Source organism: Pituophis catenifer, unplaced genomic scaffold (assembly GCF_029215685.1).
Source record: "Pituophis catenifer annectens isolate HBS135680 unplaced genomic scaffold, rPitCat1.0.hap2 SCAF_2, whole genome shotgun sequence".
Classification (NCBI taxonomy): Eukaryota; Metazoa; Chordata; class Lepidosauria; order Squamata; family Colubridae; genus Pituophis; species Pituophis catenifer.
Window position 1 is genome coordinate 156,827,352 of NW_027256882.1, and position 57,847 is coordinate 156,885,198.

The following is a 57,847-nucleotide window of genomic DNA, read 5'->3' on the forward strand; positions in this document are numbered from 1 at the left end:
AGTTATAGATTTTTTCTATTTTTTTTCTAATTCTTCTCCATTTTCCCATTTTCCCCCTTCTGTTCAATCATGTCCAATTCTCAGAGACTGCAGTATCTGCAGTATTCTTGGCAAGGTTTTTGGAAGGCCATTGTCTCCTTCCTAGGGCTGAGAGAAAGTGACTGGCCCAACGTCACTTAGCTGGCTTTCAGCCTGAGTTAGGACTAGAATTGAGCCTGTTAGGACTAGAATTCCTGGTTTATTAGCCTGATGCCTTAACCATTACCACTCTCAGATGCCTATGTTAATATCAGTAAAAAGGAACATGTTGCAGAGTGATGATTTTATGGCCAATCATCACACCTGATATCATGATGCCTCTTCTTGTTTCCTCTCTTTCTTTTAAAGAGAGACTGGGAGCATTAAACTTATGCTCCAGCTTTGTTAGGTCATTTCAAAGATCTTTGTTATTATTTGCCAAGCTGAAGGAAAAAGAATCACACGCACACACCTTAATATATATATATATATATATATATATATATATATATATATATATATATATATATATATATATATATATATATGAAGAATTAGCAACACGTTTGGATCAACATGTTTTACAGCACCAGGTGAATTTCCTTGAACCCTTAGTGAAAAAAAGTCTTAACTACAAGTTTAAGAACTTTTTAAAAATATTTTTTTCCATGGGAAACTGGTTGATATTTTAATAGCTAAAAGGGACAAATATGGAGACTTGACTTCCGACTTTCTTCTGGCTTCCCCATTAGTTTTCTTGAGGGAGGCTGGCAGGGAGAATAAAAAATCCTTCCTTCCTTCCCTCCCTCTCATTATCTTTCCTTCCTCCTTCCCTGCTTCCTTCTTTCTCTTTCCTTCCCTCCCTTCCTGTCATTCTGTCATTATCTTCCTTTGGCCCTCCATGCCTCCTTCTCTCTCCCCCTCCCTCGTCATTCTGTCATCATCCTTCCTCCTTCTCTGCCTCCTTCTCTCTCTCTCCTTCCCTCCCTTCCTGTCATTCTGTCATTATCCTTTGGCCCTCCATGCCTCCTTCTCTCCCCCTCCCTCCTTGTCATTCTGTCATCATCCTTCCTCCTTCTCTGCCTCCTTCTCTCTCTCTCCTTCTTCCTTATCTGTCATTCTGTCATTATGTTCCTTCCCTTCCCTTCCTAGTAGGCAGGTAAACAGATGCTGCTTGGTGGTGGAGAGCAAGAGGGAGCAAAAGATTGTGAGATTGGCTGGGAAATTGTCACATTGAAAATGAAGGTCATGTGACTGCAACAACATTATATCAGTGCAACATCAATAAGTAACATTGAAGCAGTCACCACTTCCCCAAATTTCATTCCCCCAGGAGTCATAGGTCCCAGATTTTGGACACATTCTGTAAATTAGCCCATCTGAGGTATCTTGGTTCAAAAATTGTTGCCCTATAATGCACTTTAATGTTGCCCACTTAAAGATCATGACTATGAGGATTTATAGATAAGGGAAGAAGAGATTATTTTGTTGTATGTTTAGAGAAAGCGATTAGCTATGGTGTTAGAACTGAAGGAAAGTGTTAAACTTATGAAGGAGCTTCTGAGAGGAGACAAAGAGAAAATGATAAATTAATTTTCAGGACATTATTTGAAATTATTTAAGATCAAGATTTTCAATACGTTATTTGTGGTACTTCTTAATGGAATTTTTCTTCATTGAGTTTGTATGACAAGGCTTTAAACATTTGTGTATAAATATGAGATAGAAGAGGGGAAGAAGAGGGTGAAAAAGAAGATGATAATGGGCGGCATATAAATCTGATAAATAAATTAACACTATATTGATAGCTCCTAGTAATAACATATGGCTGTGAAAGTTGGACCATAAGGAAGGCTGAGCACCGAAGAAATGATGTTTCAAATTGATATTTCAAATTGATGTTTCAAATTGTGTTGGAAAAGACTCTTGAGTCTCTTGGACTGCAAGGAGATCAAATCAATCTATCCTAAAGACAATTAACCCCAACTGTCCTTTGGAAGGACAGATACTAAAGTGGAAGCTCAAATACTTTGACCACCAAATGAGAAGAGTTATTGGAAAAGACTTTGATGTTGGGAAAGATTGAAGGCAAAAAGAGAAGGAGATGGCAAAAGATGAGATGGTTAGTGTCATGAATGAAGTGAGCATGAGTTTGGGCAGCTTCAGGGAGACAGTGGAGGACAGGGGGATGGGGTGCTATGGTCATGGGTTGCGATAAGACACAGCAACTGAACAGCAACAAAATTCTGATAGCTATAAATACAAATGATCTGGAAGCTCTAGTAATGGGAGTCAAGAAACATAGTGAAGAAATAGAACTAAAAATGTTAAAAAACCTAAAACCACAGGTACAGCAGTTAGTCTTCTAGCTAATAAAGAAGTAATTGGTAGGTAGCATGTACTTTTTAACACTGACTATGAACAATAAAGGAACCAGAAAGAGTTAGGGTAGCAATAAAGTCATTGGAAAAGATATTCATATGCCATGATGTGTCCATACCTACAAGGATCAGAACCAAGCAGGCAGTAGTTTTTCCTCTGAAACTCTGTGGAAATAGAAATTGGACTTGGAAGAATCTATCCTGGTTCTTCCAAGCATTGATGTTTTTGAGCTTTAATATTTGAGAAGACTCTTGAGAATACCATGGACAGCAAAGAAAACAAAAAAAAAAACTTTTTGCTTGTATAACAAATCAATGTAAAGTTCTCACCTGAGACACAAATGATCAGGATCAAGCTATCATATTTTGGATACATTATATGACACACATCTCTTTTGAGAAGCCCAAAGAACGATGAGAACGATGGAAGAAGTCAATCAGCAACAACATGGATGGATGGATATGTGATAGGTACACTCTAGGAACTATAAAGGGCCAGGCTGGGGATAGAACTTCCTGAGAACAGCAACTATATGGTTACTAAGAATTAGTACTGATGTTCCAGCATTTAATCAATCAGGTTATCAGGTCTATATAAAGCCCATTGTCATTTCTTGGAAATTAAGATCCTGGAAATTGGCATTTTAATTCACAGCATATTAATTCCTACATATTTCTTTAAAAACAATAATCAAAGGCACAAGGGGCAGGATGGCAGTCACTGAGCACAAAATAATTATTTATCTGCATATTGGAGCTCAAAGGACTCCATATTGCCTATCTCCTTAACAGAATGTGAAGTAGGGGTCATGGCTGGTTCAGTAGGCAAAAGGGGAAATGCAAATCCTAGGTGTTTGTCTGAGCTAATTTGTCAACCTTTGTTGCTTAACTAAGTTTCTGCCTGACCTAGTCTTTCTGAATGGATTACCAAATCTGCATTTCTAAAAGCTGGCCTCCTCAGTTTCTGCTTGGGGTAGAGAAACTGGGGCTGGTTTCTGCCTCCCTTAAGGGTTTTTTTTCCCCATTTCTCCTCTAGAGGAAATATTCTATCCTTCCTTTTTAATATCCCCCAAAATATTTCATTCTTGGCTTCCCACACCACCCATAACACCAACTCTACTTTTTGCCATCAATTCCAGATACAGACCCTGAGCACCTCCTGATCTGTCAAGTGAATCCAACAAACCTAAAACCAGTGACTGGCGCTCGCTTCCTCTGCGCAAGTGGCAGGGGTTGAAGAAACAAGCCTGGTCCAGACAGAACCAAAGTGTATTTTGTGATCAAAATACAGGAATGCTTGAAATCTAAAAAGAGATTTAAGCCCATTTTCTTTGCAGCTGGTTTAAGGCTGCAGTGCAGAAATGCTCTAAAGAGGGAGCACTTACAGAGCTTTATAGGTTGAACGTTACAGAGGAAGGCTGTTTTTGATGGGTGCTTTGGCAGATTCAAAGAAGAGCGTTCTTAGCATTTTCCCCAACTTGATCCAGGTATTTCTATCGAAGGCCACGTGCATTTTGTGCCACCTTTTTTTCCAACCAGACCTTGGAAATTTTCCACTCTTCCTTGCATCATTATAGAAAAGGAAGAGGCAGCCTCTGAATGCGGGTATTGCACTGATTCAGTGAGGCAGGAAAGTACAGAAGAGGTCTTCGATTGTGCGTGAGATTAAAAATACACTTTTAAAAATCCGATAATTGTTCCCGCCGGGTGGAAAAACTTTTCTGACACTGTGTCACTATTGTGTATGGGCGAGGCTCCCGTGTTTCCTCCTACATGCCTCAAAGACATGAAACGACCTCACTCCTGGCCGGTGTGGTGGACGGGAGGAAAGAGGGAAAGAATTTCTCTTTAATTGGCTGAGTCACATGCGTGACGGCGGCTTTTGTTTTGTCCCTTTCGAATTTCCGTCCTTCCTCCTTTTTGACGCGGCGAGGGGAAAAGAGCGTCCTCGCACGTTGTACGGGCTAACACGACGTCTCCGCTGATTGGATCCTCTCCCACGAGGCCCCTCTGGTGATTGGTCGAGACGCGCGCGGCTGCTTTCCTCCCCCAAGCGAGCTTCGGAGAGGTGGACGCCGGAAAAGAAATGAGGACGGTTCGGGTTGCTATAGCTGCGGGGAAGAGGCCGAGGAGGTGAGGAAGCGGAAACGGCCGAAGCGAACCCGGACAAGCAAAGCATTGTGGGTAATGCTCCCCTCTCTTTTCCCCCCTCCCTCCTTTTGGAGAGCGGAGTTTGTGTATCGTTTCCCGAAAGGATGGGCGTTGTATAAGAAGCGCTTAACGTCTTGAATATTACGGCCCCGAGGAATCGGGGTTGTGGGAGCAGGAAGTTATGCGAACAACTTCCCGTAGCCTCACTTTTCCGCGGTGGGTTATGGGCGTTGTGGGTTAGCTTCTTGATTTGGGCCGACATAGACTACGGAGGCCAGTCTTGCGAGGTGTCCCTGATCCGAAATGGCGAGGGGTTGGTTCTGCTCATCTCAGCCGCTTCTACTCAGCTTTTCCTCGAGGTCGCCAAAGCGCATCAATCCTTCAGATGAGATTGAACTACAACTCTTTTAACAGCAGAGGTCTTCAAACTTGGCCGCTTTAAGACTTGTGGACTTCAACTCCCAGAATTCTCCAGTCAGCTATGCTATGCTGTGCTGGCTGGAGAATTCTGGGAGTTGAAGTCCACAAGTCTTAAAGCGGCCAAGTTTGAAGACCTGTTTTAACAGCTCGAGCAGCGCAGCCAGTGATGAGGGATGCTGGGAATTGTAGTTCCAAGAGAAAGAGCAGCGGTCTTGTTATGTGGCAGATGGCCGTTTGGAAGGGAATAATCCACCAGTCTCTCACAACATATAGCTGTCACAGTGCCATCCTTCGCATACCTAATAAAAGAAGTGTGTGTGGGGGGGTTATTCCTTTGGGTCTGTTCTCCCCCCCTCTTTCTGTTCTTCCTGGAAATAACACTAAAATGGTGATAATGTGTTTGTAGACACTAACTACAAAAAACAAAACTTACAATTTTCCCTGAGGAAAATTCTCAGGGACGACTCCCACCCTGGTCGCCACTTCTTTACCCTCCTAGTACCATCGGGAAGGAGATACAGAAGCATAGCCAGCCGCACAAACAGGCGGAAGGACAGTTTTTATCTGTGGGCTGTCAGACTCCTGAATGCAAAATAACATCATAACTACCACTGGTGGGTTTCAAATTTTTTTACTACCAGTTCTGTGGGTGTGGCTTGGTGGGCGTGGCATGGCTTGGTGGGCATGGCAGGGGAAGGATACTGTAAAATCTCCATTCCCACCCCACTCCAGGGGAAGGATATTGCAAAATCCCCATTTCCTCCCGATCAGCTGGGACTTGAGAGGCAGAGAATAGATGGGGGCAGGGCCAGTCAGAATTTTTACTACTGGTTCTCCGAACTACTCAAAATTTCTGCTACCAGTTCTCTAGAACTGGTCAGAACCTGCTGAAGCCCACCTCTGATAACAATGTGCAGCATGTTCACACTAATGCAATAGGACTGGGTGTTTTGTTAATATGATTTATTGGGTTAGGGGGTTTTCTGATTCACTGTGAGTTGTATTGTGTTGTGGGGATGTTGCAGAATCAAAGGACTCAGACTTCGAGATCAAGAGAAGCTTTATTTTGGCCAAAAGTTCAGGCAGAAAAGATAGCCATCTAACATCTGAACAACGTTCTGATTAAGACAATCATTCTTATAGTCTTCAAAAGCAGCAAAACATGGAAATATGTTAGATCATTCCCATTGGCAAAGAAGCTGATTATATCTTGCTGAGACACAGGTATCATGCAAGAAATCCTAGTTTCATATTGACTGATGTGGTTTTAGCTTCTACGCTTTGCCTCAGAGGTGAGAAAGCTAGCCGACTCAGTGGTTTGACATTTTGAACTCAGAAAATGTCTCTTACAATATTTAGGTGAAGGGACCTTTAGAAGTCATCCAAACCAACCCCGTATTATTTTACTCTTATGTCCAAATCTCACTTTACGTCCTACTTTAGGGGGGTGCACTGAGGGAGCTCAACCAATCTCATTGTACATATGTTGTGCACTGACAATAAAGATTTGAACTGAATTTGAAAATTGTGTACAATGTAACCTGATAGCAAACAACACTCCTTACTAGAACCAATGAGGATTATCTAATTAGGGTAAAGGAAACGTCTGCAAGAAAATAAGCAAACTCAAGAGAGTATCAAGGAAACACACACACACACACAAACCCATTTCAACAAATATTAAGTTACAAATATTCGCCTTTATTGGTAACAAAATGTTTTGTTTATTAGATTTGTGTGTGCCGCCATGTTGACTAGAAGTAACTCAGGGAGGCTTACAAACCCTAAAAACTGGTAAACATTAAAACAATTTATTAGTAATATTACTATTACTATTGATTATGAAATTTACAGTTGAAAGGTGAGGAGGAAGGCAGCACAAGGTACATGGAGAGGTGGGACCTTCTCTTAATCCGATGGCCACCTTCAAGTGGTGCATCCCCATTGGGGGTCAACTGGCAGAGCCAGATCTTCAGGCCCTTTTGGGAAGCCAGAAGAGAGGGCATGGATCACATCTCAGGGAGTGGGGTGGTGGTGGGTGTACATCATTCTACAGTGCAAGCACTATTGCAGAAATGGCTCTTCTGGACCCTGTCAGCTGAAAATCTTTGGCCAACGGGGCTCGCAGTATGCCTTTTCTGCCAGCATGGGTGGTTCCTCAGAGAACCTGGGCCCATGTCATGAAGGGCTATAAAGGTGATAACCATCACCTTGAATTGTACCTGGATTCAAGCTAGCATCCACTAACATGGGCCAATCTATGCCCCCTCCCCCCCAAAAAACCCTGCCTGCCTCATTCTGCACTAGTTGTAATTTCTGAATACTCTTCAAAGGTAACCCCATATAGACTGCATTGCAGTGCAGTGGAAGGCATGAAAGGATCGGGGCTTGAGTGATTGAGCATTTTTAAGTGTGGTTTTTCCCAAAAATAGGGGAAGATGTGTTAAGACTACAATTCCCCAATTCCAGTTAGTATAGCAATTTATAACTTAAGTTATGTATTTGGGAATTTTGATTCTGTGTCAGAGAGCTGAAGGTAAATTGGCATATAACACTTCCTTAAGGAAGAAGTTGGTTCTGCTTAATTGTGAGACATGCATGTTTAATTAGAAGTAAATCTCTCAGAGTACAATTACTAGAGCAGTGGTTCTCAACCTGTGGGTCGCAACCCCTTTGGGGATCGAACAACCCTTTCACAGAAGTCGCCTAAGACCTTCGGAAAACACATATTTTCGATGGTTTTAAGAATAATTTTATGGTTGGGGGTCACCACAACATGAGGAACTGTATTAAAGGGTCACGGCATTAGGAAGGTTGAGAACCACTGTACTAGAGGTACTCCCCAAAATTGGTGGCTGCACAGCACAACTTTATTTTTGTTTCCAGTATATCTCAGTTTCTTCACTGGCAATTAATGCACACTTAATACATTTAGGCTATACATTTTAGTATTAGAGAAATTTTATTATGTTTTTTCCTAGGCTTTACTACTGATTTAGTTTCTAGTTGAAAAACAGATAACATATTTGGTCCAATTTTGTTTCATACTGTGGTGCTAAGATAAATCAGACTTTAGGACAGCTTTTGTAATATGTCTGATAGCTGAATATTATTTTCTTCCAAGTTAAAGATGGACGCATAATCCACTATTATGCATCTAAAGGTTGAGTTTTGGATCATAAATAATTTATTAAGAGCCACTTTGGGGTAGTGATTAAGTGCTGGCCTAGAAACAAAAAAACTGAATTCTAGTTCTATTTTAGGCATGAAAGCCAGTCACACTCAGGCCAACCTACCTTATAGGGTTGTTGTGGGGAAAATAGGAAGAGGAAGAAGTATTAGGTTTGTTTGACACCTTGAGTTATTTATAAAGTAATGGGAAAAATCTAATGGATTATACTGTGTTTTCCTGAAAATAAGACCGGGTCTTATTTTCTTTTGACCCCCCCCAAAAAAACGGCTAGGCCTTCTTTTTGGGAAGGTCTTTTTTTTTTTGAGGTGCAGGAGGCGGTGAGCATGGTCAACTCATGGCTGCTCGGCCCTTTAACTACGGCCCACGGATCAGCTGAGCCAGCGAGAGCTGGGAGTTTTGTCTCTCCGGGCGCCTGGAGAGGTTTCCGGTGCACACTTGCCCTGCCCATGGCACCAGGCAACCTGGTAGCTGAGGGCCCCTATGTTCCGCAGCTCGCCTTGTGGCTATGGAGCAGGCAGCGACCATGGTTTGTGCTCTGCCAGGCCTGGAGCTCGGGTGTTGCTCAGTCTACTGCTGCAGTGAGGCAGAAAGCCATGCGGCCTGTCTGAATTGGCTCCCCCCTCCACCCCGCCTCGGTACCCGATTTCCAGTACCCAATTTCTAGCTCCCTTGCATTTCTCATCATTGTGCGCAGAAAAACAAGTTTGTGGGACTACTGTAAAAAAAGTTCAATCAATTCCAACTTCTTGCCCTCCGAAGTTGGATCGGATCTCTCCCCCGGTCCCCGAGTGGCAGTGGCAGTGGCAGAGCTTCAGTGCCTGGCTGGTGGAGAGCTTGTCACCCACCCTGCTTGGTGGCCCAACCACTGCTGGGACACTTCTCGACTGCGGCAGGCCCCATGCTGCTACACTGAGTCCAGTGCTTTTCGGGCCTTGACAGGCGCTGCAACTCTCATTCCGGCTGTGCGGGGGATGGCAGCGGGGGAGGCGGCATGTCTCCACCAGTGGCCATTTGCGAAGGGGTCCCGGCAGGCTGGCGCCACTCAGGAGGTTTTAAATCTGCGATGATTCAACCTGGCCAGGCAGGAGCAGTCCTGCCAGGAGGGCAAAGAGGCCAGCAGCAGCATGGGCAGCCACTTGGCCATTTAAAGATTTGTGGATTTCAACTCCCAGAACTTCCCACAGTCCCCACCCTCCCCCATCAGCTCCTTCCCCTTTCTAGATTGGGATAGCTTGCGCCCACCAGGTCTGTTGGGTTTGGAAGCTCGATCGCACCCCACGAGGGATCCTCCACCCTGGCGGACGGTTGTCTGCGAAAGCTGAAATGGACAGATGGAGGAGGGGAAGGGGAAGAAGGGAACGAGAAAACATGGACCTTTCTCAGTACAAAGCTTCACAGAAAACAAATCAAACCGTGATGAGGGGGTGGGATTTTCCTGTGAGTATAGTGTTAAAAGTTAACATTTCAGAAATGTTACCTGCGGAGGTCTCCTGGTGCAACGCTCTGCTGCATAGAGCATACCTCCGCCTTCCCTGCAGAGGATTGCAAGGCTGGAGGCTTCGCCTTGCTCCGATTAACAGGAAAATCATCCCACCCTCCGTTTCCCTGCTGATCGTTCTATCCTTGGGGAGCTGTGCACAGACGCACATCCCAAAAATGCTCCCTCCGAAGCCTTCAGCCTTTCAATCCTGCGCAGGGAAGGTGGAGGTTTGCTCCGAAGCTGTGGCAGACCGTTACACTGGGAGGCCTCCGCAGAGAGACAGAATGAGAGGCAGCTCCCAGCGGTCTTGCTGGGTCAGCTGATCTGCGGGCCGTGATTAAGGGGCCAAGCCTCCATGAGGTGACCGGGGAAGGGAAGGGCTGCCTCCTGTGCCCCCCTTCACTAGGGTTTATTTTTGGGGCTTATATTACGCCCATCCCAAAAAATCAGGCTAGGGCTTATTTTCGGGGTAGGTAGTATTTTCGGGAAAACACGGTATTAAAACATTAATACCTTTATGTTTTTGATCTGACAATGCCTCTTTTTTGGAAACAGCACCATTAGAATAATTCAAGTCCAGCTATGGCAGATGCCCTTCTCAGGATGCTACATCTCATTTAATTAGTATTAAATTCTTAATACTAGCTGCAGTTTTTTAATTCCATTTTTTAAATGAGTAGTGCATAGTTTGTTTTTTTTTAATCAAGTTTGATTGTTTCCCCCCCCACCCCACATTCACCTGCATATTTTATGAACAGAGTATTGGCCATATCATATTTTATACAACTTATCATATCCAAATACATTTTGCTTGGACCCTCTACGCATGGCAGGAGAGAAAGTTGAACACCTTTCATATGCGCTGTCTCCAATGAATTCTTGGCATCACCTGGCAGGACAAAGTTCCAAATAGCGCAGTCTTGGAACGTGCTGGAATTTCTAGCATGTATACACTATTGAAACAGCGACATCTATGCTGGCTGGGGCATGTCGTGAGAATGGCTGATGGTCGGATTCCGAAAGATCTCCTGTATGGAGAATTAGTGCAGGGAAAGCTCCTCAGAGGGAGACCACAGCTGCGATATAAGGATATCTGCAAGAGGGACTTAAAGGCCCTGGGAATGGACATTAACAATTGGGAAACCTTGACCTCCGATTGTTCAGCTTGGAGGCTAAAGACGCAGCATGGCCTTCTCCAATTCGAAGAGACATTTGTTCGGCAGGCTGAGGCAAAGAGGCAGTCCCGGAACCAGCGAAATCTGGGGGCTGGGCAGGGGACAGGATGTATCTGCCCTCAGTGTGGAAGGGATTGCCACTCTCGAATTGGCTTTTTAGTCACACTAGATGCTGTTATGGACCCCTTTCCAGAGCACGATACCATAGTCTCTTGAGACTGAAGGATGCCAATGAGTTACAATTTCTGCCAAAACCTTCTTTTTCCATGTTTTTTGATCATATCTTATAATTTCTATGCTTATTTATATAAACAACATCTTCATTCGCCCTCAAGTTCTAATTACTCTATTTTTACTCATATTTATTCTCTTCTATTTTTTAGTAATTCATTCTTTATCTGCTGCAGTTTTTTAATTCAATTTTTTAAATGAGTAATGCATAGTTTTGAGAGTAAACCTTCTTGAATTCAGTAGTGAATATATGCCGAGTATATTTATCCAAATGTTCAGTTTAAAAAATGGTCATGTAATTCTTCAGGAAATAATTGTACAGCAGTATACGATATCACCATAGATAGCATGAGAATAAACAAGACAAGGAAAAACCAATGCCTGCTTCTGGAATTATTTCCAACCCCTCAATAGTAGCTTGGATATTGGTCACATGACCAAGAGGAGGGGCTTAGAATGGAGTAGCCAGCATGGACACCTAAAGAACGCACTGCTCAACATAGAAATGGAATGTATGAGATAACACAAAAAATATTTCAAAAAAAAAAAGAAAAGAAAAGAAAAGAATGGAGTAGCCAGCAACATTTTAATGCACTGTGCAACTGCCTCCACTATAAGGATACATTGGGGCAAAAATTAGGCCTTTTTTGTTGTCTACAGCAGTCTTTCTTTTTCTGGCTTCTCTCTTCCCTTCCTCTCCTCCACACACATTCTGTTTAGTTAGGGAGAACTATCTTGCTTTTGGAAAATCAGCCTTTTTACATAACTTCTTTCCAATATTCTGTTGGGTTAAAATTGCATGTTACTCATAATTTATTCCCTTATCTGGAGTTATTGTATATAGTCCTTTGTCTCACTTTCTTTCTCAGATTGTGACCTTTGAGTGTAAGATTTGAACAGGAGCAATCTTCTCTGATCAGAAATGGAATGCACTAGTATTGTAGATAGTCTCTACCTGCTTTTCTAAAGACTTCTATTGATAATTAGGATAACCAGATTGCTTGACACGTGTACATAACTCAGTTGATTTTATTTTACACTTTGGTTCAAATTTAGGACTAAGAGAAGAGCTTATTGTACTCATTAAGTGAATATTTCTACCATATTTATATTAAATGGGAAATTAAGGATTGTATTTTTCCCCTCCGCTATACAGATAAACACCCACCATGAATTTTGAAGGTCTTGATCCAGCCCTTGCAGAATATGTTCCTTCCCTACATCCTGCCCTAGATCCACACCTCAACCCAAGCCTGTTACAGAATGTGGAGCTGGATCCAGAGGGGGTCCCTCTGGAAGGCATCGCTGTGCCTGACTCAGTGCATATCATGGAGGGCATGTATTCTGAACTCCACACTGTTGTTTCAGAAGTGGGTGTACCTGTTTCCTTCTCCCACTTTGACCTACATGAAGAAATGCTTTGGGTGGGAAACCATGGAGTAAGTAGATTTTTTTTGTTTGTGTGCCAGGTTTGATTAAAATTGATTATATGTTTGTATTAGACCATACACTGAGGAAGGATGGACTTCAAATTAACTTGGTGGCCTTGATGGATGATTTTAGGAAAAGATAGAATACAGTCTTTGATACTGAAACAGATGTAATTTCCAAAATCCATTGCCGTATTTTTTTCCAATATTTCCAATATTTCCAATATTTAACCGCCTGCGGTTAAATACTGTGTAATTTGGAAATTACACAGATCAATTTGGAATTAAGGCCTGAGATTTTCCTGTTGGGGGCAAAACCTTTGAATGTTAAATCAGTATGGTATATGGTTTTTGTTGATTCACATTATTACTGCAGCAAGATTAGCGTATGCGCAGGAGTGGAAAAATCAATACTTACCGATGGATTTGAAAATAATATATAAAATTAATGAGTGTGCGGAATCAGATAGATTAACTAGATTGATCAATGGTAAAAAAGATTCAGAATTTTATAACAGTTGGAAATTATAGTATGATTGGGTCCAGAAAAGGTGGGATAGAATAGATATATGATGATGTATATATATGATGGCAAGTATGTATGTATAAAGGAATCAGGGTGGATAAAAATCAATGATTTTTTTAAAAAAATCAAAAAAATCAGATTTTTTTTATTTAAATCGGATTTTTTGATTTAAATCGGATTTTTTTGATTTTTTTTTTAATTTGATTTATATGCCGCCCTTCTCCGGAGACTCAGGGCGGCTTACAATGTGCTAAGCAATAGCCTTCATCCTTTTGTATATTTTTATCGAATTTATTTTAATAAAAATCTATCGTAAGATAGTTTTCTATTTTAAGATACATAAATAATTTAGTTTATTCAGCATGAAATGGAGCTTAGTTATGTAGCATGAGGCTGTATATTCTGCAACACTGGGACTATCAGTGAGTCAACAGTGGATCAAAGGAGTAGCAGAGATGACAGTTGCTCTTTAAAAATTATGATTTAAATCGAGTTGATTTAAATCAAGCCTTTTTACTAGTGATTTAAATCATGATTTAAATTGTGATTTAAATCAACTCGATTTAAATCAAATCCACCCTGAAAGGAATGACTTTATATTTATGGACAATGTACTCATATTACACCATGGTGGCAGGATTGTATATTTCATTTGTGTATTGGTGCATAGAATATATTAATAAAAATTATTAAAAAAAAAGAAAAGAAACTGAAACAGATGAATGGTTTGTAACTTAGTTACTTTGTGATCTCACGATATTTGACCAAACAGTGACATGTATGTTAGCCAAAGGAAGAATAACAGACAGTATTACATATTTGACTAGGTGAAAGAAACAGAAGATTTCATGAGAATAAAAAGGAAACTGGCCCTTCGATTGAGAAGACAGTGAATTGGGCACATTTGGTTTTTTTAAAAAAAGTCTCACTCATTGCAGTATCTGCACGTTCAGCCCATTGTTGAAAAAGGTTGATTGACTTGCCTCTCTCTGTTTTAGGGTCATGCCACTTCTTTCTTTGGTCCAGCCCTGGAACGATATTCTTCCTTCCAGGTACACAGTAGTGATGACATTCGACAGATCCAAAGCCTGGAAAATGGTGTTCTCTTTCTAACCAAAAACAACCTAAAATACATGTCAAGAGGTGGGCTCATAATCTTTGATTACCTGTAAGTACCTTCTATTTATAGGAGCTCTTGGATGATTGCAAGATACTTATAGTTTCTTTTCACCTCTTCTTTATATTCAACAAGGGGTTTTAGCCTGCTTTCTAAAAAACCTTGAATGCAATTATTAGAAAAACCTCATGCTGAATTGCATTTTCAAGCATGACAGAATTTAAGGCAAATCTAATTTAAAAGGATGTGCAAACTTTGTAAATCAGGGAACAGAACATTCTCACAAACTACTTCAATATTTCGTTTCTCTCTGAGCAATGCTAGACTTAGTCTTGGAAATGTGTGCCATTCCAGAGGTTAGTTTAGCAGTTCTTGGAAGTGAATGGTGCACACCAGAAATGGATTAAGATTTTGTAAATGTATTTGTCATATATTTATTATTACAACTTATGTATCGTTCTATTTCTAGAGACTCTGAGCAGCTTTTAGTATTATAAGATTAAAAACAAAAGTGATTATATAATCACTTTGAAAGAATTCAAGGATCTTTGACAACAATTTACTCAGAGGTATTTCTTAAGATTGTTACTATACAAATGAATTTAAAGGAGAAGATAGAAGAGAATACAACTGATAATCAGGCTGTTTTGGATATGGATTTAAAAATGACAGGCTACAAAAATGATGCTAACAAAGAAGTTATAAGGACTTTTAAATGAAACTGGCTGACGTTTTAATAGCTAGAAAAGACACTCAAATAATAAATCTAAAGATTGCCTTGAATGTGTGGATTTCAACTCAGAAAAGTGACTTGGACAAATTTTTTAGAAAAGGAAAACATTAGCTTTTGAGATATTACTTGAAAAAAATAAATATCAAGATTTTAAAAAGCAAAACAAAGGATTATAAAATTGGTTTATTCAATTAAGGTTAAATTATATATTTTTTTCAAGTAGCTTTTAATGTTTTTTTTCTTGACCAGGAATAAATGATGAGGCTTTAATGAACTTTTATAGATAAGATACAGCAAGAAGAATTTTTGTTTCATGTTTCGAAAAAGTGATAAAAAAGGCAAGTGCTTGTGACAGAATTTCTGAGAGAAGATGAAGAGAAAATGATAAAAAATTAATTTGTGGAATATTATTTGAAGGGATTAAGTATCAAGATTTTCAATACATTGTTGTTTCTGGTGGCTGTTAATGGAATTTTTGTTGACTAAAATTGAATGATGAGACTTTAAAGATTTATTTACAGATATAAGATAAGGAACTAAGAGATTTTTTGGCTTTCTTTTTAAAGAAATTATTGTGTAAAGAAAAGGAAAAGAATATGAAATTGATTTATTTGTTTAAGGTTAATATACACATACACATAAATTCTGTTAATTTTTAATGCAGTTTTACTGATTAAAATTGAACAATGAGTATTATTTCTGATAGATAAAATATGAAATATAGAAGGAAGATACTTTTGGTTGAAAAATTGTTATATTTTTCTTAGCATTGATTTTTTTACCTTTGTGTTTTTAAAGTTCAATAAAAATTATTATTAAAAATAGATATTTAGGCACTGAATCATGATGTTGTTCTTCCATGAAATTGCATGTCCTTAGGATAAGACACATTTAGGAATTTTCCCCACAATTTTTGTCCTAGTCTCACCCTCTTTTTGTTCAGAACGCATCCATTTTATGGAGTTCAGCCTATAGTATACCATTTTTAATATATTATTAAAATAGTAAAATACAGTAAAGGTCTACATTGAATTATGATAATAAAATGAAACAGGAATTAAGTATATTCCCATGATTAAATTAACCAAACATAACAAATAATAAACAATTCATATTTATTTATATTTCATATTTCTTAACTGTCCTCCTTACACTCTGGGCAGTGTACGTATGGTAAGTATAAATGTCTTTGTGAAATCACTTCATTTATTTAGTTTATTGAATCTGGATTGTATAATATTCAGTCTTTTTAGAGCAAAAGACTTTTCAAATGTAGAGAACAACTTCATATCAGGAAGTTGCCTTTCATTCCAGTTAAATCTAATTATCCTCTTTGGTAAACCCCAAGTTTGATAAAACCAACACTTTTTATAAGAGAAGAGATTCTATATTGTAGGAATCATGTAGTTTATCATGCAAAGATTGATTAGGGATTTTAGTCCACAAAATGTTGTTCATTGCTGACTGATGGAAAAGACAGAATCTCAGAACCATGATGTGGGCTTTTTCGTTTTATGCTTCTGATGCATTGCATGCCATAGCCGATTATTTCCTATTTGAAAAATCCCATAGAAACTGTAGTTTATATTTCATAGTCTGTCTTTTCTCAGGAAGAATAAGGGTCAATATCTGTGTTGATGATCACAGGCGGTTTTGGGTTTGTTTGTTGTTGTTTTTTTTGGTGATGTAACATTGTCTATACCGTGTTTCCCTGAAAATAAGATCCTGTCTTATATTTTTTTGAACCCTTAAATAAGCGCTTGGCCTTATTGCCATGCACTCAAAAGCCCGATTGGACTTATTATCAGGGGATGTCTTATTTTGGGGGGAGAAGGGTATTTACTTAAAAAGGTATAAGAAAATCATGTGTGAATGGAAGATATCAATCAGATCTGGCCTCAACTGTTCCCTTTTTCTCCTGAAGCATGGATGAAAATGAGGACATGCACAGCCTTTTACTGACTGATCCTGGCACTTTGCTTGTTGGAGGCCTAACCAGCCATGTGATTGAAATAGACCTCAACACAGTGCAGGAAACCCAGAAGGTACTGTGTTGTTTTACTGTGGAATTGATCCTAAGAATCTCATATTGCTGCACAGCATGGGTTGGTTAAATGCAGATATCTGGTGAAGGCAAGAAGAGTTTCAACTGAAATGTCAATTTCTCTCAGTCTTATAAACAAACTGTGAGTCTAAAGCAGAAGAGATACTGCTTAGCTCATGTTAGAGAGAGAGAGAGAGAGAGAATTCATTGAGAAATACTGTTCCCTCCCAGTGATAAATTTTTCAGACAGTACTGGTTCTTGTTATGACCAGTGGGAATACCAATACTTCTGCTCCCTCTCCCCCAAAGAGGTACTGTTGAAATAAAAATCATGTTCTGCTCACAAAAATTTTGGGTATGTTAAATTAATTTGCATATTTCAAAACAAACTTGTTATCTGCGTTTCGAATGTTAAGAATAAGATCATAATACAAAATCACAATACAGATATGAAGAGAAGACAAAAGGGGTCACAATGGTAGTGTAGCAATACCCCTTTCCTGGCAGTCGGTGGATGTTTTGATTAAAAAGGAACAACGGCTTAAATTTTCCCTGTCCAAGTTTTTTTTTTAACTCCAGCTTATATCTATATCTCTATCCATTTTAGTATTCGGTGGAAATTCCTGGAGTTACAATTATGAGGCAGTCCAACCGTTTCTTCTTTTGTGGTCACACATCAGGAAAGGTAATATCAACCTCTTTATTTCAACCCCTTGGCTTCCGATAGCTATAAGCAGCTCTCATATAATATATCTTAGGCTTTTTCATTAGGTTTCCCTGCGTGACCTCCGCACTTTTGCTGTAGAACACGAGTTTGATGCCTACTCAGGCAGTTTGTCTGATTTTGACGTCCATGGCAATCTGTTGGTGACGTGTGGCTTCTCCAGTCGAATGAACGGCCTAGCTTGTGATCGTTTCCTCAAGGTGTATGATTTACGCATGCTGCGAGCCATTACACCCCTGCAGGTCCATATTGATCCTCTGTTTCTTAAGTTTATTCCTACCTACACATCTCGCCTGGCCATCATCTCCCAGACAGGCAAGTAGCCAGCCGAATTGTCCACTGACCTCAAAATTTGATCGTCATTGTGCAGGAACTTTAGAATTCCACCCATATTTCATCAAAACGTAACCCTAGAAAATAAGCGAAGTCATGTGGGGAATGTTATGTTAAAAATCCAGAGAGAATTCATTTCTTCTTTTGCTTTCTGTTCCAGGTCAATGTCAGTTCTGTGAACCTACGGGATTAGCCAATCCTGCTGACATATTTCATGTTAATACAGTGGGACAGCTAATAATGAGCTTTGATGTGTCATCCAGCAAACAAGCCATGGTTTTTGGAGACTCGGAAGGCTGTGTCCACTTGTGGGCTGATTCACCTGAGATCACCTTCAACGCCTACTCCCGGGAAACTGACTTTGCCTTACCTTGCATTGTGGATACCTTGCCCCACCTTGACTGGAACCAAGATCTCATGCCCTTGTCACTTATACCTGTACCTCTGACCACTGAGTCGTTGCTGTCTGACTGGCCTGCGGCCACTTCTATCCCGGCACCCAGGTACTTCTTCAACCTAGCAGTGGTAAGAAGAGGATGCAAGCTGTGTGAAAGTAGCATCATTTGAGATGGGAAGTTTGGTGGTATAATCCTCACTGTTTGGGGAGCATAGCATTAAAAGGAATGATTAAAGAGATTTTAAAAATGATTGAATGATTGCCTATTTTGCAGACGAGCTCCACCTGTTGATCCAGATATCCTTCGGACCATGAAGAAGGTTGGCTTCATTGGATATGCTCCAAACCCTAGGACCAAGCTCCGGAATCAGGTAGCAAATTTGAGACCTGCTCATTTTATGTGGGGGGCTATAAGTAAATAGGATTAATGACTGCCTCATAAGAGCTTGCCGTTTATAGTTAGGTGGGGAATCCTACAAATACTACTGAATTAACGCTCCCAAATTTCCATACCATGGACCACAGTGGCTCAGGTTGTTGAAAATTAGGAATCAGAGATATCTGATATGTAAAGGTCTTTTTCTCTGGCTGAGTCTGGAGTTAACATTATTGCAAAAAGTGTGGCATTGATGTGTGGTTTGGAGCCAGATGGAAAGAGAAAGGAACAGCCATATGGATTTTGGGCTTGAAGGGTTTGTTATTTTCAACTATATCTGATTGCTTTTGTGCATCTGCTTTGTTTTGGCGTTGCAAAATGTAAAATAGGGAAAGATAAGTGGACAAACTGAAAATGAGCCTGTTCCTCTTTTCTGCAGATTCCCTACCGATTAAAGGAGCTTGACAACGAATTTGATAATTTCAGTCAAGTCCCTGAATCCCCCATAGGAAGAGAAGAGGAACCACGGATCTATATGGTGGCAAAGAAATACAGGAAGGTGCATTTTTAAGTGCTTCTCAGAATCTTCACCTTTTTCTTTAGAGAAAGGTTTAAATATACTCAAGAGTGCAGAGGTAGAAAAAAAATTAAAATACCTATCTTTTGCACCATACCTTATAAGTCTCAACCCCATCTGGGGAAAAAAAAATGCTGAGCTTCCTTCGTTAGATTATTATTATTTTTGAGCTAGGGAATAAGAAAAGCTAATGTTGAAATCTAAGGTTACTATGGTAATATCACAAGCATAATGTTGAAACGGGGATTATGATCTGAGAATTTTCTTGAATTAGGATCTTTTTGCAAGGCACTGTAGGGAAGTTTATGTGAAAGAGAAAATAGTATTTAAGACCTCTGATTTACGGTGTTTTGCTAAATTCGACTACTGCAATGCTCTCTACCTGGGGCTGCCCGTGAAGACCACCCGGAGGCTTCAGCTGGTGCAGAATGCGGCCGCGTGGGTTGTTGCGGGAGGGACCCGATACTCCCATATTACACCACTCCTGCGCAGCTTGCATTGGTTGCCAGTTGCCCTCCGGGTGAGATTCAAGGTGCTGGTGTTAACCTATAAAGCCCTTCATGGCTTAGGTCCAGGCTATTTGTTGGACCCCTGCAACCAGCGTCAACTTCCCATCACCCCGTACGCTGTCACAGAGAGGGCCTACTCAGGGTGCCTTCGGCTAGACAATGTCGGCTGGCGACACCCAGGGGCAGAGCCTTCTGTGAGCGTCCCCACCCTTTGGAATCAACTTCCCTTGGAGCTCCGGTTGGCCCCTGACCTTCGTACCTTCCGCCGTGAATTAAAAACCTGGCTATTTATGTCCCCCGGCTTGGACTGATGGGGTAGTATTTTTTAATTTTTAAAATATGTTTTTGATTTCTTTATATTTGTTGGTTTTAACAGTCGCTTGGTCGATTGTCGTTGTGAGCCGCCCTGAGTCCTCGGAGATAGGGCGGCATACAAATTTTATAAAATAAATAAAATAAATAAATAAGTTACCATAGGTGTACTGTCCTTGTGGCTTTATAAGATTGTCACACCAGAACATTTTTTTTTTTTGGCTTGTCTTATTTAGGTCACAATAAAATATTCCAAGCTGGGCCTGGAAGATTTTGACTTCAAACATTACAATAAGACCCTCTTTGCTGGTCTTGAGCCCCACATTCCAAACGCTTACTGCAATTGCATGATCCAGGTAAGCACAGTGTTGTTTCTTATTTGTGACATGCCTATGCTACATTCCTTTTCCTCCTATAATGGTATGTTTTCTGATCGTCTCTTTATAGGTTCTTTATTTCTTAGAGCCTGTGCGCTGTTTGGTCCAGAATCATTTATGCCAGAAGGAATTCTGCCTCAGCTGTGAGCTGGGTTTTTTATTCCACATGCTGGATTTGTCCAGGGGAGACCCTTGTCAGGTAAAAATAAACAAATCTTCATGTTCATCAGATCTTTCCATGGTAGAGAGGAGCAAACAGAACCTTTGGCGTTTTGATCAAAAAGTTATTTAGAAGACAACACAAGAAACTTCTTTCAAAACAGCATCAAGTCTAGGGTTGTATTAAGCTTTCTGGGCAAGGATGATGATTAATGGCCAGAAACCCAAGTTTACCAAAGCTTAGGACCAATTGTTCATCAGTTGGTTTATACTTATTGATAACTGAATATGATGGGACACAGCTGGGAAGAGTTGATTTGATAGAAGCATAGTGTGTTAGAGCAATCTCAGGTGGAAGCTTTCTATCTGGGAGCGGCAATTCTTTGACATCTGTCAAGCAGCAGAGCTACAGGGCAGAATAGGGATTTATGGCTTCTGTAAGACAAACAATGATACATGTTAATTTTGTCAAAATGTGAATGTTTCAGGCATGGCAATTGGTTAGAAGAATTATACACCATTGCTAGGAGACATCTACACTTGAGTTTCACTTTCACTTGATATTGGTTTGTTTATATGTGGGCTTTGCCCATATTTACATTTTCCTTTGTTTTGACTTTGCCAATATTTGCATTTACTGTACCTCTTAGTCTTCAAGCAATATGATAAAATTTGGGGGTTTGTGCCGTTCATAACTTCAGATGTTTTTCTTTTTTTTTATCTGATCAATTTTGTAGTTGTCCATTTGATCCTGTTCTGTGTGTTGTTCCACCTTTTTATTAATTCACTTAGCATAGTAACATTTATAAGACTTAAAATTGTATACATACGTGCCCTTCATGCTGTTGCCTTTTGGGCTAAGTGTGTTCTGCAAAACACAAAAGGAATAAGAAACAGTAATTCAAAACAGTAAAAACACGAAATAAGAAAACTAAACATTGCTAAACCTGATTTATAACACATCATGCACTGTAGCTCTCCGTACCTTTCTTTCCTTGCAAACCACTGTTCCTTCTACCATGTCCATATCCTGCCCATTTTTCTTCAAACTTCTCTGAAAAGAAGAAGATAAAGTTATCATTGGATAGAGTAGTTTTTCTATCCAATGATAACTTTCTCGGTCTTCTTCTCAATTCATTTGTTCTTTCTTGATATACATCCTTGAGATGGCCCCCACTCTCACAGAGCTGTGAAGACCTGGACCTTCACCTAAGCTTTTGGCAAGGTGAGACATTTTGCTTCATTCCATATGGGCTGTCGTGCTTACCATTTTTTCTTTTATTGGTTTTATTGTAATTTGTTCGTTTGTTACGAGCCACCCAGAATTTTTTTTTTTTTTAATTTGATTTATATGCCGCCCTTCTCCGGAGACTCAGGGCGGCTTACAATGCGTTAAGCAATAGCCTTCATACTTTTGTATATTTATACAAAGTCAGCTTATTGCCCCCATAATCTGGGTCCTCATTTTACTTACCTTAGAAAGGACGGAAGGCTGAGTCAACCTTGAGCCTGGTGAGATTTGCTTGCAGTAATTGCAGGCAGCAGATGTAAGTGGATGTTAATAATTGTTGATAATCAGGCAGAATGTAAGTTTAATGCATTATTACACATGTGAAATCACAACTACTACTTTTTTAGCTGGTGTGGGTGTTCATACACATTATGTTGTTCCCTAGAACCTAGGATGTCAAAATGTATCAGTGCAGTATATGTGCAGATCCAAGCAGTGTGGTCTTTTGTAATCAACAGATGGAAATTTTGTCAATGCGTCCAGTATTTTTTGGCACAGTAGTGCCAATAAGCACTAGCATCACTAGGGCCAGTTTATGCCACAATCTTTCAAATTCAGTTGTCAGATCTTGATACTTTGTGATCTTATCTATGTCTTCTATTATCTTGTACTGTTGCCGCATCAATTATTCAGTTTCTTCTTTTCAACCACAGTTAAATCTGGTGTCTTATTAGTCAAGACTTTTTTTTTTTGTATTTGGAAACCCTGCACTATTTTCAGCTTTTTTTTTTTTTCTCATTTATATGTTACCACCAATTTTTCATTTTTGTCTCATGATAATTTTTACAGATGTTCCAATGAATCACTTCAGCAACTGTGTTATGTTGTTTATAATCAGTTTGTGTAATCTTTTTGCATGAACTGAGTATGTAGTCTGCTGTTTCTTCTACTTTGCATAATCTGGTCTTTGAATCATCTGGCAATTTTTCAATTCTGACCTTGATTGTACTCGTTTGAATTGCTTGTTTTTGCAGAGCCAAATTCAAGCCTTCAGTAATATTCCAGGTGTAAAATATTACCAGGTTTTATCTTTATCCATTTTCCCCTCAGTCTTTTGTGGGAATTGCCTGTGTAATGTTTTTCTTGCCAGCATTCTGTTCACATTCTTCTCACTCTTTGGATGTATTCTTTACTAATCATATTTTTAACTCACCCATGCTTGATGTTATTCAACTTTAAAATAACCAGAGATTTGCAGATTTCATCCTGATGGCTCCTGATTCTTTGGTCATTCGGCATTTCGGTTCCATTACTGTTTGTGATTTTACTAAGGTGACCAGATTTTAACATTGGTAAAGAGGGACATTGTGGGCGTGGCTTATTTTGTGGGCGTGGCTAGCTGGTCATGTGACTGGGTGGGCGTGGCTAGCTGGTCATGTGACCGGGTGGCCATGGCTATGTCTATAGGGTAAGGTGAACAGATTTTAACATTGGTAAGAAGGACACCATTGTGGGCGTGGCTTATTGTGTGGGCGTGGCTTGGAGGCCATGTGACTGGGTGGGCGTGGCTACCTGGTCATGTGACCGGGTGGCCATGGCTATGTGTATAGGGACTACTCAGAGGGCTGAAAAGTCATTTCTGACAGGTCCTCACACTTTTGACTGGTCCTCACACTTATGACCATCCTCACATTTATGCCCGTGCAGCATTCTTAACAACCATGTCACTCATTTCACAACTGCTTCTCTTCAACAAGGTGACAAGATAGGGCAAAAATGTAAAATGTGAGGACAGTCATAAGTTCGAGGACTGGTCAAAAGTGTGAGGACCAGTCAAAAATAACTTTTTCAGCCCTCTGAGTAGTCCATATGCACAAAAGGACTAACCAGAGGGCTGAAAAAAGTCATTTCTGACAGGTCCTCGCACTTTTGACCGGTCCTCACACTTATGACCATCCTCACATTTATGCCCGTGCAGCATTCTTAACAACCATGTCACTCATTTCACAACTGCTTCTCTTCAACATGGTGACAAGATAGGGCAAAAATGTAAAATGTGAGGACAGTTGTAAGTTCGAGGACTGGTCAAAAGTGTGAGGACCAGTCAAAAATAACTTTTTCAGCCCTCTGAGTAGTCCATATGCACAAAAGGACTAACCAGAGAGCTGAAAAAAGTCATTTCTGACAGGTCCTCGCACTTTTGACTGGTCCTCACACTTATGACCATCCTCACATTTATGCCCATGCAGCATTCTTAACAACCATGTCACTCATTTCACAACTGCTTCTCTTCACCATGATGACAAGATAGGGCAAAAATGTAAAATGTGAGGACAGTCATAAGTTCGAGGACTGGTCAAAAGTGTGAGGACCAGTCAAAAATAACTTTTTCAGCCCTCTGAGTAGTCCATATGCATTAAAGGATTACAGCAATAGAGAGGGATGAAGGAATGGAAATTAGAGTAGGAGTGAGGGTAAGAGAGGGAGGAAGAGAGGAGGAGAAGGAGAAAGAAAGAGGAAGTAGGGAGGAGAAAAAGAGGGTGGGGGGAAGAGAAAGTAAGAAGGAAAGAAAAGAGAGAGGTGGTAGGTTTGAGGAGAAAGATTGCTGTACAATAAAAAAGATGAAAGGGAAGAAAGCCAACCCCAAGCAAATATAAAGATATTAAGATAAAGAATGAATTGTTAAACTTTAAAGAATAAAAGAGAACAAATATGAATAAATAGCAATAATTAGAAACACACATACAAACATACAATGTATTTTCTTTGAACAGAATATTTGGCCGGTTCACAAATTTAAACAGCGTTTAGTCATTTCAATTAAATTTACAATTTCTATATTTCCTTTTTGCCATATTTATTCCTCATCTATTTTTAAAAAAAACCAATATTACCCTTCATCCTCATCTCTAATCTTAATCAAATTCAATTTTTCCCTTCTATTCTATATTATACCCCTTCCCATTGTCATCTATTTTTATATCCATCCTCACATTGTTTAATTATGTAATTATGTAATACAGTTGTTTAATACAAATTCAACATTTTAATATAAATCAATTAGTTATAAAACTATCTTTTTGTATATTAATCAATATGAACATGAATATTCCAATTATTTCCATGCAATCCAATTTCTTACAAATCAATTAATTATATTTACCAATAATAATAAACCAAGTAATTTCTCCCATATATTCCTCCGAACCACAACTTAACCATTTCTGCTTTCAACACAATATACAATTAATAGTATCTCAATTATTACAATTCCCTAGTTAAATACAGCTTTTTTTCCTTTGTGTTTTAAAATCTTGAACTCTCCTCCTAAATTTCCCATTGTTTGCAGTTTTTCACCTACCTTTTTTGGGGAGGAAAAATAAAAATAAAAATAAATCTCTCTCTGCCTCATTTTGTCACGCTGCACCAAAGACCCTGGTTTCGGTTTCGTTTTCGTTTCTGAAGCTTAGCTAGGGGAAAAAAAAACTGCTTTACACTGATTGCCTGTAGGGCGGCCCTTTGAAGCCCCGGGCAAGAGTTTAAACAGTTTTTTTTTCTTCTAGCCATCAGCTGGGGCTCAAGAAAAATCGGGACTTTTTTGAAACGCCGCGGGACGCGGGACAAATTGCTCAAAAGCGGGACTGTCCCGCCAAAAGCGGGACGTCTGGTCACCTTAGATTTTACCCCAATTTATTGCAACTATAGCATACTTCTCTAGGACAAATTCCATTTCATAGGTTTTGACAAAGTGCCCATCGTGGCTATGGTCCATTGGAGCTTTTGGATAATGCTATCCATGAGGAAGATGTTGCCAAGGATACCACCCACAGATAGCATTCCTTGCAAACAGAAAGGACAGTACCGCTGCCAGTCAATTTGGGCCTATTTTGCCTAATGCTCCATAGGTGCAATTGAAGCCTTGTTTTCTCTCAAGCACACTAATATTCTATGCGAGCAAGGATCTCTAATTTAGAAAGGGTCTGCAAACCGACATATTGTAACCTGCACTCTATCAATTTGGAAGGACCATGTAGCATACTCACACACATACTAAACTTACTCATTTTCTTTCTCAAAAGACTGTTAAGAAGCCAATTTGGAGTAATGTTAAGGCATCAGGTTAGAAATGGGAGACCATGAGTTCTAGGCCTGCCTGCACAAAGCCAGCTGAGTATCCTTGGGCCAGTCACTCTCTCTCAATCCTAGGAACCAGACAAGGGCAAACTACTTCCAAAATCTTGCCAAGAAAATTGCAAGGAGTTGTCCAGGCAGTTGCCAGGAGTCAACATTGACTCGAAGGTACCAAAAAAGAAAAAAAAGGAACATGTTAACTTTATCCTGAACCAGTTTTGATTCACTTAAATACTGAGGACTTCATCAAGTCTTTCTTCTTGCCTCTGTCACTGAATCTTTTTTTTTTTTGGTCTCATATTTGTTCTTTCTCCTCCCCTCTCCCATCATCCCCAATTATTCAGCATCACAGTGCAAGTAGTTCTCAAGTTGCTACCAGAATTGAGCCTGGAATTTTGGTCATAAATCATTGTAGTCATAAATCAGGTCACTTACATGACTAATCCCAATTTACAACTGTTTTTACTATGGTCGCTAAGTAATCACCACAGTTGTAAGGTGAATCACGTCATGAAACATAACCCAATTTGTCCAAGTGGGTTTTGGTTTTTTTTGCGAGAAAACAGCAAAAATATGTTGCAAAATGCGATTGTGTAGGATGCTGCGACTAATAACAAGCCCAATTCCCAAAATGCAATTCCATAATCACAGGAATGGTGCGACAGTTGTAATTTCAAGGGCAGATTGTAGCTAGCTTTTTTGGGCTCTGTCATAACTTCGAATGGTCTTTAAGCAACTGGCCATAGATCAAGGACTACCAGCATGGTTGCCTACCATTCTGCAGCTGGCCTTCTCTTCCCCCTACAGTTCCCCTGAATCAGTCCCACACTCTTTGGTTAGCTTGGATTTCATGTCCTTTCCATACGATTCCTAATGTAGTGGGTGTCAGCCCAAGCATGCTTACAAGAGAGCATAGAACAGGGGTGCTATTCAGCAGGTTCTGACAGGTTCTGGAGAACCGGTAGCGGAAATTTTGAGTAGTTCGGAGAACCGACAAATGCCACCTCTGGCTGGCCCCAGAGTGAGGAGGGAATGGAGATTTTCCAGTATCCTTCCCCTGGAGTGGGTGGAAATGGAGATTTTGCAGTATCCTTCCCCTGCCTCGCCCACCAAGCCACGCCCACAGAACCGGTAGTAAAAAAAAATTGAATTCCACCACTGACGTAGAAGGTTTTTGAGTGTGGACTTTCAAGCGCTTATGTTGGTTTAGGAATTGCTTATTATTTTGATATATAATTTTCTCTTGCCTTCCTGTGTCCCAGGGGAGTAATTTTCTGCGTGCCTTCCGCACCATCCCAGAAGCGGCTGCTTTGGGGTTGATCTTGGCTGATTCGGATGAAGCTACAGGGAAGGTGAACTTAGGTCGGTTGATTCAAAGTTGGAACAGATTCATTCTGACCCAGCTCCACCAGGAGACTCAAGAGCAGGAAGGCCCTCAGGCTTACCGAGGTATTGGGTGCAGGTAATAAACCCTCTACATGGGACAGCTGTTAACTATAATGTACTTGACCTGTCTTGTCTTGATCTGCCGTTTGTGCTTCAGAAAAAAAAAAGGTCTTAAGGGTCAGAGTTATATTTAATAATCATTAAACTAATAATTTAGCAAAGAAAAATGAGTTCTGATCATAAAATATATCTGCCACTGTTACTTAACATTTTCAGTTCTCTTAACAACATCTCTAAATTAGGCTGCTGCCGTGTTTGTCAACCTGAGCAACGTTAAGATGTGAGATCATCAACTTCCAGAATTCCCATGCTGGCTGAGGAATTCTGGGAGTTGAGGTCCACACATTTTAATGTTGTTGAGGTTGAGAAACACTGGACTATTGCAAAGAAGGTATTTTGCTCTTGGGGAGTGAATATTGATGGAGCAAAGTATTGAGCTAGACTTTCATTGGTCTGAGACTGAGTTATGTGCATGCAGTTAACTTACCCCTTAATTCTTCTAGATGTGTACCTGTCCTGGCTTATTGTTTTGTGGTTCACTCATTAGTAGACTTTGAGATTATAGGGTGGGGGGAATAAGCAGAAGTCTGCCTGCCCTGGCCTTGTGCTCCTGCATATCGTCTCATTACATTCTCTACTGATCTAGTTGTGTTTCTTCTAGCAACTTTGGAACTTCTGGGGACTCAGTCATTGGGCAACTTTTCAGCTGTGAAGTGGAGAATTGCAGTATGTGCCGCTGTGGCAAAGAGACAGTCCGAGTCTCTTCTACCCTCCTCTTTACTCTCTCTTATCCTGAGAACAATGGTATGGAGTTTCAGAAGTAATACTGTATAATGATAGAGTAAACATAGCGTTGAATGGAACTGGATTGGTCTTTTCTCAAAACATGGGACAGCAAATGTGAAGTGCTTGAGGTTTTACAACTACTTGTTGTGTGCCTGAACCCCTATCTTTTAGAGAAAAATAGGATTAAAAGTTTTTAATCGGTACCTTTGAGACCGACTTCTGCCACCAATAGCCTCCCACCGGCTAGTTCGCTCCCACAGAGAGGGTCTCCTCAGGGTGCCATCAGCCAAGTTATGTCGGCTGGCGACACCCAGGGGGAGGGCCTTCTCTGTGGGAGCCCCAGCCCTGTGGAATGAACTGCCCCCTGAAATTCGTAAGATCTCCAACCTCCGGGTATTTCGCTGCGCACTGAAGACCCTGCTGTTCCGCCAGGCCAGGCTATCAATATAACAATTTTAAATTGGGGTATTTTAAATTTTGGGGTTTTTTAAATTCAGCCGAATTTATTTAATAATTTTTAATTTTTAATTGATGTTTGTCTTGTGTTTTTAAATAGGTTGTACACCGCCCTGAGTCCTTCGGGAGAAGGGCGGTATAGAAATGAAATTATACTTACTTACTTATACTTATACTTTAAAGTATAATAAAACATATTCCTAGAGCATCAGTCAGTTGTTAGAAAAATTCTAAGCCACAAGAATTCTTGTGTCTTTCTTCTAAGACATAAGAAATCAGGAAGCAAGGCGGTCAAATAACTACAGGTTTATTGCATGCTAACACTCTCTACAAGAATCTGAACTACTAACAGTCAAAGCAAATTATGATAGATAAGAGTCAATGGAATTCAAGGTGGGCTGGACTTAGATCTCTTGTGGGCACAAAGAGACTTGAGATTGATGACATGCTTGACCTTTCCCTTGGGCTCATCTCCTACATATTCACTCATTTCAGTAACCATAAATCTTAACATCTCAAACCATATTTCAGATATTTAGTTGTTGGAATCTGTTTGGTTGAACCCAAGTTAAATTCTGAGTAACAAATAGGGGCCCTTCTGTTATTTAATTTTTGTAGCAGTTTCTCTCATGTGCTTTGCCATTTTTACCTTATTACTCTAACCAACCCTGTTGCCTTTTATAGTGATACTTTTCATTTTACACTGAGAAAATATAAATGTGCTGGAGGAAACATGCCAAGTTCATAGAAAGAGCCTTGGTAGTACAGTGGTCTAAAGCACCCTGTTATTAAGACCAGCTGCCTGCAATTACTGCAGGTTCGAATCTCGCCAGGCTCAAGGTTGACTCAGCCTTCCATCCTTTCTAAGGTAGGTAAATTGAGGACCCAGTTGTGGGGGCAATAAGCTGACTTTGTATAAATATACAAAAGGATGAAGGCTATTGCTTAGCGCATTGTAAGCCGCCCTGAGTCTTCGGAGAAGGGCGGCATATAAATCAAATTAAAAAAAAAAAAATATTGAAACAAGAATTTTGGTTTCTCAGTCCCAGATTTCTAAAGCATAATACAATTGATTGATTGATTGATTGATTAGATAAAATAAGTTTAGCTTGCATGAGCAAGCAAGACTACCTTGTCTGCCCTAATTTAAATAATTTCTACCACACTCATCTATCAAACAGATCCAAGAGCAAGCCAGATTGATTAAAAATAACATAAGTTACTCTTTCACAGAATTTTAAAATGCATGATGCAAAAAAAAAAAAGAAAAGAGGTTGTAAGAAGCATAGGAAGACAAATCTTAAAAGAGTATGTTTTAATGTGATATATGTGCATTAAACAATCATATAAGACTGAATCAATTAATTAACCGTGAGTAGCTTATATTTCCAAAGGTTGCTTATATTTAAAAAAATAGATTTTGGCAAAAATCAGTTTTCAAACTGATTTCTTCATTTCTAAAGCATGCCTAGCTCTTGTGCAGGGACAGAAGTGAATTGTCTGTATGCTTGATCCTTGTCAAGTGGGCCTAAAAGAATTTGTTACTTGCCTGGATGGTGACAAAGTTGAAGATTCCTGAGAAGACAGTTATTGGAACTGGGCTTCTCAACTGGTCTAGGCAACTATTTCTTGATGCCATTTGCTTTTCTTCAGCAGGGTTCATTTTCTTTCCCGTGTATCTCAGGCTCATGATGTTTGATGTCCTATTCTAATTTTTGCGGCAATGCAAATACATTCTTTTTGTGTCTCTCATCTTTCCCAGATAAAATAATGGATTATGAATTTGCCCAGATGTTAAAAAGAAGCATTTGTCTGGAACAGAACACTCAGGCCTGGTGTGAGAACTGCGAGAAGTACCAACCCACAGTAAGTGACGAGGGAAGAAGCGTTGGGCAATAAGAGGTCTGTAGCACTGATACATAGAAAACTTTAGGTATGGCATACAGCTATACTATTGGATTGCTTTGAGAATGGGAATTGTGTATTTGATAGACAGCTGACCAGGCGGAAGTATGATTCCAGTATTTATGCAAGATCTATGGTTAATTGATTTTGAAGATAAATATTAAGTAGATAATTTAAAGAAGAAAAGTATTTTCCCCTCTCCCCTAATTTCAACTCCTGCTATCAGTTTTTCTATGAAACACTTGCTGAAAGACCAAAATAGGGATCTTTAGACTGATCAGAGCATGCCCATAACTAGGCATTACCAAATAAAGTTACAATGTCAGTATCAAAGATTAAATCTGTGCCATTGCTTCAATGTTACACATCATCTCTCTGCCATTCTAGGTCCAGACACGCAACATCCGCTGTCTGCCGGATGTGTTAGTCATTAACTGTGAAGTCAACAGCTCCAAGGAAGCTGAATTTTGGAAGGTGCAAGCTGAGGTAGGGAGATGCACACATATGTTGTTTTCTATTACAATTCTTTTCTTTACGTGCAGTCCCCTCTCAGGTGGCCTCAAACAATGCATTGTCAAGCAGTTCACCATCTCTGCTTCATGCCCATTCAAGATCATCATCGTCATTTAATGACCCCATAATCCCTTGTGGAGTGGAGCCTGAGCAACTGAATGGAGTTGAGTGCCATTCAAGATCCTTACTCCATTTCTAATGCCTGTAGTTTTACAGGTAGGACCTTTGTTAAAATAATCTAAAATAAGGAAGCCAATTTCCAGTGGTCAGTTATCAAGATGTGTTTTGGGAAATGGTATAATCCTTCTTGAAGAGCCAGCAGCTTGGGGAATAAGCCAGAAATGCCATTGGCAAACAGAAGTAAAATGTGTTCCACATACAACACATTGAGAAGCAGTTGGAGAACATACCCCAGAGGTGAAATGCTCCCGGTTTGGACCGGATCGCCCAATCCAGTAGCTATGGCGGCAGGTGGTTCGGAGAACCGGTAGCAAAAATCCCTGTGCCCCCCCACCATGCTCAGCTGAGTCGCACGATCATCAGAGCCTTTTTTTTTTTTTTAGTTTTAAAAGCATTTTTTCTACAACCTCTTCTAATGAAAAAATGCTTTTAAAAGTAAAAAAAAAACCCTCTGATGATCGCGCAGCTCAGCTGGGATCCTCAGAGGCTTTTCAAAGTATTTTTTTCTGCAACCTCTTGGCCGAAGAGGTGGTAAAAAAAATGCTTTGAAAAGTCTCTGACGATCCCAGCTGAGTTGCCTGATGGTAGAGAGGCATTTTTTAAAAAACCTCTCTGACAATCCCAGCTGAGTTGCCTAATCGGCAGAGAGGCTTTTCAAAGCATTTTTTAAAAAGCCTCTCTGACCATCCCAGCTGAATTGCCTGATCGCCAGAGGATTTTCAAAGCATTAGAAAAATGCTTTGAAAAGTTTAAAAAAAAAAAAAAAGTTGGCCACGCCCACCCAGTCACATTACCCCACCACCACCAAGCCACACCTACAGAACCGGTAGTAACACATTTTACATTTCACCCCTGACATACCCTATCTTGATCTATTGACATCCACTTGAGTTGGTGGTAAATAAAAACATTTCAATGTACATGAAATTTAGATTTAGATTTCTGTGCTTGAGGTACATCCTTTTTTTGACAGTATGCTTTTAAGAAGAAGATGATGAAGAAGGGTTGCCTGGAATTCCCCAAAAGTAGAGAAATAGCGGTTGGAGAATGGTAAGTACCATTTCTGTCCTGGGTATCCCTACTTTTCCTAACAGATGGTCCTGACCCTGCCGTTCCTTAATGAGAGGTCTTGTTATTGAAGACATGACCACTTCTACCATGTTCTTAATTACACCAAGACTCATAACTAAGGGACAGAGAAAGACACTGAAGCAGTAAAATTGCCATTATAGTGCAGATGGAAAAGTGCAGTTATGCACAAAGAATATGGAATTGGCCCATTGTAATAATGGATGATGAGATAATTAATACCATTTCTTGCTGAACTAACCAGCCTCATTTCTTTGGCTGGAAGTATTGGGTGCTTGAGCAAAGAAAAAGAAAATCAGCCTGCTGCTCAGTCCTGTTCACTGTGATTTTCACTGTTCACTGATAATTCCTTCCATCTCTGTGATATCGATTGGCATTTGCTTTGCTTTCAGGAATGAGTTAGGAATGGCTGAGGGGGGACACTCTTACACCTCCATTGAAGAGCTAAAGAACATCTGGATTCCTTATTCCATCAAGATGAAGCTCTCCAAGAACAAGGAATTGGAGGTTTACAACTGGGATGAAAGCAGTGAAGTAAAATATTTCTTGCTTACAAGAAAGTACTTCCTTAAAATACTTTCCTTATACCTGACTTAAATATGAAATGTTTTCTCGGTATCCTAGTTCTTGTGAATGCTCCCAAGCCAAGTGATTGTGTTGCATAGGACCATTGCCCACTTGAGGGAATGCTTAAATCATTCCAGAAAGAATTTAAGTATTTAATTTTCAAAAGCCTCAGCAGGTGAGGACAAGTTTTCATTTCTTCGTTGCTTTTCTAAGCTGCAAAGGTATAGAGAAAGAACTCATCAGGAAAAAACAAGTACAGACTATTTGTGTTTTATTTCACCATAAAGATACTAAGGCAGCTTGGAGATAAAAGCTTGTCAAGCTTCTTCCCACGTGATAATTGGGGCTACTTGGACCAATGTGGGAGAAATGGCTATTTAGCCAAAAAGAAGTTATTGGATTATCTCGTTTGCATCCAGTTTTGGTCACCACAATATAAAAAAGATGTTGAGACTCTAGAAAAAGTGCAGAAAAAACAATGATGATTAGGGGACTGGAGACTAAAACATAAGAAGAACAGTTGCAGGAATTGGGTATGTCTAGTCTAGTGAAAAGAAGGACTAGAGATGACATGATAGCAGTGTTCCGATATTTGAGGGGCTGCTACAAAGAAGGGGGGGGGGGGGAATCAGCTTCTTTTCCAAAGCACATGAAGGCAAGACAAGAAGAATGGAAACTAATCAAGGAGAGAAGCAACCTAGAACAAAGAAATTTCCTGACAGTTAGAACAATTAATCTTCATAAAACAACCCAGTTTTATGGAGAAATATTGTTAGTTGCAATAGGCAATCCATCTGGGTAAGTTTACCAATCTGTTGAAAATCCTCATAAAAATTACCAGTAGATCCAGGAGGTGTTAAACAGAAGTATTAGAAAAGACTTAGAAATAAAAGGTATGGAAATAAACAAAGAAAAAATAAAAATTACAAGCATTTGCAGATGATCTGGTGTTTTTCTTAGAAGAACCATTAGCTAATAGGAAAAATAGAAGAATAGAAGGATTGAAAATTAAAGAAAAAACTAAAATATTAATTACAAACCTTACAGATAACAGAAAAATGAATTAATGAAGAAGATAGACCTACAGGTAGTTAAGAAAGTAAAATATTTAGGAATCTATTTAACAGCAAGATGTGTAACAATTAAAGGAGATAACTATACAAAGCTAAAGCAACAAATTAAACTGGATTTGGAGAAATGGAAGAATATGCAACTATCAAAGTTAGGAAGAATAGCTACTATAAAAATGAACATTCTGCCGAAATTGCTCTTTTTGTTTCAAACAATTCCTAAAAAATTAGAAAAAAAATACTTTGAGGGGCTAATTAAAATAATTTTGAAATATATATGGAAAGGGAAAAGAGCAAGAATAAGACTGAAAATGCTACAAGAATTTAAAGTTTTGGGTTTTTGGGTTGCCAGATTGGGAAGTTTCTAAAGTTTTGGGGTTTTGGGTTGCCAGATTGGGAGCTTTACTACAAGGCTTCAGCACTTACATGGGTGAGAGAGTGGATAGATTTGAAGCATAGAAGGTTATTGTTGCTGGAGGGACACGATCTTCAATTGGGATGGCATGCCTTTTGGTGGTATGGAAAAAATAGAATTCACAGATACTTTCAAAGACACTATGTAAGACACTATGTAAGACACTATGTTTTAATTTGGGAAAAAGTCAAAGCAAAAAACTATATGAAAAAAGCAGTCTGGCTTTCCACGATGGAAGCACTTACATATCCAAACCGGTGTTGGTTTTCTACTGGTTTGCTCCGGTTTGGGTGAACCGGTATTGGCAGCGGTGGGAGGCTCCGCCCACCCACCTGAACGTCATCACGGATGGTCTGCGCATGCGCAGGAGGTTCTGTACATGCGCAGAAGCACCGTGCATGCGCTCACAGTTCCTAACCAGTAGCGAAGGTAAGTGAAACCAGAGGTGAAATGCTCCCGGTTTGGACCGGATTGCCCGATCAGGTAGCGATGGAGGCGGGTGGTTCAGAGAACCGGTAGCAGACATCCCTGCCCCCCCATGCCCAGCTGAGCCGCGCAATCATCAGAGGCTTTTTTTTTTTATTTTTAAAAGCATTTTTTCTACAACCTCTTCGGCGGAAAAAATCCTTTTAAAAGTTAAAAAAAAAAAGCCTCTGATGATCGCGCGGCTCAGCTGGGATCATCAGAGGCTTTTAAAAGCATTTTTTTACAACCTCTTCAGCCGAAGAGGTTGTAGAATAAATGGTTTCAAAAGTTTAAAAAAAAAGTTGGCCCCACCCACCCAGTCACATTATTTATTTATTTATTTATTTGTTTGTTTGTTTCAATTTCTATACCGCCCTTCTCCAAATAGGACTCAGGGCGGTGAACAGCCAAAGTAAAAAATAAGACATACAAAATTTAAAAACAGTTTAAAATAGTTAAATATTTTGGCCGTAAATTAAAACAATCCAATTTAAAATCAATTTAAAATTTAACTCAAGCCAGCCCATCTAGTTGAAATAAATAGGTCTTCAGGGCCCGACGAAAAATCCGGAGGTCTGTTATTGTACGTATCTCTGGGGGGAGCTTGTTCCAGAGGGTGGGCGCCGCCACAGAGAAGGCTCTCCCCCTGGGGGTCGCCAGCCGACATTGTCTGGCGGACGGCACCCTGAGGAGGCCCACTCTGTGTGAGCGTACTGGCCGGTGGGAGGCTATTGGTGGCAGAAGGCGGTCTCGTAAATATCCCGGTCCTAAGCCATGGAGGGCTTTAAAGATGGTCACCAACACCTTGAAGCGCACCCGGAAGACCACCGGGAGCCAGTGCAGCTCGCGCAGGAGAGGTGTCACATGGGAGCGCCTCGTCGCCCCCATAATCCCCCGCGCGGCCGTGTGCTGGACCAGCTGGAGCCTCCGGGTGCACCCCAGGAGGAGCCCCATGTAGAGACCCCCCCCCCACCAAGCCACGCCCACAGAACTGGTAGTAACAAATTTTACGTTTCACCACTGAGTGAAACCCACTACTGAACCAAAGGTTCATCAGGTTAAATCATTTATGTCAATTCATGAAACAGAGAACACGATGAAGGATAAATGAACAAATAAGACAAGTTAGACTCCAAACTTTGTTCTGCCACACTGACATAGGATATCAGGTTCTGGAAAGGCAAGCATATTGGAGTTGAACTATCCAGGGGGTTGGCTTCGGTAGTACTAAAAATAGTGCGCTTTTCCTCTTTGTTTGGGGAGAATGTAGTGACCTACACCCATGTAGAACTGTGCTAGAGCCACAGAGAAAAATAGCTCACTTCTGGAACTCTCTTTCTTGTTGCAGTTGGGCATGTTGGAGGATCAAGAATCTACGTATGTCTATGACCTCATGGCAACAGTTGTACATATTCTGGATTCCCGGACTGGGGGCAGCCTTGTGGGGCATATCAAAGTTGGAGAGACCTACCATCAAAGAAAGGAGGTGAGCCTTTTAATAAAAAGCTGAGCATCTTGATCTTTCTATCTGCACTCTGTCGATTCCTATTAAATGGAAGGGGGTTAAATGGAGGAGTTAATTGCACCTGCTTGTAAGATATGATTGCAATGAACATCTTTGTATTTAACGCATCATAACTTTCTTTTTTTTTTTTAAAGGGTGTCACACACCAGCAGTGGTATCTTTTTAATGACTTTCTCATTGAACCTGTGGATAAGGTAAGGATATTATGATGATTTATATTCTATTCTCTTGCTTTCTTGCATACGACAGAAATAGAAATGAATATTTAGTATGGAGTTATTCACGTTCCAGGCTTTTTTGAAACTAGATAGTGTGGGTTTTATGCAGTGTTTTGACATAAAATGGAAATCAGAACTGAATAGATTTGAAAGAGCATATCTTTAGAAAGTAGCTACATGGTACATAGTACATAGAAAGTAGTTACATAGATTGGAGTGTTTCAAGACATATTTCCATGCTAATGAGAATTGATATTTGTTTTAAAGCTTCTGTGAATCTCTGTTTTATTGAATGGCCTAGCTGAGGCATCATATCCTGTGTTACCTTTTTTTCTTGCAAACAATATTATGTTGTACATTAAAGACGGTATGTGAAATGTCTTTTATAGTCAAGTGGATATAAAACAGCTTATTTTATTTGGAGACATGTAATGTTACTACAGAACGTATTTATAAGGCATATTTTAGTAATGTATATGCCTGGCTTGTGCCAGGGAATATGCACCAAGATGCTGTGCTGTGCCCCCACTGAGAAATTTGAGATCTTGTCTTTAGGATCTTAGAATTTACAGCCTAGCCAGGATTGCCCTGAACTGTTTCCATGGATAAACAAATGTGGGTATTGATTCATCCAAGTCAGTCGTGGGCCCCTGGGGGTTCGGCAGGGTTTGGGCGATCCTCTAGCCAAGGATTGCCGGGGTTTAGCGAACCCCTAGATGCCACCCCTGGCTGGCCACGCCCACCCCAGGAGTCTCCACACGGCCCATTCATCATTCCAGGTAAGTGCAGGGGCCGCGCGGAGGGTCTGGGAGAGCAAAAAATGGGCCTCCTGGAGGTTCTGGAAGTCCAGAAACGGGCCTGTTTCCAGCCTTCGGAGGGCCTCCGGACCCTGGGGGAAGCAATTTTCGCCCTCCCGGAGGCTTGAGGAAAGCCTCTAGAGCCTGGGGAGGGCGAAAAACACACACACACCCTGCCGTGGCTCAGGCAGCCGACTAGGCCACACCCACCATGGCCATGCCCACCCAGCAACGGGGCAATGAACCCGTTGCTAAAGGATCTGAAGCCCATCCCTGATCCAAGTCACAACTTGTATCCATGCTGAAACTTCCTTGACATTCTGCATTGAAGTCTAAAGAAATTTAGTCAGCACAGACAGGCACAATTCTAAGTCAACATTTCTTCTTTTGGACTATTTTTTCCCCATTTTTTCCATTTTTAATTAAAAACAGCTCCAGACAGCTTCCAGAACTCATTTCTGATCTGTCTGTTCTCCTACTTCTGTCTGTCTGATTTTTCCTGTCTGCCTTTGGATTTGCAGTGTGAGGCTGTACAATTTGACATGACCTGGAAAGTGCCTGCGATCCTTTATTATGTGCGGAGGAACCTCCACTCCAAGTTCAATTTACACAGTGAGTGTGTGTGCATGTACAAACGCACTTACAAAAGTAGCAAGAAATTAGGAGCTGCTCTTTCTTAAAACCTGACAACCAAGTTCAGCCATGATGATAACCTTTAGTCTCTTATAACCCAGGTATCCAGTAATATTAGGGCAGGAGTTATAACGTCCCTCTATATAGGTATGTATAGAAGAAGGATGACTGCAGGAATTCCTAAACAAGTAATAGGTGATTGTTTTATTATAGCTTATTGAAATGACATAGAGGTGGTCCTCGACGTAGGACTATAATGGAGCCTGCCCATCGTGGTCCTAAATTGTGATGGTTGTAAAACAGGCCACTTACATGACCAAGCCAATTTATTATTATTATTATTATTATTATTATTATTATTATTATTATTATTATTATTATTATTATTATTATTATTATTATTTTGCAATGGTTGGAAAGCAAACCAGTTGTTCACTATAGGCCAGTTTTGCTGAAAACCAGAAGTAAAAGCCAGCAAAAATGTCCTAAAATGCAGTCACATGACTGTGGGATGCCACAAACAGCCAAAAATGTGGGCCAGTTGCCGAGACCGCAAAATGCAGTCATCTGATTTTGGGGGGGGGGGGAGGTTTCTGTTGTATCTTTGGAACTAGGTCATAAGTACCCCCAGAGAGGTCCGTTGTAATTTTGAACAATCACTAAACATCCAGACATACGTTGAGGACTACCTTGTACTGAAATCTTTGTTCAGGAATTCCAGCAGCTAGCCCCCTTATTATACAGGTACATATAGAGAGAGATATGTTATTGAGCAAGTAGCTTTGAATGTTGTATAATAGGAATAGAGTATGATTCAATTGTATGTCATTCCCCCATGAGCCCAGTTCATAGATCCCAGTAAGCTACAGTGGTTATTGAGCATATTGAGGCCAAATAATATGTTTTCTTTTTTAAAAAGTATGTTTTAAATACCAATTAGGTGAAATTAGGTGTAGGAAAAAAGTTTTGTTTGTCCAGAATAAGCAAAAGCATAACTATGATTTAATTTAAGCTTGTTTCTCTGAGCCCTCTCGTTCTCCTGCCTGAAGAAAATTGCTTCCCATACAACTAAAAAAATAATAATACCCCAAATGGATAATTCACTTGACATGATGCTCAGTTTGAAAAGCCATAGATTATATTCAGGTTAATCGAGCCATAGGGCTTAGCTGGCACATAGACTGCCAGTTGGAATGGCCAAGGGTCCTGCCAGCCTTACATTGCCCAGTGAAATCTCCTTATCAAGCAAAGCAGATAAGCTTTCCTTCTTGCTTCCACACAAAGATAGCTCTGCCCATTTAACAAACGGGATATATGACTAGCTTAGCCTTCAGACAGTTCATTTTTCTTATATCCTCACTTGGTTGTTTTTCAGGGACCTATTTTGTACATATTCAGCAGATGCACATGAAACCTTCAGTGTCCTAGGAGGGGGGAGGGGAGTTTCTATCCTGCTTGGAGTGACCTGTGTTCTCACGCTGAACCACCCCAATTTCCTCACTTTCAGCCTTCCTTACAATCACTGGGCACCCACTCCTTGGTCTTTTCCTTAATTGCCTTTACAGCCAAATGGAAATTCCAGCAAGAAGCATCATAAATAGTGTTGTACAGCTGGGAGGAGAAATAGCCTTGCCCTCCTTCACAGTCAGTGAGTGTGAGGATGGAATTTTTGAGAGGTGGTCATAAGTTAACACCACAAAGATTGAGACAACAAAGTAAATATGTTTTGCGAGGAAGTGCGGTACTCTCAAAAGGAAGTGAAACGAACTGAGCGATCATCATGAGATGAAAAGGCCCATCAGCATAGACAACAGAGGTCGCATCAAGAATGAAAAACATTGCTAGCCAAAACACTGTGAAATAGAAATTGTTGGAGGGTGTTTAGATGAATGCTGAAGCAGCTATGCAGCTGTTTTTCCACATAAACCAGCATGTCTAGATATTTTCCGCAAGGCAGCTGGTCACTTTTCGAGAAGCAGCTGCAGTGGTGTTCTCCATCTTAATTTTAATGTATTTTGAATTGAATTGGCTGTGAATGGACATTGTGGATTCCTGAAACTACACTCTGTGTGCCATCAGAAATCTATTTGGCGTGTTTCTAGAACTGTGTCAACTGATGTGACCAGCTTCAGGATTGAGTTGCCCTTGTTATGGATCTGTCTTCCTAAAATAAAATCCTTGTTTTAAATTCCGCTGTTCAATTCTTCTAGAGAAGTCAGTCCTATGTTGCTAGAGGTTTCCTTTTAAGAATTTTAGGCCCATTAGGTTTGCATGATCCACCGATTCTTAGAAAATAGTATCATTCGTACGAAGGAAGAAGTTGTGCTCTTGAGGTTTTCTCTGGGGCATCCCCTGACCAAGATGGGATTTCCCTTTTTCGTTTGGTTTTTCTGTAAACCGAATGTAATCTCTGAGTGAGTCAACTGTGATCAAATTTCATTTTCTTTTTCAAGTCAAGAACCCAATTGAAGCCAGCGTGTTGCTTGCTGAGGCTTCCCTCGCTCGCAAACAACGCAAATGTCACGCCACTTTCATCCCCCTCATGCTGAGCGAAATGCCACAGGTTGGAGACTTGGTGGGATTGGATGCTGAGTTTGTGACCCTCAATGAGGTAGGCATCACACATTAGGACAAGAGACAAGATTTCGAGCACAGGCAGTATCGATTCACCCTTTCCATCGTCTGCGATAGGAGGAAGCCGAGCTTCGCAGTGACGGGACCAAATCCACGATCAAACCCAGTCAGATGTCAGTGGCCAGGATCACCTGTGTCCGGGGGCAGGGTCCCAATGAGGGTGTTCCTTTCATTGATGATTACATTTCCACACAAGAACAGGTATGCAACAACTTCAAAGCATATTCCATGGTTTTAAGACCGTGCAAAAAGTGGACAGAGATCAAAGCCAATCTGAGCTCTGGAGGAATGATGTTTCACAGAGAAGGAGCCAGGATAGAAAAAGACTTAATGAGACCTGACTGTAGAGAGATGATACCTCAAATAACCTGGTTCCGTGCCATGAAGGACTTTATAGGTCATAACCAGCATCTTGAATTGCACCTGGAAGCAGACTGGCAACCAGTGCAGCCCACACAGCAGAGGTTCGTGACCAAGATATGAGAGATCCCGAGCAGGGTTTTATGGTCCAGGACCAGGCACACGCACACAACACATAGTTGTGCAAAGGCCCTTAGGGGGATGGCTATCACTTGTTCCTTGAACAGGAGCTGTGAAAACCACCCCCCAAATTGCACACAGGTTCTTTTTGGGGTAGCACAACCACACCTGGAACAAAAAGTGGAAAGTCTCAAGAACCAGGAGCCCCTAACACCCAAAGTCACTTAGTCTTGTTATGGTTGAGCTGAAGCTTGTTATTCCTGTTTTGCTTTGTTTTTTAGTACGTTTTCTAGCATATTAATAGGAATTTGTCTTCCTTTTTCCTATCAGGTAATATATGTTTTTGAATGGGAAGTAGTTCCACTCAGTGGCCTGGAAGATGGGAAGGGACAGGAAGACCTTTCACTACATAATGATTCCATTTTCTTTGTTCTTGTAGGTGGTGGATTATCTTACTCAGTACTCGGGAATAAAGCCAGGAGATCTGGATGCCAAAATTTCATCCAAACATCTCACAACCCTCAAATCCACCTATTTAAAGCTACGCTTCCTTATAGATGTTGGAGTCAAGTTTGTGGGCCATGGATTGCAAAAAGACTTCCGGGTTATCAATATCATGGTGACTGTCTCCTTATAAAATCTTGATATCTCTCTCTCTCTCCCTCTCTCTCTCCCTCCCTCCCTCCCTCCCTCCCTCTCTCTCTCTCTCTCTCTCTCTCTCTCTCTCTCTCCCTTCCTCCCTCCCCCCCCCTCTCTCTCACACAGGTTAACTTCTTATGGTGAGTGAAAATAGAGCGTGTGTAAAGAAGATATAGTAACTGAGATGTAACTGAACATGAGTGATATGTGTGAATGACTTAATACCTTAAATTAGATTCCCTGACTCAAATTATTTTTCCAGTTCTGTAATTCTGTAGGCATTTCCACATAGTCACTTATCTTGTGCCTGGAATTATTAACAGTTAAACAATAAAAACAACGACACAATTCATCATTGGCAGTCAATGTGAAAACCAATGAAACAATAACAGGAGGAGTAGGTTGGAAATTGCACAACTTGGGCCAAGATCCACTGGAAAGAAATGGTATTCCCTGCACGTCCGGGGGTGGGGGTGGGGGCAAAATATTTTACAGCATTTCCTGTAGTAGAGTAAGAGATGACCCAAGTGAGTTTGGTTTCTCAGGTCCCCCCTGCTGGGGATTCACCAGATAGGATGATCAGTGCAGGCCTCATGTGTGAAGAGGTTGCAGTGGAATGTGTGTGTGAGAGAGAAAAGACAGCACACCTAGGGAAGGGAGCAAGGCTCTAGGATTATTGATATACTAGTAATACTTTTAACTTTTAACTAGGCAAAACAGTACATCGCAGGGTAAAACCTTTTGAACCAAAGTACACCACATGGGCTAATTTAGAGAATGTGTCCAAAGTCCAGGAGCCATGGAATTGAAATCTGGCAAAATTTATAAAACATTTTATGACAAAAATTATCATAAACCATTTTATGACATAATACTAAATGTCACAAAACATGTTGTCAACTAGTAATGTTTGATTGCCCTATACCTATACAATTCAACATGGGCTACTTTCAAGGCAGATGCACCTCTGAATATCTTCCTGAATTTTAAAGAACTTTTCAAGTACATTAGAAGCTCTGCCACTGTTGCAGTCACTGAGGAATCTGAAGTCATTGTTTGCAGACACGTCTCATTTTCACAGCCTACCTTTGAATTTTGTTAGCTTTCTCTCCCAAAAGTGCTTTTTCAAGAGGCAACTGGGCTTTCTGGTTTTTCTTTGAAGACATTTCACTTCTCATCCGAGAAGCTTCTTCTGAGAACTGAAGAAGCTTCTGCCCGGGTCAGCTCCTGAGCCACTCAGAAATTGCTGTCAGACTCTACTTTTAATATGGAAAGCAAAAATTATTAAATACATCAGGAGTAATCAAAGACATTCAGCTAATTTGCTTTAGCATTTAGACATAGCACTTAGACTTGTATACCGCTTCATAGTGCTTTACAGCCCTCTCTAAGAGGTTTACAGAGTCAGCATATTGCCCCCAACAATCTGGGTCCTCATTTTACCCACCTCAGAAGGATGGAAGGCTGAGTCAACCTTGAGCCTGGTGAGATTCGATCTGCCAAACTGCTGGCAGCCGGTGATCAGCAGAAGTAGCCTGCAGTACTGCACTCTTAACCACTGCACCACTGCAGCTCAGTTATATTAATTACCAGATTTAGTTGTTTGTCTTGCTTATCTCCCTTGGAGCAAGTGGACTTTAGGCCAAGTCTGGTTTTGATCTAAGGTTAGAAGACTGAGATCTCTTTGGGGAATGATTATATGGTTGTGTGCTAAAAGGGCTATACCTGCCTCTTACAGGTTCCCAGAGATCAAGTAATCGACACAGTGTATTTGTTCCACATGCCCAGGAAGAGGATGATCTCCCTGCGTTTCCTTGCCTGGTATTTTTTGGGTCAGTACAATAATCCTGTGGGCAGTGTTAAGCTGCGCCCCTCTTCCAGTCAGCCAAGCCACCCTGTATGAAAGGATAATCTAGTTGCTAAAGCATTCCTCATGTAAAGATCTCAGGAAGACGATATTGATGATAATGTGCAGGAACTGATATCTAAGCAAAAACAGCTGAATAAGGAGTTAACAACTTGGAAACTGCTCAGGCAGAGACGCTTCCCTAATTCACTGAACTTTAAAACAGAGGAGGAGGAGATGCCATACCAGCAGACTTGCACAGTTTTGTTATTAAAGCCCAAATAAAGCAATAAAAGTAGTTTTATGTCCTTCCTGTGGAATTGATTTCCTGGCCCAGTGTATGTACCTAGTAAGGCTGACTGCCCTCATATGAGTTTTACAGTTTCTCAAACCCTGCATTGCAATTGAGAATTTGGATATAGAGCAGGGGTCTCCAACCTTGGCAACTTTAAGACTTGTGGATTTCAACTCCCAGAGTTCCTCAGCCAGCAAAGCTTTGCTAGGTGAGGAACTCTGGGAGTTGAACTCCACAAGTCTTAGAGTTGCCAAGGTTGGAGACCCCTGAGAATGGGGAGTAGGGAAGGCCTTCCAGATTAGATTAATATTAAAGTCTTACAGTTGAGTTCATTTTCAACCCTGCAAAAATAAATTCTTGCCACTAACCTTAGCCTAAAGAGATTTCTTCTTTTCTTGAACCAAAGGAAGTAGGCAAGACGACATTTGCCATGTGTTGGATTTTTCTCTTTTTTTTTCTTTTGCTTAGACCTGAAAATTCAAGGAGAGACTCACGACAGCATTGAAGATGCACGAACAGCACTTCAGCTGTACCGGAAATACATGGAACTGAGTACTGGAGGCTTGGAACCTGAGGAGTTCCGGAAGGTGCTGAAGGGCCTCTATGAAAAAGGGAGAAAAATGGACTGGAAGGTCCCTGAACCTGATGGCCAGAGCAGCCCCAAGAGTAAGTTTCTGTTGCTTGGCTTGTTGAGTGTTAGTGTTCTGTGACCCTCAGATAAATGGAAGATTCTGTATCTTGGGAGGAAAAAAATCAAACTCATTGATAAAGGACTGGGGAGATAAGGCTTGCCAAAAGTGTCGGCTGAATGTGAGCAAACAATGGGATACCAGGGTTGAAATTCATTTCCTTCCCTACCGGTTTGCAAATGTGGGGTTGCCGTTGTCTGCACACGCACAAAGCCTTCTGCGCATGCGCAAGAGTTTTAAAATTGTCGCAAAAAAGTAACGACATGATGTCCGCACAGGTGGGCGGAGCCTCCCGCAGCCGTCGCTACCAGTTCCCCTGAACCAGATAGAACTAGCTGAATTTCACCCCTTATACAGCCCCTTAAAAAGCCAGACCAATCTTGGCCTGGATTAATGGAAACATGTCCAGATTATGGAAAATAATATTTCATAGAGAAACTGCAGTGAAAGGCTACCAGAATAAAATGTAATAAATAATAAATTGTAAGACACACAGAGTTACCACACGGTAAGGTGAGCGGCTAATAACTGTTACAAGTATAATAAAAATGAAATAAAATAAAATAAAATGACCTGGAAATCAAGTGCCATATAGAAGAATGGAAGGAGCAGCCATCTTTTCACAATAGGAGAAGAGTCTTTGCAAGCAGACGTGTGGACAGCTAAATGCTGTAATGTGCAAAAGAGAATAAGCCCGTTTCTTTGCTGAAATCAAGATTGGAATGCGAACCAACAAACTAAAATTAAAAGAAATTAGATTTAGGCTGAATATTAGGAGGAAATACCTCATGATGAGAGTTGTTAATCAATGGGACGGTCTAGACCTCGATAGTGAGATGGTTCCCTGTTTCGTTAGGAGATTCCTAACGAACTTGAGATAGATGAGCTGCAAGGATCCTCCCAATTCAGTGATTCATTTCAGTGGTTCTGTATAAAGATTCTACAAGATTTACAAATGCTTATAACCACGTGCAGGAGAGTGCATTTTGGCATACAGAACCTCTATTAGCTGTGTTTCAAGTGTGATGGCTGCAAATATATGCCTTCATACCTGCCTTTGAACCTATAAAACTCTGTATTTTCATACAGAATATTTAAATACATGGATAGTGATCCTGTTTACGCCTTCAGATAGAAAGACCAAGTCTCCAGTCCTTTTAATTTCACCTGCAGAGCAGAATTTGCTTAAAAGATGCTGGAAATTAAAGTCTTGCAGAGAGTTTACTTTGCAACAAAGACAAAAAGATGTATTGCTTCACTGAAAGGCTTCTTAGGCTAACTTTATGCAGACATGAATCCCTTAATTTTTAAAGGGTGTAAAAAACATGGCCTGCAGGCTGCATGTTGTCTGCTTCCTTTCCAATTTGGGAGGTTTGAAGGAGCAAGATACCATAGGTGCCCTCCCCTTGGGAGGGATCCCCTGTAAACTCCTCCCTTCCCCTTCTAAAAGAAACCGATTCTGCCTGCTTTGGGGAGTATGAAGCTTGTCCTCCATATACCAAGGGACATCATACTTCTGTATCTTAAGCTTATTACAATCTTCCAGCAGAGACTGTTGGCTTTGGGCTTGGTTTCCTTTTGCCCATATTCTGATTTCTGGTCCTGGGATGTGACTTTAAATCCCCTCTTAGTTATAGCCTTGCTCATCATGGTTTCTCCATAATTCACAGGACTGTGCTGTCTTTCTTTGGCAGGTGCTGCAGTGTTCTCAAGTGTGTTGTCTCTCTGATCCACGTAACCCTATCATTTCCAATGTCCCTTGAGAAGAGGACCCTTCCAAGCCTGCTCCCCGGAATATGGATATCAATGGACTGAAAGATAGTGTGGGTGTATAAGACAGGAAGGCATTATAATTAATGCCTAGTCAACATGAACTTCAGGGTTCAGAGGATTTCTTTTGGGTTTCCCAATAAGTCTCTTGGATCTCAGGTCACATTTTAAACCACCATGGCCAAGAGAGTACATGAGACAGTTTTGGTGCAGGCCACAGAGGATCACAGACTGCGTGCATTCACAGAGTAGATACATGGTGCAGCATCTATTAGGTGCTTAGGGATAGGCTGTTCTTGATCAAAAGATGGAGAGAAGCAACTGATGAAGTGTTTCAAGATTCTTTCTACAGGTGTCAATGTTGTTAGTAGAGCTTGTAGGAGGCACCTGTGCTCTCTTCTAGCTGGGAGTTGCTCCTAAAAAAATCCAGAGCTGGACTCTTATTGTCATGGAGGCTTCATGGCTTTTTAATCTTTTCTGTATGTAAATTGTGATCAAGGTTACATAAAGACTCTATAAAAATGTTGGTGCTTCTAATGCTATTTTGCAATCCAGCCTTTTGTTTGCTTTTTGTCCTGTTAATTCACAGTTATCCCATATTGTTTCATCATCATCTCTCTTGTTAAACATAATCAGAGTAGCATTAATGTATATCTTGGTTTTAATTCAGTGGAATTGGACCTGCAGGTGGACAAGTCACCCGAGCAAGTTCAGGTTTTATTAGATAATCTTACATCAAGGTTGATCAACCCCTTTTATACAACCTAAACTTTAGAGGAATGAAGTTTATGTGAATCTGTAACAGCATGATTGACAACCATAATGTTTTGCCAGGGCAAAAAAACATTTTTTTATTTATGTCAGGAACATCTTGCGATTATTGCCTTTTTAAAACAAAAATGCAAGGAATCTAATATGTATCTGCTTAGTCATTTAAAAAGGATCTCTGCTTGTTGATACATGAAGCAGCAGTGGCCAGGTGGTTGAAATCCATTCAGCCATCAATTCCTTTCATCATAATAGTTTTCCAGAACAATCAAATGACTCCTCTCTGTCTTTTTAGTAATTTCTTTCCTGCCTAATTTATTTTCATAAATTAATAGCATACAAGAAAGAGCTAGCATATTTGGCATCCTTATTGCTCAGTTGCATATCTGTAATTAGCGGTACCAAGCCACCAAGCTAATTGGTTAAGAAACCCAAATAAAAGTTCCCCTTAAAAAAAAAAGTTTGAGTCAGGGGAAGAGATGACACTTTCTGAAAGACGTTTTAATGGAAGATGCAAGTTATCTGAAGATGTGACTCTGCTCATTTTTTAGCCCAGCAATTTTCCATATTTTGGGAGAATTGATTCTAATCCATGCCGATCTAAAATAGAGAAGATATGCTCTAGAATTATCAAACAAGAGGATGTATTTTATTATAAATAGTTGTAACTATTCTGCAGTGAATAGTCAGGTTGAAAGTCACAAACACAATGCATGGAAAACAATTCATTCTTGAATATTAACTGCAACATAGTATAGTTTGGTAACAATTCTGTAATAGTAAATTTCTTCTGTTGACTGAAACTCAAATTTTTAGTGTTTTTAGCTACAGGAAAGGGATAGAGAGGCTCCCTCTGCCCTCATTTGTAGGTATTTGGCTGGTCAGGCCAGAGTACTGTTGCAAATTGTAAGATATGAAAATTCAGAAACGTGCACCCTCAGGATGTTCCTTCATGTCATCTGTTCCCCAGAAGACTCGTACTTTACATATTCTCAGGCATATCCTGCCACAGCATAGGTACAGTATGTTACATTTCATCTGGAAGTACTTCTTCCTTTGGATCACCTCTACCCTATAAAATATCATGGAACATCATCGTGATAGTTGAACAATTGAGCTCAAAGGGTGAAAGGATGGACCCCTCTGGTTTTATACAGCTAAATCCACTTCCTGTTTTCAGCCAGCTGCATGGAGTTACTGCTTCCACTGTCATGTCTTCCAGGTGCCTTATCTAGTATTTTTCCCTAACTCCAATTAGTAAAGGAGGTTTCTCATCACATGTGTTGCTCTTCTGATGAGAATAATTCAACCATTTCTACATTACAATTTTCTGGTCATGTGGCACATAATATATGATTACAGCTTTCAGCCCTTCCTGTCCCACTCACCTTTTGAGAAGTAAATTAATCCTGCAATCAGTGATCAAATCATTTTCTTTATTAAAAAGAAAAAAAAAGCTGTTCCCCCTATCATAAGATACAAGTATTTAGAAGTGAAGAAGCTCAAGTATAGATCAAGAGAAGTTTGATTGAAAACAATGATACCCCAAGTAGACCAGAAGAGGGGATTGATCTACTACAGTTTTGTGTCAAAGGCTGGACTAGAAAATTCCAAATTAATACAGAGATTCCAAGAAGATCCTAATATAATATTCATCACGTGAAAGAAAGCTGATGTCCAGGATAGGAAACATCCAGTTTCCTAATTTAGTGAAATGTTACTGCATAGGGAAAAAAAACAATTTTAATTTAGTTTATAATTTCCCCCCATTCTTCTAGAGAACGGAAAATCTGCAAATGCAATGGTCTGCTTCAAGTATTTCCTGGAAATTCCTTCTCAAAAATGTGCTGTAATCAGAGGTTCTGGAGACGTCCCTTTATCTCCCTTTCTTGGTCCACGCTCTTGCCCCCCATGGGTCCTAGAAATCTCTCTTGGGATATAAAGCAACCACAGGATTTCTCTAGCACCTGAGGTCTGTCTATATAATAAAGGGCATTTCCCTCTCATGAAGATGCGGCTCGATCGACATGGATATGACAGTTTTCACAGTGGACTATTGCTCTGTCCACTGAGTTCAGAGGGGCATAGAATATGTTGGAACATATTGGTATTGCTTTTTTCATGGAGGTCTTAGAATGCAGAAAATCCTGCAAATACTGGCTCAGTGATAACTTACATCTTTTAAACCCTTGAGATTGTCCGCTCAGTCTCTTGTTGCATCTCCAACTAAAGATGGGAAAATCTACCCTGAAACTTTGTGTGTGTGGGGGGGGGGGGAACAATTCTGCATTGTTGCCATTTAAGATGTTGAACTGGAACTCCAGTAGTTCCAGAAAGTATTGCCAGCAGTCAGGGATGATACAGCTATAATCCAATACCAGGTCAGCCAAAGATAGATGGTGAAAAATCAGTGGGTCCAAAGTTCTGAGTCTGTATAAGGCAGCCCTGCACTATTTTCAGCTTTTTTTTTTTTCATTTATATGTTACCACCAATTTTTCATTACTGGCTCATGGTAATCTTTACAGATGTTCCAATGAATCATTTTAGAAACTGTGTTATGTTGTTTATAATCAGTTTGTGTAATCTTTTTGCATGAACTGAGTATGTAGTCTGCTGTTTCTTCTACTTTGCATAATCTGGTCTTTGAATCATTTGGCAATGTTTCAAGTCTGTGATTGTACTCGTTTGAATTGCTTGTTTTTGCAGAGCCAAATTCAAGCCTTCAGTAATATGGCTCAATGGCTAAGACACTGAGCTTGTCAATCAGAAAGGTCAGCAGTTCAGCGGTTTGAATCCCTAGTACAGATCTCCTGCATGAGCAGCGGGTTGGACTAGATGATCTCCAAGGTCCGTCCTAACTCTGCTACTGTTATTTCAGTTTTTACACAGGAGAAACAGAGCTGCCCTTCCAGTTGCACTAAGGTGTAACACAAATAAGCCCAGCAATCTCTTTTTCTTGACTGGGTCCCCATGAGATGACATTACAGTCATCTCATTCAAAGCTTGAAAATGACACTTCTCTAAATCATGTGTTGAGGTGGGGTTTCTTCTTTTAACCAGTTGGCAGATATAGAAAATGCTTCATTATTCTTCACATTAGAAGCCAAGAGACCAAAGATTGGTACAGGTAGTCCTTAACTTACAACCATTCAAAGTTAATAACTGCGCTGAAAAAAGTACTGGTACTTAAAACTAGTCCTCACAATTACAGCAGTCACAGCATGCCAGTAGTTATGCTGTAGTTATGCACAGCATGCCAGTAGTTATGCGATCAAAATTCAGGCACTTTGCAACTGGTATGTATTTACAATAGTTGCAGCATCCCAGGATAATGTGATCACCATTTACGAACCTTCCCAGGGGGCTTCTGATGAGTAAAGTCAGTGGGGAAAGCCTGATTCACCGGTCTCTAAGGAAGAGTACCAGCAGATAGCCCGAATCTGCAAAGACGATGTCAGAAAAGCAAAGGCTCAGAATGAACAAAGACTTGCAACACAAGTCTGTTGAATGGAAAATCCATCTGGTTCCGTTCCAAGGTGGGAGAAAGACACTGGAAACATGGAGGCTGATGGGAAAGAAAGGTTTATTGATGAAGCAGAACCACCAACCACATGTGATTCTGGGCAGCTGACAAAATGGTTGAATGAGTGGATGGATCTTTATAGGTTTCTGTGACACTGAAGTTTGGACTGCTCCGGGAATGGTGCAATGAAGGGCCTTGTGTTCTGAAAGGGTGTTGGGCAATTCCTATTGTAGCTAATGGCTTTCCTCCTGTGTTGGATCTTGGGTGAGGGGCTGCTTTCTAATCCTACCATTCTGCCAAGGAGTTTCAAAATATCCAGATTTGAATGGATTACCAAATCTGCATTTCAAAAGCTGGCTACCTCAGTTTCTGCTTTGGGGCAGGGAGACTGGGACTGGTTTCTGTCTCCTTTAAGATTTGTTTATTTCTCCTTTAGGGGAAATATATTATCCTGCCTTTTTAATATTTACCAAAATATTCCATTCTTCTGGGGAGGGAGGCTTCCCATAAGTCAAAGATAATTTTTTAAAAAAGTTTCTTTCAATATGTAAATAACAAGAAAAAAGTCAAGGAAACAGTAGGTCCACTTAAGAGAGAAGATGGCAAGGAAGCAACAGGCAGCAGAGAGAAAGCAGAACTGTTTTAACTCATTCTTTGCATCAGTCTTCAGGCAAAAAAGAAACCATAGCCCAACCTACCAAAAACATAACTGTAAAAGACAGACTAGAAATACTGTAAAAATTAAAATAAGCAAGAAAATGGATAGAGAACACCCATCTGATCTTGACAAATATAAATCACTGGGACCTGATGGATTACATCCCAGTTCTGAAAGAGCTGGCAGATGTTATCTCAGAACCACTGTACCACATCTTTCAAAAATCCTGGAACACCGGGGAATTACCTGAGGATTGGAAAAGAGCTGAAGTGGTTCCTATCTTTAAAAAAAAATGGGGGGGGGGGGAAACAGACCCAGGAAACTACAGATCAATCATCAGTATCTGGGAAGATTGTCCCACACCAAGATGATCCAGTTTCACAAGACCCATTTGACACAAACAAATCTAGTATGTGAATTTTAATTCATTTAAGGATCAATGAGGACTTACAATCTATCCTCCAGATGTGTTGATCTGTAACGGGTGTCAAACTCATGGTCTGCAGACCAGATCTGTCACGTGCTGGACACCCCCATTTTAGTGAAGGGGGAAAAAAGTCGCGATACGTCATGTGATGAAAACATGACCCCCTGATCTATAAGTACCATTTTTCTCAACTAACTATAGTCACTGGCTGAGCTAATTGAGAAAATTAGAATTTGGATGGCAGCTGTTGGGGAAAATTGCATAAATGTCCCTCATATCCCTCATCTCAAGACCAAGATAGATATTCTTCAAATTACAGCAGTTTGTGTTTCTTCCATTGTACAACTGCTGTGATTTCTAACTTAAGATCCCATCTTTGAATTGTGTGTTTTCATTTCAAAGTAAATCTATCCATTAGTAGCTATAGCAGTTTCCTTCCCCGCCTATGATATATATGGTACCTTTGGGAGAGGAGATGCTATTTTCTGCTATAATAATTATTTATTAGCATTCTGAAGTCTTCCAAACCTATTGAGTGTGATTAAGAATAGAATCTTGACCTCATTAGAGCTCAGATTTTTGTAGAAGTAAAGCTAGTGTGGGAATCAACACTCTTCTCCTTACTGACCACAGGGAGTTTCATTCGCATTTATGCATATTTCCCAATAGAGGATAACATAAAGTTACTTCTGAGTAAAATGAGGTATTTTCTGGAACAAGACAAAAAAAAAACAGTTCAGGAACTATTGTAAGCTAAGAAGCTATTTTTACTTACGGTTAAAATGGAAAGAAAATAATTTAATTAGATACTAGGCTCCGATGTAACTATAGGCTTAAATTTATTAAATGTTTTTAGAGCTGTAACTTTAGCTATTCTTAGAAATAGGTTTCTGGAAACATTTGGAAAGGTTAGCGACCATCTTCTCTAATATTTCAACCCAAGATTTCTTCTTTCCATATCTCATCTTTAAACAAATAATAAAGCCTCAATGTTTCATGTTAATCAGCAAAAGTCCATTACCAGAAATAACAATGTATGCATTTTAGCCTTAAACAAATTGATTTCATATTTGTTTTATTTGTTTATCATTTTCTGTAAAGATACAACAAAAAAGTCTCTTCTATCCATATCTCATATCTATAGACAAATCTTTAAAACTTGGTCATTTAATTAACCAAGAAAAATAATATTAAAATCTACCAGTAACAACAATATTTTGAAAATCTTAATCTTTAATTCCTTCAAATAGTGACTTGTAAAATCATTTCTTATCACTTTCTCTTCATCTTCTCTCAGAAACTCCTTCACAAGTTTTGCACTTTGTTTCAATTTTAATACCATAATTTATCACTTTCTCTAAAACATACAACAATAAAAATCTCCCCTTCCCATAACTTACCTATAAGCAAATGTTTAAAGTCTAATCATTAAGTCCTGGTCATGAAAAACCCATTAAAATGTCAAACAAAAATTACAAATTTGAACAAAGAAAATAAGAAAATCAAAATATGATTGGGATGATAGGCACTCCAGTGCAGTTGAGCACACATGCCCCCTTAGGGGCCTCTTAAATATGGAGCGAAGTCCTCAGAAGTTGTTAGAATTAAAACTGTGACCATTAATGGCTGAGACAACTGACTTCGACAATTCTGTTAAAAAAATTGAATTATTTACATTCGAGTTTAGAGCAGTTTATATTAAGTTTAAAGTGATTCCTTACATGTATCGCATTACAATTAAACGTATAAAAGTCATTTCCACGTAAAGTGTTACTGTGTACAATTTGGTATGCAATTCTTCAGTCTGACCGCAAGTTTCACAGTTTTAAATGATCCAAACCAAGAAGCCTAGTAAGTAGCATAAGGTATTCTATTATGGACAAAAAAATGTAAGAACTTTTCTTGTAAATACTTTTGCTCGGTTGTATTAATGTCTAATATGCAGTAAAGATTCCAGATAGTTTTAATCTTGATCAAATAAACCAACTCTCTATTCCTACTTTTGCTTTCAAAAGTCTTGATGATAAAGGGGGGGCGGAATGAAAAATCCCTTTTTGGGACATACATGAAAGGAACAAAATAGAGTCTTAAAAGTTGATTTTTTCTCTTTTTTTTTCTTTTCTTTATCTTTTCTCCGGAGGTCCTTCATAAGCAGTGGTGGAATTCAAATAATTTAACAACCGGTTCTCTGCCCTAATGATTTCTTCCAACAACCAGTTCACCAAACTGCTCAGAAAGTTAACAACCGGTTCTCCCGAAGTGGTGCGAACTGGCTGAATCCCACCACTGTTCATAAGTACAGTATAAACATCTGTCTTGTATGACCAAGGTAAGAAAGTTGTCCAAGGCAGTCTTCTGAGTTGAAATTCATATATGCAAGTCACTGTATTTATTATCAGCATGTTCCTTTTAGTCATTAAAACATCAGTCAGTTCCATTTTAAAGTCCTGTGTCACATCTTTGTCCATACCATTGTTTGTAGTTCCCTTGATGAAGAGAGAAGTCATTTCTTTTAATATCTTTTTCTTTATATTTTCCCTTCCTCCTTTTTTCTCTCTCTACTTTTTTCTTTTTCATAAGAAAATACAAATTTCTTAGTTTGTATTAGCTTCTTATTTTCCTATTTTAAAATTCTAATAAAAATTGTTATAAAAAAGAAAAATGTTATTCCAGAGGGCTATTGGTGAATGATTTGATTCAGCGACTATTTAATTCCATTTGTTGATTTTATTCTTGTTATTCTTGTTTTTTGGGCTTAGTTTGTATGTCTTGGTTTATATGGCTTAACAGCTATACAGCACTGAAAGATACAGATTTGCAGCAGATACAAACAGGTCATAACTTATACCGTAACATCAATAAAAAATTGAAAGGACAGGTAGGACTGAAATTGGTTAAATTCACTTGTTCCTGCTTTAGAAAATGATAGAGCACAAAAATCCATAGATGGGATGATTGTCCTCTTTTCTTTGTACTGATTGAATGGAATCAATGTTATTCATCCAGCCATTTCTACTAATATAACATGGACAGAGCTATATTTAGTAGCTCTATTACCTTAAAGATAAGATGTGTATGATTTCCCACACATATATAATAATGAAATAGGCATGGGTCGGTGTAATTCAACATTCTATACTAGAGCCTTCTAGGAAGACTTCAAGGTGGATTTGAGCGCTCTATGCCTCTCCAAGCAAGCCTGCTTATACAGTGATGGGATTCAACCGGTTCGTACTACTTTGGCCAAGCCGGTTGTTAAATTGCTGGCTGGCCCCTCCCCTCCCCTTCCAGAAGTCCCCACATGCCCTGTATTGGCTCCCAGGGGGCTGCAGGGAGGCCTACTAGGCCCAAAATGGGGGACGGGGGGCAGTGCCCCCCCTGCAGCCCGTTTTTGCTCCCAGGGGGGTGCAGGAGGCCGAGTGCTGCCTGTCACACCCCCTGGCCATGCCCACCCAGCCTGTCATTAGGGCAGAGAACCAGTTGTTAAATTGTTTAAATCCCACCACTGTGCTTATAGCAGTACCAAGGAACATGGTCTGAATCTGGCAGTTATCTACAGTCATTGTGACTAATGTTTCAATGTTCTACAAATTTGCCTAGTCCTCCTCAAAATTCTTTTAAGGAACTAGCTATCCACAAATTGCATGGCAATCACAACTGTTTGCATTCATTCATTCATTCATTCATTCATTCATTCATTCATTCATTCATTCATTCAACATTCATTCAATGAGGACCCAGATTACTGGGGGCAATATGCTGACTCTGTATACCGGTTAGAGAGGGTTGTAAAAGCACTGTGAAGCGGTATATAAGTCTAAGTGCTATTGCTATTCTTGTCTATACAGCTATTCAAGTTCACTGGGTAGCAGGACAATACTGTATATCACTGTATATACTGTCTATTGCATACCCGTACTGTGTAAAAAATAATTATATCAATATTGAAGTATCTAATTTGTGTGCTGCAGTTTGCCCTGGAAGTTCTCCGAAGGGTGACTCATAATTTAAGTTTGAAGAAAGGTATGAATTCATACACTGAATAAATAATAACAAAGCTATGTACTATAGTTCTTATCTGCCCCTGTTCCGTCCTATAGTAACTTCATACTATGTTCACAGTAGGTATAAAGACAGATGAATCACACAGTGTGAACCATACAAATGCATAATCCACTTATCATCAAAATGTATCTGACTAACTCAGTGCTGAGGCAGGTCCCAATTCCAATTTCCTGGAAAGGATGGGAAAACACCTCATTAATGAGCATTCGTTTGCTGCCACGTCACTTCCTATTTCGAGGTTTGAGACTTGAGCTGAATTTGGAGCTGAAAAGGCTACAGGCTGAGGTTCCTGCAAATTAGGATTTGTGACTTAAATCTGTCACAAACCCCAAATTGGGAGTTTTGGAGACCACAAATCTTGTTTAAAACATAGTATTAAAACATAGAGGGGAAATCAAAGATTAACTATAATGGCAGTAAGCAATTGTGCATTAGCGTGGTTGACATGTTACACAGTATGATCTGTTCAGTTCAACACAAGGTGGCAGTATCATTCCAAATGACTACCATATGACTGTATGCCCATCTTCAGAACAACATATATCAACAGCGCTGCCAGCAATGGAGATCCTCCATTGACACAATTGTCTTGCCAATAATGGCCAGTTTTTAATCTCTGCTGGGCATGGATGAATCTGCATTGAAATCAAAGGCCACTGAGGATCAAAAGGGAAACCAGTAAAAACCAGCAAACCTTGTGGTATCTGAAAGTATTGCTGTCTCAGATTGTGCAGACGGCAACTTGATGAAATAAGCAATAGTCCACAAAATCTGATAGCATAGGAAATTGGTTCGCGTTTAAAGTGCTGCAGGACATTTGTGTTTTGAGGATCAAGGTGCTACTTGTGGGATTATTTGAGGGTTAATTTACTTAACCCCAACCATGATCAAAAATCATGGAATCTCGTACAAGAACTCTGAGGTTCTTTTTATTTGGTTAATAAAATTTCAAGCAGCCTTGGATCATATTGTGAGGAACTATCTCAAGAATGGTTGAGCATTGGGCAACTGATTCTTTTGCCTCATTTTGTTTCCCCTCTTTATAAGCTTCTGTAGAGGGCACTATGGTGATGCAGGGACATTACTCAAAGCTTATCTCCTATTTTCCTAGGGTTGTCCGTTTATAAAATTGGATTTTTAAGAAAGCCTAAAATTATATCAGCAACTTTTGCTCTTTGTCGTTAATTAAGCATCATGGTAAATTGAGTCAAGGCCTGCAAGATGCAGAAATAGGACACATAGTCATATGTGACTCTTGGACTATGGATTGCCCACTTCTATTCTACATCTTCTCTGAATTTGGACATGCTTTGTTCCAAATCCCCATTTTCTCTCATAAGAGATGGCCGGAATGTGGAGTTGGAATTTGTCTTGAGAATGTTTGCCCTGGTGAGGAAGAAAAGATTAGGAATGATCTTGTAAGCTTTCCAAATATCTGAAGGACTTTCAGGTAAGAAAGATGAGGTTGACTAATTTTTGTTGCTCCATGGCAGGAAAATTGGTGGCAGTTGCAAGGAAATTAAGTTTTACTAAATCAGAGGGGAATACAACAGCCTTGTTTGTTAAGTCTTATTCTTATTAATTCTTATTCTTATTTAGAAGAATTTGGCTCAAGACATTATGGACTCTCTATTAAAAGTCCTTAAAGTCACCAGCTGTGGAATTATGGGACTTCTTAAAGTTGCCAAGTTTGAAAAATATTGCTCTATATCAATGGTGAAATCCTCCTCGGATCGTCACCAATTCACTGCCCACACATGCGTAGTGCACACCAAAAGCACGATGCGCACGCATGCACATTGCATGCCAAACACACACTTCGTGCAGAAAAAGAAGACTTTACTAGGTAAGTAGAACAATGAGGGGGGAACAGCTGTGCTGCGCAATTTAGCTTCGCAGAAAGCAGGATTTCCTTTCTAGTGAAGCTAAACCGTGCAGCACAGCTGATCGTCGGAAATACCA

At 40.0% G+C, this 57,847-nt stretch overlaps 1 protein-coding gene across 2 annotated transcripts; it reads left to right on the plus strand.

Moving 5' to 3' along the window:
* Window positions 1-4,485: 4,485 nt before the first annotated feature.
* PAN2 (poly(A) specific ribonuclease subunit PAN2) lies at window positions 4,486-46,983 on the plus strand. 2 transcript variants are annotated; one of them, XM_070937839.1, is made up of 26 exons: window positions 4,486-4,583; window positions 12,206-12,488; window positions 14,004-14,173; window positions 16,780-16,900; window positions 17,507-17,584; window positions 17,671-17,938; window positions 18,117-18,459; window positions 18,628-18,724; window positions 19,169-19,288; window positions 20,364-20,483; window positions 20,575-20,703; window positions 27,288-27,487; window positions 28,133-28,275; window positions 30,476-30,579; window positions 31,006-31,104; window positions 32,285-32,361; window positions 32,793-32,934; window positions 36,266-36,403; window positions 36,577-36,636; window positions 37,979-38,069; window positions 40,544-40,701; window positions 40,782-40,925; window positions 41,644-41,823; window positions 43,582-43,675; window positions 44,453-44,650; window positions 46,368-46,983. In XM_070937839.1, exons 2-26 carry the CDS (start codon window positions 12,219-12,221, stop codon window positions 46,400-46,402), a joined length of 3,579 nt encoding a protein of 1,192 aa, XP_070793940.1. In that variant the 5' UTR covers window positions 4,486-4,583; window positions 12,206-12,218; the 3' UTR covers window positions 46,403-46,983. The 2 variants fall into 2 exon arrangements, with proteins under 2 accessions (XP_070793940.1, XP_070793941.1); XM_070937840.1 differs by having other exon boundaries at window positions 4,486-4,579.
* The last annotated feature ends 10,864 nt before the right edge of the window (window positions 46,984-57,847 follow it).

Excerpts from the sequence above, each read along its gene's own strand:
- PAN2 (XM_070937839.1), top strand. The coding sequence starts at position 12,219 with ATGAATTTTGAAGGTCTTGATCCAGCCCTTGCAGAATATGTTCCTTCC. Across the intron at positions 14,174-16,779 it reads CTCATAATCTTTGATTACCT|CATGGATGAAAATGAGGACA; the intron begins GTAAGTACCTTC and ends TTTCTCCTGAAG. Across the intron at positions 18,460-18,627 it reads ACTTCTATCCCGGCACCCAG|ACGAGCTCCACCTGTTGATC; the intron begins GTACTTCTTCAA and ends CCTATTTTGCAG.